The sequence below is a fragment of the Budorcas taxicolor genome, chromosome 2 (assembly GCF_023091745.1).
Source record: "Budorcas taxicolor isolate Tak-1 chromosome 2, Takin1.1, whole genome shotgun sequence".
Classification (NCBI taxonomy): domain Eukaryota; kingdom Metazoa; phylum Chordata; class Mammalia; order Artiodactyla; family Bovidae; genus Budorcas; species Budorcas taxicolor.
In genome coordinates this window covers 50,942,829-51,014,917 of record NC_068911.1, presented here as the reverse complement: position 1 = coordinate 51,014,917, position 72,089 = coordinate 50,942,829, and the positions used below count along the sequence as shown (strand labels likewise).

At 40.6% G+C, this 72,089-nt stretch overlaps 1 protein-coding gene across 2 annotated transcripts; it reads left to right on the top strand.

Annotated features, from left to right (window-relative positions):
• The first annotated feature begins 60,080 nt into the window (after nucleotides 1–60,080).
• On the top strand, nucleotides 60,081–71,888 carry LOC128066729 (asparagine synthetase domain-containing protein 1). 2 transcript variants are annotated; one of them, XM_052659839.1, is made up of 4 exons: nucleotides 60,081–60,248; nucleotides 62,451–62,504; nucleotides 63,521–63,596; nucleotides 64,219–64,407. In XM_052659839.1, exons 1-4 carry the CDS (start codon nucleotides 60,159–60,161, stop codon nucleotides 64,287–64,289), a joined length of 291 nt encoding a protein of 96 aa, XP_052515799.1. In that variant the 5' UTR covers nucleotides 60,081–60,158; the 3' UTR covers nucleotides 64,290–64,407. The 2 variants fall into 2 exon arrangements, with proteins under 2 accessions (XP_052515799.1, XP_052515791.1); XM_052659831.1 differs by lacking the exons at nucleotides 60,081–60,248; nucleotides 62,451–62,504 and adding exons at nucleotides 66,056–66,237; nucleotides 68,775–71,888 and having other exon boundaries at nucleotides 63,529–63,596; nucleotides 64,219–65,780.
• The last annotated feature ends 201 nt before the right edge of the window (nucleotides 71,889–72,089 follow it).

Here is a 72,089-nt window from a genome sequence, read left to right as displayed (position 1 = left end):
ATGACGGAGTGACTATCACCACTAAGTTTCAAGTGCTTTATAACTTTCGTCCATTTAATCCATAGCAATCTTCGAAGGAGGCCTTATAAATCCTATTTTGTAGATCAAGAAATTAGGGCTCATGTTAACTCATCTGCCCAAGATTATAGTGTTTCTCATGCTTGAGTAAATAGTTGTTGTTGTTGTTTAGTCACTAAGTTGTGTCCAAACCTTTTGTGACTTCATGAACTGTAACCTGTCAGGCTCCTCTGTCCATGGGATTCTCCAGGCAAAAGAGACCCTGAAGTGGGTTGCCATTTCCTACTCCAGGGGACCTTTCTGACCCAGGGATCAAACTTATGACTCCAGCGTTGCAGGCAGGTTCTTTACCACTGAGCCACCAGGGAAAACTTGGTAAAAAATTTTTCTAAGAATCAAGAATATGCCAAGTCCCTGGTTTAAAACATATTGAGCCAAGATATGTTTCTAAAGGACTTTTTGGTTGTAAAACTGTGAAAAAAAGAGTTTACTCATGTAAGGGTAAATAATAATTTTAAATATCACCATAGAACTAAAAACACACACATACCACAAAATACAAGGACCTGAAAATAATGTCTTTAGACCTCTAGGTGTCCACAGATTCTTGATAAACATTATTCTCTCTTTTACTATGTTCTCATCATTTCAGACATCCATGAAAGAATTGGATGGTGCTCTATACCATAATAAGTAGAATGTTCCATCATTAGAACTAATTTTTAAGTTTACAGTCTGCCACCTGACATAAAAATCCATATTCTTGATTTCTAATTTGCACACAAACTTGTACAATATACACTTGCCGTCTTTGCAAAGCTTTGTCTAAATAAGTCAGCCTCAGAAAACCAAAGTCATGACACCCTCATGCTGGGTAAGGCCATTATTTTTGGACCTGGTTTCCCCCAGGATGCAACCTGCTCCTATGAGCATGTTCAACTGGTCTGAACAGCCTGAGACTCTTGCTGCCAAGTTGATCTGGCTTTTCTTCCCCTCCTGTCACAAGTCTCCTGGCTCTGGGCTCAATTTGAACAAACCAGTTACGACTGGCTCTCTATATCTCTTACCCCTGCAAAAGCAATTACATATATAAATTCCAGGGTTCAGCTCACATATTGCAAACTTAAGCCTAAGAACAAATGGGTCCCTTCAAGCAAGAATTTCCTTTATCCCAGAAACTGTGCCAACCACCACAACAAAGATGTGACTTGGCCATCTTCCAGGACTCCAAGATGATCTTTTTTGGCACTGCTGGAGACAGACATCATAGCTGCAAGCAGAAGGTCTACGTGGACAGGCAGAAAACACATCGTGTGAAACAAGCCCCAGGTCAGTGCTGTCTTAGGAATCCAGACTTTATTATCTTGAATTGCTCTTGGAGATATTCATTAATAACTTAAAAAAAAAAATACCTATGACACCTAGATGTTAAATCCCATTAAAGAGAACACAGGTAGAATTGCTTCTAATTGGGAATCTGGCCCCTTTACCAATTCAGATTTCGTTTGCTCCCCTTTTAGAGAACTAATTCAAGTGGATTGAAGAACCTGACCTAGTAGACATTTGAATTACAGAGCACCTAGGTGAACTAACTTAGAGAACTATTACTAACATTTTTAGCATGCACCTATTGCCAGTTGGGGACTAATTAGGCTGGATGCTTTACCTACTTATCTCATTGAATCCTCACTAGTCATGTGCGGTAGCTATTACTGCACAATCCTAAAAATCTCCATTTCACCTAGACAACCAAATACTGCAGGCCAGGGGAACTCTGGAATCTGTCTATGTGGCCTTAGGAGACACAACAGAGGGGAACTGATGGACTTGTCTTGAAACTACATAGCAAGCACAGTTTTGTTTTTGTTTCTTTAACATTTTTATTGGAGTGTGTAGTTGTTTTACAGTGTTGTGTTGGAGAAGGAAATGGCAACCCACTCCAGTGTTCTTGCCTGGAGAATCCCATGGACAGAGGAGCCTGGTAGGCTACAGTCCGTAGGGTGACAAGAGTCAGACACGACTTAGTGACTAAACCACCACCCAGTGTGTGTTAGTTTCTGCTATACAGAAAAGTAAATCAGCTCTAGTTATATATTGATTGGATACTTAGTTGTAGCTGGGAGAGGTGGCTGGGAGTGGTGTGGAAGAACTCAGTGACCCCTTCCCCAGTCCTCCAGACTGACCTGTGAGTAGTACTGCTGCCTTGTGAGGACAGTGAGAACCAGCACTCTGGGAGGACAGGTCCACCATGGATCTTAGGGTACACGTGCTAAAAATGCTGAAATACACATGCTGAAACTATGGGATAAACATTCTAAAAATGCATGTAATAACTTTTAAAAGAAAAAAAAAGGAGATAGGAGAAAGTCTTTAAATTGCATTTTTCCCAAAGGAAAGAGCTGGTGGTAATACTGTAAAGACATGAGGTTTTCACAGCAGAATGGGAACTGTGGCTCACGTTCCCCAAGGGTATTTTTTCAGTTGCTTTCCCTGCATTACCGAACAACTTACTTTCTGACTTAGGAGATCTTTTCCATCTAAAATGTCAAGACATACCAATTCAAAACATGGTGTCAGCAGAAAATGAAGTCCAAACTGTCTATTTTTTTTTTTCCTCTCACCATTAAGAGCTGAGCCAGCTGTTTTCATGTGCCCACTTTGGCAGGGAAACTGGACGCCAAGTTTGTGGAAGAGAAGGATTGGTGTCAAGGTTCACATAGGTCTGCGGAGGCCATGGCGCTTTCAAGTCGCATCGATTCCCACGTGAATACTGGAAACCTCACTAAGTGATTAAAACTAAAAAAAGAGTTTGGTTTCTGCATGATTCTTGGACCTCTGTCTAGGGAAAAAAATAAACATTAAGTCAGTCCTGTATGACATTTCATCTCTTATTTTAACGCTGGCAGAGCAATTTACAAAAAAAACTCATAGCTAATAGGTTTCTTTCTTCCCCTCCCTCCTTCCCTTGTCTCTTCTGTCTCTTCTTCCTTTCTTTGAAACAGAGTCCCAAACCACAAATGTGTTGTCCAATACCCACATACTGATTATTAAGTTAGTTAAGAAAGATGAAACCAACAAAAAGTTTTTTCCCTAAATACTGAAGTCCAGCCAGTGCCCGAGTTGTTTTCTGTTCGGGGCGTGTTTGTTTTTGATCAGTGTGAGTCTGCAGTCTTTGGGACTGCAGCTGATATCTGGCACACGTCACTGGAGGTGTCCGATAGTGAGAGTCCCCAGCCTGTGGAAGGCTGAAGCATACAAGGCCGGATCTCCTCTCTGCTCTCCACCAGCCAGCTCCACTTCCTGCAATTCTTTTCTCCTGTGCCTCTTTGTTATTTTGCAAGCATTGACCAAAAATGTCAAGATTGTTTGCTATCTCAAATCCCAAAATACCCATGACCTTAAATAGAGCATGCATGATTTCTGAAAGGGAAATGGTAGCCTTGATGGCAAACTTTTTATATAGTCTTTTCCTCCCACGGAATCAGAGCTTTCTTGAAAGAACAACTTAACAAAAATGTTATGTATTACTGGGGAGTCAGGTAATTATAATTTGAATAAGACCCAGTTAAATCAACCAACTGAAAAATGTTAACTTCCAAACTGCTAGATTGAATTAGAAATTAGATTTCTAACTTCCCCTCTCCTTTCCCCCAGTAATAAAATATGAGGCAATATATGAGCCAGTTATAAAATGAGAAACTTACAAGTGTTTATCATCTCAAGCAAAATTTCAAGGATAGTTTAAACATTCTCCAAAGGCAGGCATATTGATAGCGAGAAAGATGAAGCTGCTGCCCACTTAGAAATATTAATAAAATAAGGTATCAAACCAGGAGCTGGCCGTAGAAAAGATTTTGAAGTGTGAGTACTTTTTTACGCTTGTCTCCCTGTGTTTCGGGTCTGTGCTCTCCAACCTCTTAATTGCAGCCCTTCCCCCTTGCCCAACTGCTGGGTGGATTGCACAGGTTCCTACACACCGCTCAGCCCTCTCCGGAGCTACTCTCAAGTAGGGATCATGGAAGAAGATTTCAGTCAGTATTTTACCACTGGGACAGTTTGAGTAAAGCTGTTAATCTCATGAAGTGTGTTTTGAAGATGGTTCAGTTCAGTTCAGTAGCTCAGTCATGTCCGACTCTTTGCAACCCCATGAATCACAGCACGCCAGGCCTCCCTGTCCATCACCAACTCCTGGAGTCCACCCAAACTCACGTCCATTGAGTTGGTGATGCCATCCAGCCATCTCATCCTTTGTCATCCCCTTTTCCTCCTGCCCCCAATCCCTCCCAGCATCAGAGTCTTTTCCAATGAGTCAGCTCTTCGCATGAGGTGGCCAAAGTACTGGAGTTTCAGTTTTAGCATCATTCCTTCCAAAGAACATCCAGGGCTGATCTCCTTCAGAATGGACTGGTTGGATCTCCTTGCAGTCCAAGGGACTCTCAAGAGTCTTCTCCAACACCACAGTTCAAAAGCATCAATTCTTCGGCACTTTTTACACAGTCCAACTCTCACATCCATACATGACCACTGGAAAAACCATAGCCTTCACTAGACAGACCTGTGATGGCAAAGTAATGTCTCTGCTTTTCAATATGCTCCTCTAGGTTGATCATAACTTTTCTTCCAAGGAGTGAGCGTCTTTTAATTTCATGCTGCAGTCACCATCTGCGGTGCTTTTGGAGCCCCCAAAAATAGTCTGACACTGTTACACTGTTTCCCCATCTATCTCCCATGAAGTGATGGGACCAGATGCCATGGTCTTTGTTATGAAGATAAGAAGAGCCTTATTTATGGAATAAAAGGCTTTTCTTTGTTAAAAGAACTTTCGGCCTCATTGTCCAGGTTTGGGATTGTGGTAGTGGTGCAGGTGGAGGATTCCCTATACTCCTCTTCAGAATGACTTCTGTTCTTAGGTAGATGCAGGCCAGCAATGGCAATGAGTCTCCATAAACACGTCTTATACCATCTGCATTTGAGAGAACTGTGTGTGTTTATGACACTGATACTTTGCAAGCTTTCATTTCCCTGGCAGTGTAAAAACATCTTTTACAAACTGCCTTTTCTTTAAAACAAGGGTAGTAAAGCTTTCACCAAAATGTTTTCATAGTCAGCAGCCTCATAATAACCAGTAAGGCAAACAGAGCAGTTCTTGTTTCCCCATTCTGCAGACTGGGAAATCAATAGTCAAAGAAATTAAAGACCGCGGTAAGGGTCAAAAGAACCCAAGGATTCTCAGAATTCTTTCCTTGGCAAGGGACCCTAAACATAAGACTCAGATTCCTAGATCCCACTTCTAAAAGGCTTGGAATAGGCCTGGGAACCCACATGACTATAAAGATTTCCCCAGCGATTCTGGTGCTCAGACAGGTTAATTAATGAGGCAAAAATAAGCAGGTGGGGAAGTAGAGGAAAGATGACACGGCATGGGCCTTCTGCAGTCACCACCTCAGTCAGCTCTGTGTCCAGCTGGGTGGGTCTTCAATAGAGCAGGCCACGAAAGGGGAGAAGAGAGATATAAAGAAAGCAGAGAATGCAGATTCGGTGAGGGAGCAGAGAGCTGAAGATTAATTCCTAATTTGTAGTCTACAGTCCTATCTATACAAAACATTGATTCAGATTCTCCCAGCACACCGAAGGAAGGAGTCCAGAGTTGCTATGTTGATCCTTCACACAGTACTAGCGTAGAAAACCTGGGGAAACTCCTTCCAGAAACCCAGAGAGTCACCTTGGAGAACTGAAACCCCTTCCTTCAATCCACTGCAGAGCCACTCCGCATTCAGAAAGCACAGAATGCTCTCCTTCATGCCAATGCTTTAATAAACATATAACTTCAAGTCGTCTGTTGGATTGTGTTAGATTCGAAAAGTAAAAATCATCCTGAGAATAAAAGTCACTCAGCAGCAGGAAGTCACCTGCAAGGTAGCTTTTTCAATCAGTTAACAGGGTGTTTTTGTCCCAAGGAGAAATCTGATGAAGAGCAAGGAACTGGGTGTCAGACTGCCCAAGTTCAAACCCCAGCCCCACGACTTAATAGTATGTAAGCTAGAGCCAGTTATTTACTCCTCTGACCTTCAGTTTCTTCATGTCATAGGGCCACTGTGAGGATTAAATAGGCTATTCTTGAACAAAGACAAGCACTTAGTCAACATTATTTATTAGTTCTTACAATTACTATGCTTAGTTTTAACAAGTAATAAGAAAACAATAGAATGTTTGTTGTTTCCATTTTAATGAGACATATAATCAGCAAATCTATCACTTACAGTTCTCCAGGTACAAACACTATAAATCTACCCTGGATAACAAAAGGAAGTGTCTTGGGAACTTGGAACAAATTGGAAGTCACAGGATAGCTCACAGAATAGAAGACAAGTTGAAGAACCAGGTCTGAGAAAGGAGAGGACCCAGGCACTTATGGAGGTTTAGGTGCCAGGGACCAGCTGGCAGCCTCTTCAGGGCCCTGACCTTGGGATGAATGAGCCACAGTCATTATTTCAGATGGTGTGTTGCACCTTTAAGAGTCAAGTTCCAGAGCATCTATTGGTTGGGGTCGTATGTCATTCCCTGCCTAGGAAACAATGAGACATTCTAAGTAAAACTCCCACTAAGACTCCAAGGGAAAGTAAGGAAAATCAGAGTACTGTTTACCAGATGGAGAGATGCAAAGAGGACTGATAGCCATCATTTTACCATCTGGTTATATTCAAAATAGTATTTTCTACAATGGTTAGTTGGAATATGCTTACATTTTGCTTCCCTGGTGGCTTAGATGGTAAAGAATCCACCTGCCACTCAGGAGACCTGGGTTCAACTCCTGGGTTAGGAAGATCCCCTGGAGAAAGGAATGGCTATCCACTCCAGTATTCTTGCCTGGAGAATTCCATGGACAGAGGAGCCTGGCGGGCCCATGGGGTGGCAAAGAGTCGGACATGACTGAGCAATTAACACTTATTTTTCACTTCAGTTGGAATCTGCTAATGTTTCACAACAGATACAAAATATGTGTGATAAAGTCCTCTGGCTAGCCCCAAAAGGAAGGCAGTTTAACTTACAATGTGCCAGAAACATTAATAATATTCTTTAGTCAAAGCTCCGCAAAGATTCTTAAGCCTGACCTCAAAATTTAGGCCCTTCCCTTTCAAACCTATGTAAGTGTTGAGGAAAACAGGGTTAGGAGCGTGTAGCCCACCTGAAGGCCCTGGGCACTGGCCATATTAATTCCATATTGATGTAGCAAGGTAATAATACCCGCCAAAAAGGGTGGGCAGGGCCTGGATTCTGTGCCTCATTGGAAATAGCAGTAGAAGCTTCCAAAGGGATATAAAATTTTCAAAAAGTTAAAACTTGACTCTTACAAATAAAAAATTAATACATCTCAAAGATTTTATTCAACTCTAATTAATAAGAGAACTAGGAAACTGGTAAAACTGGTACACAGAGGATTTTGAGGAAGAATGTTAGAATAAGATTTCTAGTTTAAATATTAAACTGGTGAATGTCTCACAGAAAAATGATACCTTAATCACCATAATCATAGGACTGCCCTTTATACTTATCATTTGCATCTTTACTGGAAACAAATCTATAAATAAATACATAGCTTCCCAAAGTCTGAACCTTTAATCAACAGAAGAGTGAGCTTCAAATACAGGCGCACGCCTCAAAAATAACTAGGAGGAATCCTTGATGTCAACTAGGGCTGGAGGAGGACACATGTTCACTCCCCTGGATATTTTTTTTTTGAAACAAGGGGATGTCAGCAGAGAAAACAAGAATTCAGTGGCAAGAAAAGTGCTCTGATTGCGAGGGTATCACAGGTAGAAAAGGTCTTTGCTCAGTGTCAGGGGACAAGAAGGGAAGCCGTTCATGCATTATACAAGGAGTCAAGAACACACGTCAGGTGTTCTTGAAGGAAAAACCATAATGAATACTTACAACGGTGACAAGTCGTGGGTGGGTACTGTATAAATAAAGAAGACCACTGAAAGGCTTGTGTGGATTACATACTAGAATAATTGCATTATTAAAATGTCTTGGTTGATTAAATATCCTTGCTATGTGTCTGATGCTACTCAAATTTTACTGTCTGCTAATTAATTATTTAGGCTTCTGTTCCTTTCCAGATGTAGAAAGCATGTTTCTTTCTTAGCTCTTTTAGGTTTTGAAATTCCTAAAAATCAATCTTTTGTCTTTTAAGTCCTATAATTGAAGGACAGAGCAGCAGAATTCCAATATCTGCTTTAAAACTACCATTTTAAGTATATTACCCTAGAACAGAAACGTCTTAATATTTAGGAAGTCATATTTCTCAGGACATCAAAATGGAATGAATGTTTACTTTCTAGAACTTCTTTCTTCTGCTATTTGACGCAAGGAATGGATTAGATGACCTCTAGGATCCTTCACGTTATTGCAAGTCCCAGGCTTCTATATCAACTACATTTCCCAAATAGTCATATAACACATTTCAGGGTCAGATGGTTAAAACTGTACACTGTGGCAGATTCAAGCAATTCATCTTTTAAATTTCCTGTAATCAACACATTTAAAATATAAACTATGTGCTAAAAACATTTACCATACTTTGTCAGCTAGCTTACAGGTACCTTAAGAACTGGAACCCTGTCATCTTGTGCAAATAAAGTCTAATATGATGCTTAGAATACTGTAGATGTTTAATAATTATTTTAAGTGAATTAATGAATATTGTTAAATATCCAGAGATAGATATTTTCATTAGAAAAATTAGAATAAGTATTGTGTTGCTAACCAGTGTTCAGTCGTCGCTGACTCTGCAACCCCATGGACTGTAGCCCACCAGGATCCTCTGTCCATGGGCCTTTTCCAGGCAAGAATACTGGAGTGGGTTGCCATTTCCTTCTCCAAATTATTGTGTTACTCTCCCCAGAATTGAAAAATCACTCTGAGAATATTGACAAAGTGCATGTTTAAAAATTTATCTTTTCCAATTTAAGACTAGTTTATATTTTAGAATGTGTAAAAGAAAAGACAGAAAATAAAATCCTTTGCTATTAATCGCTACATGACAGGTAAAGCAATGACTCAAATATTAATCTGTCTATATACACACATGTGGATTTCCCTATAGTCAGATGGTAAAGAATCTGCCTGCAATGCAGGAGATCCAGGTTCAACCCCTGGGTCAGGAAGATCCCCTGGAGAAGGAAATGCAATCAACTTCCGTGTTCTTGCCTGGAAAATCCCATGGACAGAGGGGCCTGATGGGCTACAGTCCAGGGGGCCACAAAGAGTCAGACGTGACTAAGTGACCAACACACACATATATGCACATAACTGAATCACCTGGCTGTATGCTGGAAACTAGCAGAACATTGTAAATTAACTATACTTCAATGAAAAATTTTAAGAAAAAAATAATGGATAAACAGTAAGATCCTACTGTGTATTCAATATCTGTAATAACCTATAATGGAAAACAACATGAATATACAATAGGATCTTGCTGTATATTTTATTATTTTTTTCTTAAACTAGTTTATGTTTTAGAATATGTAAAAGAAAACACAGAAAATAGAATTCTTTGCTGTTAATTGCTATGTTACATGTAAAACACTGACTAAAATATTATCTTTCTTATATATATTTGCTATACATCAGAAACTAGCACAATAGTGTAAATTAACTATATTTCAAGAAATAAATTAAAAATAAAAAAAATTCAAAAATAAAAATAAATTTAAAAATTACTAATAGGATTAAACATCTACACAGTAATCTTCCCCAAGATGTTTCTTCAGCATATTTCAGAGCATCTAAACTATTTTTTACCATGTTTATATCTCATTTATTCCTGGTCATTATCTGCAACTATCACAAAATTAAGAAGCTTTTTGTCTTTTTTTTTTTCCTGTTGTTTTTTTGCCTAAAAGTAGTAAGGAATTAATTTCCAACCTTTTGGGTCATAGTTCTAGGGGAAAACATTATGCTCCTCCTCTAAAGCTACCTAAGTTCTGCTTTAACACCCTTTCAATGTGTGTCTTCTGGAGAGCCATTTCAAAATTAAAAGCAGGTGGTGAAAAAAATTCTTTGTCTGAGACTAAACTATAAAACTTCTGGAATTCTAATTGTGGTTAGGTAAAACAATAAAATTGCATGTTAAAAGCTGGCTTCCAGGAAAATGATTCCATTTTGTTTGGAAAATGCTGTCAGAATTCATACTGATGAGCTCAGGCAGTGTATTTATAAACTATCTATTTTCTTGCTTTTAAAGAGGGGCATAGAGCATGAAACTGGGGAAGCGGGGTGGAGAATGCACTTTTGGATCTACAGAAAAGTTCCTAATCCAGTCATCCAATAAACACTATTTCCATTTTCTCGGACATTGTTTCAGGTGCTGGTGATAATTAGTGAACTAGATACACAAGTGCCCAGCCCTGAAGACTTTACAGTCTCATAGCTGAGATAGATAATAAACAAGTAAACCAGCAAATCAAAAAATTTAATTTTGATTGTGGAAAGTAACATGAAGGAAGTAAAAAGAGTTCATGATAAGTAGTAATGGGGAAAGAGAATCACTTTAGATAGGTTCATCCGGAAAATACTCCCTGCACTGCTATATTGATCAGAACGCTTTGTGTTCTAAATAACAACTACAAAACAAACAAACAACAACCACACACACACAAAAAAACTTGGCTTAAAAAGAATTTATTGCTTTGTCTGGGAATAGGCCTCATTTCCTGCAGGGTTTGGTCTAGCAGCTCAAAGTCCTTCCAGAAGATTTTCAGCCCGCCTCCCATCTGTGCTTTCCTCATTGATGAAATCATCCAGAGGCCCTCCACAGTCATTGCTCTCCACTCCTTACCCCAGCTCTCCCCTCCTACAAGAATACACAGATATGCTTCCATTCCAGAGCGTAACTACTGTTCAAGAACCTAGAGGAAAAGGGAAGTCTCTTTCAAAAACTCTCAATGAATAGGAATTAAATTTTCTTTCTCAGAAACCCTAATAAGCATCTTCTCACATCTCCTTGGCTCTGACTGGGTTACAAGCCCATCCCTAAAGTTATCACGGTAGCCCAGGTAAAGGAATATGCTTATTGACTTACACCAGTTGGGACCACACCTAGAGCTGGCCATAGGGTCCATCCCACCTAAACCTCAAGCTTAAAAGTGGGATCAGGGTGGAACTCCAGAGGAAAATTGTGTCACTGTTTTACCAAAAGAAGGATGGATGGATGTTGGGTGCAAAACAACTGATGCCTCTATAAGGAGGTGACCTTTAAACTGAAAGCTTTCATGTGCTAAGTCAATAAGGCAAGATTCCATGCACTAGAAGTAGCAAGCTGAAACATCCAAGGCAGAAAAGAAAGTGGCGTCTTCAAGGCACAGAAAAGTATAGGTATTTTATAAATACATAAGCTAAGATACTTTGATCAAGAACTCATCTAACTACAAAAGATAACTGCTTTGAATTTGCTTTCCCATAATCAAATATTGCCCCTTGTATAGTAAATAGCTTACATGAGCTACTTCGATAGTACAAGACCATAATATGTCACAGAGCCTATTTGCAGCAAGATTTTTTGGTCTTTTTACCGTGATTATCAGGGCTTCCCTAGTGGCTCAGACGGTAAAGAATCTGCCTGCAATGCAGGACGCCTGGGTTTGATCCCTGGGTTGGGAAGATCCATTGGAGAAGGGATTGGCAACCCACTCCGGTATTCTTGCCCGGAGAGTTCTATGGACAGAGGAGCCTCATGGGCTACAGTCAATAGGGTCACAAGGAGTCAGATCCGACTGAGTGCCTAACACTTTCACTGTGTTATCACAAAAAGATAGATGGTAGGTAATAGAACACAAATTAAATATGCAGTTATAAGAAGATCAAACTGTCTTATGGCTTACATTTTTCACTTAGGAAAGCAAATATATTCCTCTATATCAATATTCATTCATTTATTTAATTAACAAAAATTTATTGGGCTCCTACTCCATACTACATGCTATTCTAGGCACTTGAGATAACATACATTTAGATGAGTAAATCTTCATACCTAATAAAAGGAATTTTTCTAACTCAAACTGATGACCTTACTATGCCTTATGTAAACTTTGTTTTGTTGACTTTAGGAACCTGAACTTTCTCACTTGATATGGGCCAGTGTAGTTAGAAAAGAAAGACTTCCTTGGAGGTACAAGTATCAACAGGAATCTAACAGAATCACTGGCATTAGTTTCTCAGAAACAGTGTATTTTCTTGCATATTGCACTTCCAAGATCAAATTGATCCTGTTTTATTATGACTTTCCTCCAACTGGAGGGTCAGGGGGTATATAGGAAGGGGTCATTGTAGCACCCTCAGATCAAAGGTCATAGGATTTCCTGGTCCACCTCTGAATCCTAAACACAAATAGGAGAGGAAGTACAGTATAGATTGAAACACGTAACTTCAGAGTTAGAGGAGACATAAAAACTCAGTTCCTGTCTTTTATTTTCTGTATAAGGAAACCCACAACTGATGTAGAGGCCCTGACAATCTGTATTCAAGTGAGCACTTGGTTTATATTAAATTATGGAGTCATATTTCCTCACTAGCCTTTATGCTTAAGATTAGAGAGCATGCAAATCGGGCGCTCTGTGACAACCTAGAGGGGTAAGATGGGGTGGGAGGCGGGAGGGAGGTTCAAGAGGGAAGGGACATAATGTATACCTATGGTGATTCATATTGACGTATGGCAGAAACCAACACAATATTGTAAAGCAATTATCCTCCAACTAAAAAAATAAATTTCTAAAAATTACAGAGCATGACAACTGAGACAATATGAGAATTCCTAACCAGATCCCCCTCTTACACAAGCTATTCGATGGTAAGGTCAGGACCTCAACCCAGACAATCCAACTCCAGAGACAAAACTCTCAATTACCACCTTCTCTGCCACTTACAAATGGTGACCTTTGCAAATTTTACCTCCCTAAATCTGTTTCCACATCCCCAAAAGAATTCTTCCCTCATAGGGCTTTTGTAATTATTGATCAGACACATATAATACTTTATCTAGAACTTCAAAGAATCTGAGATTTCACCCTCCTTTCAAGTTAGCAAGTTAGTCATGGAGGGTGGCAGAAACCATGAGACTCCTGAGTCAGAGCAATGAACAGTTTCTTGCTCCCGGGAATAGCAGTGCCAGAATATTAGCATTTGCAAAAGTTCCCTCAGCTCTAATTCTGCAAAGAAGGCCAGGTGTCACTTATGAATGCAATGGGTTATGTTACAGAAGAGGAACCTCAAATATAGTGAACTGAATTATTTTACAATGGGCAATAAACCTGATTTCCGCTCAGGTTTTTGTATGGATTCAGTTCAGCTCAGTTACTCAGTCATGTCCGACTGTTTGGGACCCCACGGACTGCAGCATGCCAGGCTTCCCTGTCCATCACCAATGCCCGGAGCCTACTCAAACTCATGTCCATTGAATTGGTGATGCCATCCAACCACCTCATCCTCTGTCATCCACTTCTCCTCCCACCTTCAATCTTTCCCAGCATCAGGGTCTTTTCCAATGAGTCAGCTCTTCGCATCGGGTGGCCAAAGTATTGGAGTTTCAGCTTCAGTCCTTCCAGTGAATATTCAGGACTGATTTCCTTTAGGATGGACTGGTTGGATCTCCTTGCAGTCCAAGAAACTCTCAAGAGTCTTCTCCAACACCACAGCTCAAAAGCATCAATTCTTCAGTGTTCAGCTTTCTTTATAGTCCAACTCTCACATCCATACGTGACTACTGGGAAAACCACAGCTTTGACGAGACGGACGTTTGTTGGCAAAGTAATGTCTCTGCTTTTTAGTATGCTGTCTAGGTTGGTCATAGCTTTCTTCCAAGGAGCAACCATCTTTTAATTTCATGGCTGCAGTTACCCTCTGTAGTGATTTTGGATCCCAAGAAAATAAAGTCTGCCACGGTTTCCATTGTTTCCCCATCTATTTGCCATGAAGTGATGGGACTGGATGCCATGATCTTCGCTTTCAGAGTTTTAAGCCAACTTTTTTACTCTCCTCTTTCACTTTGATTAAGAGGTTCTTTAGTTCTTCCTCGCTTTCTTCCATAAGGGTGTTTACTTGTTTCCATTTCTCTTAGGTTAAGACCTAGGCGTAGGATTGCTGAGTCACATGGAAAGTCTGTGTACAAATACCCTTGAAGATAGTTAGGAACAAAGGCAGGTAGTGCCTCTGCTTGCAAGACTTGCACAGATGTGAGAAACCAGTTAGATGGCATACAGTACATGTTCAATAAAGAGTATTTATTACTATAAAAAACACTGTTGCCTGAGACTAGCACTGGACAAGCCATGAGGGCATCTGTTCATTCCAGGGAAAGAATCAAGGCTCCTCAAGGGATGTTATTTCCTACCAACTTTCATTCCTTTAAGTTGAAAGCATCATTCTAATGGGAGATATCCATTATGAGTAGAAAGGAAAATCTCCTAGGAGATCACAGATATAAATCAATAGATAATACCAGGTTGATGGTGGCCACTTTCCTGACATTTGATTTCTGTAATACTTCCCCACATAGAGCTACTTAGTCAAGTGACAAAGTTGAGAATGTCTCTGATTACAAGTTATAAGCTTCAGCTTAAGCCATACTCATAATCTTCTGTTCCCAGTTGCCTGCAGACAGCAAGCTTCTGCTCATGCCCATGAAACTCCAGCCTGCTCATGACTTTCCATTTCTGCCCAACCAGTTTGGGGCATGCTTGGCCAGCCCCTTCAGTGGTGTCAGTCAGTTTCTTGTAAAAGTCCATATATATGCATATTCATGTCCACACATAAATATATACCCTGCTAGTTATACTTCGCTGGCCAAACCCTGAATGACGCAGAACTTAGTACCAGAAATGGTTCCGGGGAACAGAATTTAAGGATGGGTTCTCTGAGTCAGTCCTGGGTTTTCTGGAATTGGTTCTGGAATTCTCTGATATAATTAGGCTAATGACCCTGCTACCCGTGGTAAAGTGGGCATGAGGAAAGACTAGTAAGGAGAAGGCAAGGTAATTGGGCTGTTCAGAGTATGAGTTGGAAACTGGACTTTCAACTTTACATGCAGACTTTCAACCAGTCTTTCAGTACTGGATTCGTACCTATGCTGCTCCTCCTCTGGTCCCGCAAAACCAAAGTCTCCAGAAGTTTGCAGAATGAAGCCCTCCCAGCAGGAACCTGAACTGGTGAGGGACCAGGAGACTTCTAGCAGATCCGCAAGGTGGGCCTGAGGGAGCTTAGCACTGCCCCCTAAAGATGGGGGACACGAAATTCAACAGGACTGTTCCTCTACTTGTTTAAGGTGGTACTGTCACAAATGGTAAAATGACAGTTTTAAGGTAGGAGGTGATATTTTTCCTCTGATGTGTACGTTTGAGTTTTTCATAGTGAAAATTAGATAACTTAAGTAATAATTGAAAGATGATGTATGCCTCTTGATGAGAGGGAGACAGAGCCAAAGGCCATTGTTTTAACTTGGGAAAATGATAAAACCGAAAGAAAAGTTGCATGAATATACATCCATGACCCTAATTTGCCCTCTTTTATCCATAAGATCCCCTTGCTCACTCATACTCTCTTTGTCTTTCTTTGTCCAGATTGATGGATAGAGAAATCGATTTTTAGGATAGGCTGCATATATTACAGCCTTTTTTTCTAGAAATACTACAGTTTCCATCTGGTTAAAAGAAAAAGATACTCTCTTTTATACACACAGTTTACTTAAACTCTAATAAATTAAACACTGCTACAGAATTTTATCTATTCTATCAAAATCTTGTCAGTGTACACACTAATGCCCATGAAGGTACTATCTTTGCCATCTAGAACAAAACTGTCAGAATCATGGATCAACCACGGTTCCTGGGTCACCCCCATCCCCTGAGCCCCTGTACCTGCAGTCAGGCCCTAAGGGCGAGTGAAGCAGGCTGGCTTCCTCTGGCTGCTCTCCTCACCACCCCAGTCTTTGTCTTCAGGGATGCATTTTACTGAGTCAGCAAGAAAGCTTTCCCTTCTCCTCCGAGCAGGAAACTTTCTCTCAAATATTTCAGTGCAATTAGAGAAAATGAATTATTCCACAAGCTACCACGTGCCCTGAAGAGGATGGCCCCCAATCTCTGTTTCTCATAACCAAGGATATTTATTCTTTCTAAACTTACTTACTCTCCTAATACGCTCGCTTCTGTTGGTGCTGTGGTTGGGTTTTGTTTAGGGACTCTCCGAAGTTTGGGCTCTGAGGAAGGAGGGAGTCTGCTTTAGCCCCTACTGTCCTGCTCTGGCCTCTCAGAGGTGACCAGGGGCTGAAAAGGAGGTTGACCTCGGCTTAGCTCTCCCTGCCAATTGGGAGGTATGCAGACAGACAGCAGGCAACAGGAAGGATACTGGGTCTTGTACACCCCTCTGGAACAGAGGAAAAGAAGCTAGTTCTCAGAGATCCTGTTCACAGGTGACAGACCTTCCCTTTGTGCCTCACTGCAGAGCAGGTGGAAAGAGCTCAGGTGAGAGGTACAGGTGTGTATGTGCGTGGTAACCTCGGCTACCTGACTGCAGGAGTCTCTGTACTTGGGGGGTAGGGGTGGGAGGAAATGAGCGTGGTAAAGCCATATCCACGTCTTCTTTCCCCTGTCAGGAGGAGGCCAAAGAGAGGGACCAACATTCTGGACAAGCAATCTGTATATAGTTTCATGTAGGACTCAGCTCACTTTCCACCACTGGAGTGTAAACTGGATTCCAACCTTGATCCATAAAATTGACTCCTGTCCAGGGCCATCTCTCCCCACCTCCTCTCCACTGCCCCACTCTACAACACAGCCGAGCTCTGAAGTGGTTCAGGGACAGGATATTTTTTCCTGAAAACTGTGGCTTTTGCATTTTAGAGCAGGTCTCCAATATTGCTGATCCCAGAGTTGTGTACACGCAGGGTAGGGGGTTACATGGCAGGCAGTACTGCTATGCTGGATCCTAGGAGCACTCAGCCTAAGATGAAGGTAAATTCACCTAAGATTCTGTCATGTCTATAGTGTTCATCTGTCTGGGGAGCATGCATTAAACACGACAAATAGGACTCCCTCTGAAATGTGCACCCCAGGGAAGGAAAAGCCCTCCCAGAGGACGCTCTTCAAGATGTTTGATTTGATGACGCGTTGTAAGGGCTTCCCTTGGGGCTCAGACGGTAAAGGATCTGCCCACAGTGTGGTAGACCCAGGTTTGATCCCTGGCTTGGGAATATCCCCTGGAGAAGGAAATGGTAACCCACTCCAGTATTCACGCCTGGAGAATTCCATGGACAGAGGAGCCTTGAGGGTTACAGTCTATGGATCACAGAGTCAGACATGACTGAGCTGCTAACACTCACTCACTGTGAGGTGAGGGCATTACTCTGTAGAAGTGTTCACATCTCTGCCTGGGGGAAAGGAGGCAGAGAGTGAACAGATGGTTCGGAATTCAATAAATAAGGAGGAAGAAAGAAGACCAGAAAGAGGGATAATCTGAGGCTAACAGACACTGTAAGCACACTGATGTCCTCCTGGAGGAAATGGACATGGGTTTCATCTTTGAGGGCTTCCCTGGTGCCTCAGACTATAAAGAATTTGCCTGCAATGCGGGGGACCTGGGTGTAGTCCGTGGGTTGGGAAGACACCCTGGAGAAGGGAATGGCTACCCACTCGAGTATTCTGGCCTAGAGAATTCCATGGACAGAAGAGCCTGGCAGGCTACAGTCCACGGGTTTGCAAAGAGTCGAACATAACGGAACAGCTTTCACTTTCACTCATCTTTGAGCCCAAACTGCATATACGAATATTGTCGTGCATGGCACGGCCCTCTCTTCTCTCTGGAGAAGGTGACCTTGATGTGCTCCTTCCAGCTGCGCTTGATGACAATGTGCAGGGTGTGCACACTCTTTGGTGATCAGGTTTCAGGCTCTGCCTTGTGATTTTCAAGCTCTTGGTCAATTCCCGGTAGGTCTCCAGAGACACCTACAGCTCACACTGGACAGGTAAGCCCTATTCCTTGCTCCCCAGTTTCAGTGGCTGAAAGGTTGCGTTGGGCCCCCGTTCAATGCTGTGAAGCCGAAGTAGTCAAAGGTACCGAGCAGGTCCTCATCTCCGTGCATATCCATGCCATCTGATCAAAGCCACAGAATTCCAGAGAGAGTGTCTGCAGTCAAAGAAGATATCAAAGGGATGGAACCACAAAGAAGGAAGCAAAGGTGGGGCCAATGAAAGGTAAGGTGAAAGGGGCCTGTTAAGACACCCTCTATACCGACACTGAATGGAAGGCCTGGGGTGAGGAGGTGGGGCAAATTCCATCCTCCTGTCTCCATCCCATCTCACCACCTGGTCCAAGCTTCCACATCATGGGCCTAGAATAGCAACCTTTATTGTTTATAGAAAGAGACAGTCTCAGAGAAGAAGTAAAGCCTACAGAGTGGCATGATTAATTCCAAGTCTTCATAACATAGCAAATAATACTGCACATCCCTCCTTTTGTTTGATGCTCATAACTTGAAGTTCAGAAAGGCTGTTACCCAATGAGTGAAAAATGCAGTATTAGAGAAACTCAGACATGACTGGCAATCTGGGGATCTTTGCCACGGATTCACAGACTAAACACATCTGACCAAGGGCTGAGTGACGGGCCTGGGGACACATTCAAAGTCATCCTTGGACCCCAGATTTTTTCTTATCTCTAGCTGATACGCAGGAGATGAAGCAATCAGACAGGACTGAAAAACACAGGAAGCTAGTAACGAAGGATCTCCTAATTCTCTCTCTGCTCCTAGCACTGCGTCTCCTTTCCGGGATTCCATCCCAGATGAGAAAGCAGGAAGGCAAAACTCACTAGCTGAACATTGGCGGGAGAGATGAGGAGTCATTTCTCTTCTGAAATGAAGTTTACAAATACTTCGTACTCACACCTAGGCCTCATAGTGTTGCTCAGTCCCAAGGGTCATAGGTCACTTTCTATAGAGACACGCTCCAGATGATACTGACATAGAATACAATGGGAATGGGGCTCCCTGGAGTTCAGGATCCCAAACTCTATATCCCACACCTAACACAAGCCAGTCAAAATGCATGAATGGGCTGGCAGCTTGGGATGAAGTGGCTCTGCTCTATACATAAGGGGGGATGTGTTTTAATGTTATAATTTGCCATAAATTTAATGGGCAAAAAATAGTATGTTGGTGTTTTAATTTATAGTTCTCGTAAGTTTATTGGCCATTTGTATTTTTTAATGAATTTCCTTTTGTCACCTTCAGCTTATTTTTCTATAGGATTTCTTTCTTTCTTTTCTTCCTTCTTTCTTTCTTTTTTTTTCCTGTTGATAGACAAAATGATTAGAATTTTAACCTTTGTCTCTTATATGTTCAAATATTTTCCCAGTGTTATTTGTAGTTTAACTTTGTTTCAGAGGTCCTTTACCATATAGAAATGTTACATTTTTATGTATCAAGTCTGCCAAACATTACCTTTTTTTCCTGTTTATTTATTTTTTAAAACTTTTTTGTATTGGGATATAACTGATCAAAATCTCATGGACAGAGGAGCCTGGAGGGCTATAGTCCATAGGTTCGCAAAGAGAGAGAACTGAGTGCCTCAGGAGGCCACATGCAGAGACAATCAAACATTATCTCTTTGACATGGTTAAAATGTTAGAAGGGTTTAAATACCAGACAGATTAACACAAACAAGTGAAGTGGTCCAGGAGAGGACTGGGTGAACTAGAAAGCATCACTTCTTTCTAAACAGGAGGACTCCTCTAGATGACGGATACGGCTGAGCTGATTTTCATGTGCTTCCAGAACTCTGGCCAAGGTGCCACAAGCCTTGATGAAAGGGTACATGCAGTCACGCTGGGCTTGGGGATCCCCACAGCTCCCACAGCAAAAGATGCACTTTCCATATCGTAGCATTTATCACTTCAGAAGACAACGGTCTGCATACCTGCCTACCTCTCTAGCTACATCACCAAGACAGATGTCTGGCTTACTCTTATGTTTGCAGCTACCTAGCCAAGCACAGACTCAGAAGCTGGCGTTTATTTGGGGCGTGAAGGAGTAATGTGTGGCCGGCTGCATGATAAGTACTGCATGCGGCTTGTATTTTCATTCTGCACAGGCATTTAGAAGGCATGCTGGATGAAAAGTGGTCTTCCACGCTGGGCCAAGAAATGCCTTCTGATTTGGCCGTGACTCAGCCTATGTCTTTAACAGAAACCTGAGAACGAGGAAAACAAACATGTGGTCATTTAAATCTATCTCCCTCTTAGCTGGGGCGGGCTCAGTTTTCATACCAGAGGATTTTACATGTTATTCCTATTGTTTATTTTGGGTTAAAGAAAAAGAAAACTTGAAAAGGAATTGAATTGTTGCTATGGAACACAAACTGCTGAAAAGCATCAAGGGGCGGGGGCAGGGAGGAAAAGATGGAAATAGAAAAAAGACAGTGAAAATAAACTGAACAAAACCTTGTTTCAAAGCACATTCTTAATCTTGAACAACAGGGAGCTGTCTGATTCTGGTTCTCATGATGTAAAACATTTAACAAGTTTGTTGATCTTCAAGAGAGAGAGAGAGAAAAAAAACAGCTTCTTGATTTGAATCTAGACTTTTTCTTAGCTATCAAGTGGAAAACAAATGTTATCTTTCCTTTCCCTCAGCAGGGGAAAGGAAAAGGAAGCCAAAAAGAAAAGAAAAATATTCTGACAGTTTTCCTAATCCAAGGATTAGGACTACACTATATTAACTCAACTTTAGTATTTATTACTGCTGCTGCTGCTAAGTCACTTCAGTCGTGTCCGACTCTGTGTGACCCCATAGACGGCAGCCCACCAGGCTCCCCTGTCCCCGGGATTCTCCAGGCAAGAACACTGGAGTGGGTTGCCATTTCCTTCTCCAATGCATGAAAGTGAAAAGTGAAAGGGAAGTCGCTCAGTAGTGTCTGACTCTTCGCGACCCCATGGACCGCAGCCCACCAGGCTCCTCTGTCCATGGGATTTTCCAGGCAAGAGTACTGGAGTGGGGTGCCATCGCCTTCTCCAGTATTTATTACTAGGAAACAGCAAAAAGATCAGATGAACAGAACTTCAGCTTCAGAATAAAAAGCAAAATTTTACCTGTTAATCTTAATGATGCTCTTAGGAAGGAAAAAAAGCTCTTTCTTCTCTGTGCCTGCTGCGGAGTTACTACTAGAGGCACTTCAGGGCTACCTGTGTGACTGCCTCCTCCCACTATCTCCCTGCCCAGCTCTCCCATGGGTATACCCCTGCTTCCTGCATTGCCCCACAGGAAAGATGAATCTCAGGAACAAGTGATGCTCTCTCCCTGACCACCGTTGATTGAAACAGGACCAACATCTTCCCCCACTACACCAGTCAAATACATTCTCTCAGTTTGAAACAACAGACAGATACTGACATCATTTGACTTTCATTCATTCCTCTTTACAGTTAGAATAAGTCTCTACTGCTTGAATGACTAACTTAAATACAATTCTATTGTAATATAGCAAAGAAATAAAGAGGAGGAGAGAAAGAGAGGGAGGGAAAAGAAACATACTTAGGGTTTCTTTGAGTTGAGATAAATGTCCATTAACCCTAGATAGGTTCTCAAACAAAACGATTCAATACATTTTGACCTACTGAAAGTCAAATCTCGTTATTAGGACTGAGTATGTATAGATTCTGATGGAGAAGGCAATGGCACCCCACTCCAGTACTCTTGCCTGGAAAATCCCATGAGCGGAGGAACCTGGTGGGCTGCAGTCCATGGGGTTGCTAAGAGTCGGACACAACTGAGCGACTTCACTTTCACTTTTCACTTTCATGCGTTGGAGAAGGAAATGGCAATCGACTCCAGTATTCTTGCCTGGAGAATCCCAGGGACAGGGGAGCCTGGCAGGCTGCCGTCTATGGGGTCGCACAGAGTCTGACATGACTGAAGTGACTTAGCAGCAGCAGCATGTATAGATTCTGAACATAAGTATCACAAAACAATTTATTAGTCTTAAAGTTTCTAAAATGGTTTTAGAACTTCAATTTTAAAATTGTATCACTTCAGCCATTATAAAATTATTCATGAATTTTGAACTTAGATATGAAACCAAACGGAGAAAAATAATGATATGGCAGACAACTGAATTTTAGATGAGTCAACATAATTAATTATAAAAATTATACTCATTTATTCAAAATCATTTATTGAAATCTGATATATGCCAGGCTCTCTAGTAGGCAGTGGGGAACACATCAATGAACAAAATAGACATAAATCCTTGCCAAATGAAGCTTACATTCTAGAAGGGGAAGAAAATAAACAAAATTAATATAATATGCAGCACAGACTGTTACATGGTGGTAAAGGTAATATGGGGGAGAATGAGATAAATAAACAGGTGATCAGGGAAATCCTCAATGAAAAACTTGCCTATGAGTAAAGATCTGAATGAGCCTTTACGTTTATCTACATAGTCTAAGGACTTCGCTGGTGGCTCAGACGGTAAAGCGTCTGACTATAACGCGGGAGACCTGGGTTCAATCCCTGGGTTGGGAAGATCCCCTGGAGAAGGAAATGGTAACCCACTCCAGTACTCTTGCCTGGAAAACATCATGGATGGAGGAGCCTGGTAGGCTACAATCCATGGGGTCACAAAGAGTCAGACATGACTGAGCGACTTCACTCACTCACTCACTCACATAGTCTAAGCTTAAATCAAAGTGATGAACTGAAGTGACACGTTTTCATGAAAACAAAAATGTGAAGGGTAAGAGTAAACATTCCATTTCTAACATGAGCACACCTTCAAGGTGCTGTCACCAAGCCTTTGTCCATCTAGTAAAGGCCATCCAAGCCCTGACTATCAGACTCTCTCAGACAGAGTTAAGTATTCCTCCTTGTCTGAGAACTCTTCATTATGTACAGACTTATACATTTCCCGTGTCTGTTTGGGGAAACTTGTCTGTTTCCCCAACATGTAGCACAAGGCCTTATTCATTACAGTCACTCATTAATTTCTTTTTAATTGAACAGATCACATGCCCCAAAGTTGACAGTGAACACAATTCTAAACAATTATAAAATTTCAGTTTTGGCTAGGTTATCACTGATTCAGAGAACAGGCTATTCTGGCCTATATCCTATTCTGGCCTATAAATCCTTCTTGGGCTTCTCATGGCCAACAGGAAAAATGGTCAGAGAGCTTTACCAGGCATTCAAGACCTTCAGCAGCTCCCCCTTGCCCACATTCCTTTCCTTCTCTTCCACCAGTACCCCATACTCCCCCAACTCCAATTATGCAGACAGGCTTACCATATCTTGAAAACCATGTCTCGAAGCTTTGCTAAGGCTGTTTCCTTGGCCTGAAGTTCTTGTTCTCCTCTTATGCCTGGTAAGTTCCTACTCATCTGAAAAATCCATCTGAGAGGAATTCTCTGGTGGTCCAGTGGTTAGGACTTTACACGTTCGCTGCAGGGGGCATGGGTTAGATCCCTGGTCAGGGAGCTATGAGTTTTGTTCCTCTGAAAAGCTTTTCCTGATTTTCTCAAATAGAACTAGATACTCTTTCCTCTGAGCTTCATTTTGTCTTTTTCATTCCTCAGCTACAATATCTATCACATCATGGTATAAGTGTTTCCTTGTCTGGCTTCCCCACTTGACTGGGAAGTCTTTGAGGTTAGAGACAAGTTTATTCCTCTTTGTTCCCTCAGTGGATAGCAACAATGTCAGGTACATAATAGTTACTTAATACAGTCTTGGTTGAGTGAATGTTGAGCAGATTTTAAATACTCGCTTAAGAACATTCAGCAAGATACTGTCAGAAAGAAGATAAGAAAATAAGTCCCGAGTGCACTTGTTCCCATATATATATATATATATATATATATATATATATATATACACACACCACCCTGCATGCAGAGTTGTGCCTCACATTTCAAAATCATACAATCTAAACCAGGCATATTACTCCCCTCAGAAGAAAGGATCTTTGAAATCATTGGTGTCAGAACATGTACAAAGCATAAGCTATTTCATATAGCATCAAGACTTAAATTATATTCAAAATTAGCAACATAAACAACTAAATGGAAGAACTTAAGCAAACAGTTTTAACTGGAGACATTTAGCAATGTCTGGAGTCATTTGTGGGGATGGTCACAATTGGGGGTGGAGCTGCTTCTAACACGTAGTGGGTCGAGGCCAGTGATGGGGTTAAACATCCTATAAAGTGCAGGACAGCTCCCCATTACAAAGAATTATCCAACCCCGAAGATCAATAGTCAGAGGTTGAAAAACTCTGATCTAACCCTTCCACCTCAAGAAATTGTAATTTTTTTCTGAGTCACTATAATGACATTGAAAGTTATGATGGGCTCTTATGTAGATATGACTTCTCTCCTTGTCAACTGCTAGGAATGTATAACTTCTAAAAATAATTGTAAAACACTGTACTCTGAACTAAGAGAGACATTGATCTCAAGGAAGAAGGAAGGGCTGGTTTTTCATGTTCCACGTTTGATCAGTAGCAATTTGAACTCTGCTGAAACAATTAGACGATAATAATTACCATACTCAATCTCAGAAACATTTGAATGAATTATTAATAAACATTAATCAAAGTATTATTGCTGATAAAATGGATGATGACCTGGAAAGAACCTCTTGGCTACTTAGCAACAAGATTACCAACCTTTGTAGCACTTTAGCACTGCACAGGAGACTAGAGTGGTTTAAAGATAAGGAAACACATCAAAGCAGAACAAGACAATCTGCAAGTACTCTAAATGACGGCACCTAAGGTTAACTAGCCGTCCCACCCCCAGAACTATGTCAGGAACATGTGAGGGGGGCAATACACCAACCCTCCCTACTTTACTCCAGTGACACAACAGCATCATGGTGCAAAAGAAAATCTCTACTTCTGTCTCCAGCTTCTTACTGACCATGTATTTGATCGTCTACAGGTGATCTTCACTTAGATTTCCCTTTGGCAAACAAAACACATTTCAAAACCTGAACTTGTCATTGTTCCATAATAAGATGGAAACTTCATTATTTTCAACAGCATCACCCAACTTTTGACCACCTGGATTCAATCCTGTTGTCTTACGTTTCACTGTCTATACTTCAGCCTCATCAGCCAACAACCCCCTGATTTGTATCACACATTGCCTTTGAATTTGGTACTTTTCTCCATTTATTCCCTTTTTTAAAATCTATTTTTAAATCACTGCCTTAATGCAGGTCCTATGTATTCCTAGATTTCTGCAGCAACCTTGGACAGTATCTCATATTTATTGTCTCCTTGACCCATTGCTTCACGTGCTATTGTAATAACAACCAGCACAGCAACGCTGATGACAATTCTAGGCTGCTATAGCTTGGAGAAGGCAATGGCAACCCACTCCAGTGTTCTTGCCTGGAGAATCCCAGGGACGGGGGAGCCTGGTGGGCTGCCGTCTCTGGGGTCACACAGAGTTGGACACGACTGAAGCGACTTAGCAGCAGCATAGCTTAGAGGTGTATAGCTCAAGTTTTGGAGTCAGCCTGCCAGGATTTCAAGCACTTAAGGATACTGTGATTTAATTAATCCTTGTGACAGCTCAATGAAGCGGCTATGATTATCTTCAATTTACAAATGAGAAAGCTGAAATGTAGAGAGTGGAAGTCACTTGCCAAGATCACACAGCTGGTAGCACTGAGTCAGGATTTGGTCACAGTGTATGTGGCTCCATAGGCTGGGCCCTAACCGCTGTGATACCCTGCCCATCCTCCAACTGTTATTACCCAGGACTTGTTGTGCCCTACATCCATATCATAAGGCCACTCTTCACATATCTGTATCCTATGAACCCAGCTCATTTTCTCTTTCTGTATCACTTTTGCATGTAAGGGACTAGTCGCCTTTATTTTATTTTGTATATGGTAGTGAATTGTTTTGCAATTATCCTAATATCAGTCCATCTGTTTATATTTTGTCTCCTCACCTGAGTTTAAGATTTTTAAAGAACTTTGCTATTCTTCTACATTCTTCCAAAGTACTTACTAGAACACCCATGAGTGTGTTAAAACTAACAGCCATAGTACCCATGAGTACTAAGTATTTTAAGATTAATCTGTTAATTATTTATGTGAAACCCTTTACAAATAAAAAAATAATGGAGGTGAATAACTAATTCTAGGTATTACTATGAATATTAAAATCAAGTTGGAGATTTCCTAAAAGATAATGAAAACTTTGGAGGCCCTGAAGATAGTGACATCTTCCAGCTTCATCTGTTAACGAATGCCAAGTACAAGGGCTGAAAGACCAAAGGCTTTGCTTCCTTGTTTAGTAAAGCTGGCCTAGTCATTCCAGAATACTCCCTAGCTTGGGGCGTAACAGCTCCCAGTACTCTCAACTCCACGTGACATTGAAATTGCAAGGTAGATCAGCAGTCAGCAGTGGTGGCCAGTTCTTACTCTTGTACAGCGACAGCATGCGATTGAGAGTCCTGGAGGAAATACAGGCTAATACCGTGTGTCCCCAAGCACCACCATCGCCACTGTGGCCACCGCTTGGAAACCTTTCATTGGAATAACAGCTGCGACAAGTCATCATCATAGGCCTTTGGTTTGGCTTGCCCATATTCAGAAAAGGGAGCAAAAAGAGGCTTAACTCACCAATTAGTTTCAGCTCAGACTTGTCCACAGCAGTCCATACTTGTCTGTCTTGTGTACCTAGAACAGACCTGACTCAGAGGTACTAGATTTGTTGAATTGATGGATGGGTTTAGAACTTTATATTTTCTTTACACAACAGTGATGAAAACAATAGTACCTATCATTATTGAACTGACAGCATGGTGGTTACACAACAGCTTCCTAGAGTCGGACTGTTTGAATCTGCGTGTCTGCTGTCTGTCCTTGGGAGAGTTACTTAATTTCTCATGCTCCCACTTTCTTTACCTGTAATATGGGCCGAATAAGAGTAACTACCTTCAGGACTTTTAAAAGAATTAAAGTAGAAAGTAATGTTATATTCTTAGTATACTGTAGTCTTACACATTTTAAGGACTTTAAAAATTGTAGCTGTTTTTGAGAGCCTGCTCTGTGTCAGGCATTCCAGGAGGGTTTCTGAAATTTTGCATGATTGACATTTTGAGACAGATAATTCTTTGCTGTGGGGGTTGTCCTGCGCCTTGCAGAACATTTAGCCCATACCTGCTCTCTACCCACCAGATGCCAGCAGTGTATCCCCGGTCAGGGCAAGCACAACTGGAGAGCAAAATCAGCCCTGGTTGAGAGCCGCTGCACTAAACTGAGCTCTCTACAGCTCTCTATTTTACTGATTCCTCAAAATACTGTGCCCATGGAATCTTCTCTATTTTGTAGGTAAGAAAATGACATCTGTGTCACCAACTTGCCTGAGTGGCCCAACCTGCCCAGGTTCAGCTGACTCCACAGTCTTGACTGTGTGAATGTCTCCCACCTGTAGTGATATTTGTCTTCATGCCCTCCCTTGGCTTTACCCACAAACATACTTCCTGTAAGTAGAGGTCACAGCCGGACCTTCATGGAGCCAAATCTCACCTTTACAGAGCTGTGAGATGATCTCAGGAATCCTCATCTCATGCCCATAACTCCTGAACCACAGTATTTTTACTCAGAGCTACAGAGTTTTGGTAAATCCCACATGGAGCAGGTAAATAACCAAGAATGGCACTACTCCAGAATGTGAACTAGGATTCCCTGGTCCTCCGGCGGCTCAGGCTCTGCCTTCCAATGCAGCAGATGCATGTTTGATACCTGGGAGGGGAGTAAGATCTCACATGCCTCATGGCCAAAAACCCAAAACATAAAACAGAAGCAATCCTGTAACAAATGCAATAAAGACCTTTTTAAAACTGTGAATTAAAACATTATAAGGCCTCATTTTTAATTCCTCTCTCTCTGTTTCCCTGCCAAGTCCCTCTCCAAGTAATATGCATACTTTTCCACTCCTTTTTTGTTTCTATGAACTCCATCCTATTCTTGGACCTCACTAAACACAACAGCCAAAACGCTCCAGTGGCTTTCACTGTACCACTCCCGTTCATTTAGTATCCTGCTGCCCGATCAACCTTATGCAGTGATTAACTCACCAAGTTACTGTTCGACTACGTGCTGTGCTTAGTTGCTCAGTCATGTCCAACTCTTTGAGACCCCATGGACTGTAGCCTGCCAGGCTCCGCTCTCCGTGGGGATTCTCCAGACAAGAATACTGGAGTGAGTTGCCACGCCCTCCTTCAGGGGATCTGTCCACCCCGGGGATCGAATCCAGGTCTCCACATTGCAGGTGGATTCTTTACTGTCTGAGCTACCAGGGAAGCCCAAGAATACTGGAGTGGGTAGCTAGCCCTTCTGCAGTGCATCTTCCTGACCCCAGGAATTGAACCAGGATCTCCTGCACTGCAGGCAGATTCTTAAAAGCACTGCTGCTGCTACTGCTGCTAAGTCACTTCAGTCATGTCCGACTCTGTGTGACCCCATAGATGGCAGCCCACCAGGCTCCCCCGTCCCTGGGATTCTCCAGGCAAGGAGACTGGAGTGGGTTGCCATTTCTTTCTCCAGTGTGTGAAAGTGAAAAGTGAAAGGGAAGTCGCTCAGTCATGTCCGACTCTTCACGACCCCATGGATTTTCCAGGCAAGAGTACTGGAGTGGGGTGCCATTGCCTTCTCCACTTAAAAGCGCTAATGAATCCTTATTTCCTAAAGCATCAAGTTTAAATTTCACTAAGTGACATTCAAGTCCCTTGAAATACTCTCTCTCTCTCTCTCTCTGCCCCTTGTCATGCTGTCTCTCTTCCTCCTGCCAAAATCCTTGCTCTCTTACTAACTGGCTGAGGGGGACCCGCTTCTCTGTTCCCGAAATCCTGGGGTTTCCTTACTCTCCCTTCTCTGTGCCTCTCCAGCAAAATTCTGACCACTCTTTTAGACCCCGTTCAGGCTGAAGCCCCTTCGTGAAGTGTTCTCTGACAACTGTAGCCTCATCCAGACCTTTCTATTTCAAGGTGTTCTCAGCCCCAATAGTCCATCCCATACCTCCTAGCACCTTAATTTAACTCCCTGATATCTGCTGAAGTCTCATGTTTGCCCAGATGGACTATAATTCTGTGGCATTCTGGTACCATATTTCACATTTACAGGCTGTTCTCAGGGAAGATCTTCAGTGAGTCCTTACAAGTTGACTTCTGTGGAAAGCCTTCTGCTCCTATAGAAACAGAGGCAGTGCTTCACAGAAGTGTGTGCCCCGACCTTACCGTGACATCTAGGCTCCACCCTATATGAGGTCACCTCGTACGGTTCACTGCCACCTGGAGACACCACTGCCAGCACACCCGCCTTCTGCCAGCTCATCTCCAGCCTGAGCCCTCTGTTGGCTCTTTGCTTTCAATACTCTTGGGCTCCCTTTCCTATCACACACCTTGACTCACTTCTGCAGCATAGTCTTTGACACTGACTTTCTTCCTTGGGAGTAAACCCCAATCACCATGCTGAAGTTAATCTTTATGGCCTGTTTTCTGGAGTCTTGGGAAATGAAAATTATGACATTATCTAGACCGATGATTCCAAAACATAACAGAGGATAAGATCACTTGAGTGCTTATTAAATATTTTGACTCCTGGGCTCTGTTCCAGACCTACTACATCAGAATATCTGGGATATGGGTCTGGGAATCTGAATGCTTAACAAGCATCCCCTGATTCTCATGATCAGATGAATTGAGGAGACACTGATCTTAAGCTACTGGGTAGTATTTTACCAGCTGATCTGATGAGATATTCAGGCCTAGTTGACAATCAACAATTAGGCATCCTGGAGAAAGAAATTATTAATTTCAGGGGCTTAGCAGTATTATTCCTTATAAGTTTCCATTTTTTTTCCAGCTATTAATATAGGGGGAGATATATTCTACTAATATATATTTATAGGAGGAGATATATTCTACTAATGGAAAAGGCAATGGCACCCCACTCCAGTACTCTTGCCTGGAAAATCCCATGGACGGAGGAGCCTGGTAGGCTGCAGTCCATGGGGCCGCTAAGAGTTGGACACGACTGAGCGACTTCACTTTCACTTTGCACTTTCATGCATTGGAGAAGGCAATGGCAACCCACTCCAGTGTTCTTGCCTGGAGAATCCCAGGGACCGGGGAGTCTGGTGGGCTGCCATCTATGGGGTCGCACAGAGTCGAACACGACTGAAGTGACTTAGCAGCATATTCTACTAAATGGACCACTAATACAGAAACTAACAGTGTGACCTTAAACAAGTCACTTAAGAACTCCAAGCTTCAATTTCTCATTTATAGAAAAAAGGAAAGTTAGGCCAGATCAGTAGTTCTCTTTCATGGATGAACATTAGAATCACTTTAAGAGTTTTCAGAATATACTATCCCCAGAGATTTTAATTTAATTGATCAAAGTGATTATGTGGTACAATTGAGATTAAAATAAAGTGAACTGGGTGATTTTTAAGACACTTTCCAACTCCAAAAATAACTCCATGATTTAATAGCCCTGCCATTTTCTAATTCTCATGTTGACTCTAGACATCATTTATTTCATGCCATATGAAAAAAAAATACTGTTTTTTTTATTCAATTTTTTTCAATAACATCTTTGTTAGGTATTTGATATTCATGTATGAAAGAGGCTGAATAATTTTAATATTCTTACAGGTTATTACTACCATGCAAAAATATTCAGGAGTATAATAAAGCCTTTCAAACTTGTCAGGCATAAAGAGCAAAAATCAGCTGCTAATTAAATCAAGATAAGTATATATCTCCCTGTTCCTTCAGTATTCAAAGTAATATTGATTGCTGAGTGGCTGCTATCTGTCACCCCTGTGCTAGTTGCTGGGGATACAGCAATGTATGAGAAAGAGTCCAAGCTCACATGGAAAAATAAACATTGTATAAATGTTACAAATGCCATTGGGATCACAGGGGAATACAGGGAGCTACAAGAATGCATAAAGAGGACTTAACCCACTCTGTGCAAAAAGGCTTACAGGAGGAAGTGTGAGTTATGGGGAAGCCTGATAAACGAACTGGAATTAAGAGTGCTTGCTGAGTGACTAGCGGGTTGGAAGAAACTGAAGGCAGAAAGAGCTTCCATGTACCAGAAACAGAAGGAAGACAAAAGAGGCTTGAACCAGAATGTGAAGAAAATGTGGTACAAGTGGAAGACCATATAAGAGAGTTTAGAATTTATCCTGCTGCTGCTGCTAAGTCGCCTCAGTTGTGTCCGACTCTGTACGACCCCAGAGACAGCAGCCCATCAGGCTCCCCTGTCCCTGGGATTCTCCAGGCAAGAACACTGGAGTGGGTTGCCACTTCCTTCTCCAATGCATAAAAGTGGAAAGAGAAAGTGAAGTCGCTCAGTCATTCCCAACTCTTTGCGACCCCATGGACTGCAGACTACCAGGCTCCTCTGTCCATGGGATTTGCCAGGCAAGAGTACTAGAATGGGGTGCCATGGCCTTCTCTGAGAATTTATCCTAAAATATCCAAATAGTGGAGTTTAGAATTTATCCTAAATAGCATAGAGCTTAGAATAAATTTTATTCTAAGATGCCCAATTATGAAAGCTTAGAATTTATTTATTCTAAGAGCACTGAATACTTTAACTAGGGAACGAAAGTGATCTGATGTACGTATTTGAGAGTCTCCACAGTGCCTGGAGCACAGAGATGCCTGTGGGAACAGAGGAAACAGGCTCCGGGAGTGTAAGATGGACTGCAGTGGCGTGAGTAGAGATGAAGGAGAGTAGATTCAAGACATCCATCTGAAGACACTCAGAGAGGCCCAGTGACATGGGCTGTTCAACATGGCCCTAATGAGTCAAGATTTCACTAAGAACTGGGTGGACGACCATACATTCACTGAGTTAAGGGACCCTGGAGGAGGAGCAGGTTCAGTGGAAAACATGGGCTCAGATCAGGACACATTGAGTGTGAAATACCTGTGGACCAACAAAATGGGGGTCTTTTTTTTTTTTTGGCTGCGCCACTCAGCTTGTGGAATCTCAGTTGCCCAACAAGGGATTGAACCTGGGCCCCAGCAGTAAAAGCACCAAGTCTTAGTCACTGGACAACCAGAGACTTCCCAACCAAGGAGGGGTCTTGATCAAAATGGGTCTGAAACAAAAACAAAACCTGGACTAAAGTTACAACACAAAATCACAAAAGCTGTCAACACATAGATGACACCTGAAGTCACTAGAGATGGTTGAAATCACCTCCTACACACTGGGGACTACGTAGGTGCTAGGGCAGTAGATTCTTGGTGCTTAAGTATTTCACAGTCCAACAAATAGCACCATGTTTTAAGAAAGCCTGAATTTTAGTCCAACTGCCATGAAAATTATGCTGAAACACTACACTGAAAATCCCAGTTATGGTCATAGCAGGTATACCCCCTTCTCTCCTCTGCCCTCTGAAGGTTTATCTCCCAACTCAGTCCAAACTAGAAATTCACCTAAAAGTAGACTAGCCTATACTTTGTCCTGATAAAGTGGATTTCAACAGCTTAAACCAATAAAAGATATTTAAATCTTAAAAATGGACAGGGTGAAATATCTTTACAATAACATAACATGCTTTTAAATATCATTAAACATGAAAATCCAGGGAGCAAATTGCAGATTTTGCGGTTTTGGTCATTCTCATGGCAACGTCAGCTCTACAGTTACAGGGTTATGATCACAAAGCCCAAGGTCTGTCAAACCTATGCCACATATAAACAAGTCCACAGTCTAAGAGGTTCATGGGACATGGAAAATGTACTTTGTAGCTTAAAAGAGCACTGCACCCAACAGTTAAGGCTTCCGTTTGAAAGTTCACTTGATACCAGAAATAATTACAATAAACCTAATGGAGTTGGAGAAGGTTCAACTACCCATTCTCTTTCTTCCTCCATTTCTTCCCTCCCTCTCTTTTTGTCCTTTAACCTCTTCCTCCCTTCTTTCCTTTTTCTTTTTCATTTTCCTTCTCTCCACAATAATTTCTGCCTAAAAACTTTTATGGAATGAGACAAAGCATACCTATATAATCTAAATGCCAGGTTCAGTTCAGTTGCTCACTCGTGTCTGACTCTTTGTGACCCCATGAACTGCAGCACGCCAGGCCTCCCTGTCCATCACCAACTCCCAGAGTTTACCCAAACTCTTGTCCACTGAGTCGGTGATGCCATCCAATCATCTTATCCACTGTTGTCTCCTTCTCCTCCTGCCTTCAATCTTTCCCAACATCAGGGTCTTTTCTAATGAGTCAGCTCTTCACATCAGGCGGCCAAAATACGGGAGTTTCAGCTTCAACATAAGTCCTTCCAATGAACATCCAGGACTGATCTCCTTTAGGATGGACTGGTTGGATCCCCTTGCACTCCAAGGGACTCACAAGAGTCTTCTCTAACATCACAGTTCAAAAGCATCAATTCTTCGGCACTCAGCTTTCAGTACAACTCTCACATCCATAAATGACCACTGGAAAAACCATAGCCTTGACTGGACAGACTTTTGTTGACAAAGTAATGTCTCTGCTTTTTAATATGCCATCTAGGTTGGTCATAATTTTCCTTCCAAGGAGTAAGTGTCTTTTAATTTCATGGCTGCAATCACCATCTGCAGTGATTTTGGAGCCCAGAAAAATAGTCAGCCACTGTTTCCACTGTTTCCCCATCTACTTGCCATGAAGTGATGGGACCGGACACCATGATCTTCGTTTTCTGAATATCGAGCTTTAAGCCAACTTTTTCACTCTCCTTTTTCACTTTCATCAAGAGGCTCTTTAGTTCTTCTTCACTTTCTGCCATAAGGGTGGTGTCATCTGCATATCTGAGGTTATTGATATTTCTCCCAGCAATCTTGATTCCAGCTTGTGCTTCTTCCAGCCCAGCATTTCTCATGATGTACTCTGCATAGAAGTTAAATAAGCAGGGTGACAATATACAGCCTTGACGTGCTCCTTTTCCTATTTGAAACCAGTCTGTTGTTCCATGTCCAGTTCTAGCTGTTGCTTCCTGACCTGCATACAGGTTTCTCAAGAGGCAGGTCAGGTGGTCTGGTGTTCCCACCTCTTGAAGAATTTTCCACAGTTTATTGTGATCCACACAGTCAAAGGCTTTGGCATAGTCAATAAAGCAGAACTAGATGTTTTCCTGGAACTCTCTTGCTTTTTCCATGATCCAGCAGATGTTGGCAATTTGATCTCTGGTTCCTCTGCCTTTTCTAAAACCAGCTTGAACATCTGGAAGTTCACGGTTCATGTATTGCTGAAGCCTGGCTTGGAGAATTTTAAGCATTACTTTACTAGCATGTGAGATGAGTGCAATTGCGTGGTAGTTTGAGCACTCTTTGGCATTGCCTTTCTTTGGGATTGGAATGGAAACTGACCTTTTCCAGTCCTGTGGCCATTGCTAAGTTTTCCAAATTTGCTGACATATTGAGTGCATCACTTTCACAGCATCATCTTTTAGGATTTGAAATAGCTCAACTTGAATTCTATCACCTCCACTAGCTTTGTTCGTAGTGATGCTTTCTAAGGCCCACTTGACTTCACATTCCAGGATGTCTGGCTCTAGGTGAATGATCACACCATCGTGATTATCTGAGTCATGAAGATCTTTTTTGTGTAGTTCTGTTATTTTTTGCCACCTCTTCTTAATATCTTCTGCTTCTGTTAGGTCCATACCATTTCTGTCCTTTATTGAGCCCATCTTTGCAAGAAATGTTCCCTTGGTACCTCTAATTTTCTTCAAGAGATCTCTAGTCTTTCCCATTCTGTTCTTTTCCTTTATTTCTTTGCACTGATCACTGAGGAAGGCTTTCTTATCTCTCCTTGCTATTCTTTAGAAGTCTGCATTCGGATGAGTATACCTCTCCTTTTCTCCTTTGCTTTTCACTTCTCTTCTATTCACAGCAATTTGTAAGGCCTCCTCAGACACTCATTTTGCTTTTTTGCATTTCTTTTTCCTGGGGATGGTCTTGATCCCTGTCTCCTGTACAATGTCACGAACCTCTGTCCATAGTTCATCAGGCACTCTGTCTATAAGATCTAGTCCCTTAAATCTATCTCTCATTTCCGCTGTATACTCATAAAGGATTTGATTTAGGTCATACCGGAATGGTCTAGCGGTTTTCCCTACTGTCTTCAATTTGAGTCTGAATTTGGTAATAAGGAGTTCATGATCTGAGCCACAGTCCGCTCCCGGTCTTGTTTTTGCTGACTGTATAGAGCTTCTCCATCTTTGGCTGCAAAGAATATAATCAATCTGTTTTCAGTATTGACCATCTGGTGATGCCCATGTGTAGAGTCTTCTCTTGTGTTGTTGGAAGAGGGTGTTTGCTATGACCAGGGCGTTCTCTTGGCAGAACTCTATTAGCCTTTGCCCTGCTTCATTCTGTACTCCAAGGCCAAATTTTCCTGTTATTCCAGGTGTTTCTTACAACAATGCTAAGTGGCTCTGCAGTGCAAGGCACTTGATAGAACCACAGCATTAATATCAGAAATAGAAGAAACCATTTCTCATATTAGACCACTTTATGCAATTCATTCATGTATAAATCAGGTTAAACTTCCTTGATGTTCCACTGCTGTGCTTAAAAATCATCTTAAAGTTTATTTGGCCATATCATGTTATACCTCACATAATAATGGCAGACATTCTTTTTATTATTTTTTATAATTTTTATTAAGTCAACAGACCTAGGAACTGCATTAACCAATAATACAGTTACTAGGTATGTGGCATTGAGCCCTCAAAATATGCCAAGTCTTAATTGAGATGGGTTATAAAATATAAAAAGAATTCTGAAGATAGTATGAAAAGTACCTTATTAATAATGTTTGTATTGATTACACAGTGAAATGATAAAGTTTGGGGTATACTGAGTTAAATAAAGTATATTATTTAAATTAATTTTACCTTATTTACTTATTTTAATGTGGCTACTAGAAATTTTTATATTAAATACATGGCTCACATTTGTGACTCATGTTGAACAGAACGGTTACGGAATAATAGTTTATAAATTTTAAAAATTCATTCACATATAAAATGGTGGATCACATGTCCTAGAGGTCTGAGAATTTACTGGTCATAGCTCAATAAGGTCAAATATTTAATGAACTGGCCAAGGTCACATAGCTTATGAGTGGAGATGATACCGTAACCCAGTTCATTTGCTCATTGACTTTTATCATAGGACAGGTCAATGAAAAAACACCAAAATGGTTTTCAGTGGCTAAAAAACTGATTTCAGTTGAATCCAACAAATATTTGAATGCTTCATAGGTGTCAGGTACTGTGCTGCACAATAATAATTGGAGGGCTTAAGTTTTATCACTTTAAAGTCTATGGAATTTCTCTTCAGTTCTAAATGACAAACAAACTTACTTTATGTTTTTTTCACATTCAGAATTTAAATATGACTGCATCTGTGTGGGCATGTTTTCTTGCTTTTCAAATTCTAAACTGAGTATTTATTCAGTGTAAAGAAGTATTAAAAATTCTCTAAAATCAAAAATATGTTAATGAAACTTATTTTGACCTTAAAGAACATGCATTATAGCCATTAGCAAAATTTTTTCCCCAAATAAATAGTCTTATTAATTTAGTTATAATTTAGTTAGCTTAAAACTGAAATTTACTATCTGAAATGCACTATTCTATTATTTTCTTAAATGGCCAGATTTCAATATATATTGATTTTATTATATGATTATGTGACTTATAGATGCTTACCTGTTACAAAATAGTAAATGGTAGCTTTTCACTTGAGCAACTCTTACAAATATCCCTGCTGAATTTAGAGTAATTACACTTTATCAAGAATAATTGTTGGGAATTCTGTACATTATTGCTTATTTCCATTTTTCCATTAACATCTTGGCTTCATCTATTTGTCATTTAGGTGATTAAGAAGGAAACCCAACATTTTAACCTTGGAATGAATTCCACTTTGCTATGGTCTTCTTCCAGTTCAATGATGGACTCGATTTGCTAGTATTTTAATTAAATATATTTTAATTATATATATTTGCATGTATATTCATAAGTTTGGGGAACTTAACCAGGTTTTGGTATTGAACCAGGATAGCTTCATAAACTAGGACTTTCCGCATAATATTTTATGAATCAGACTAGTTAAAATACAGGAATTGTCTATTTTTTCTAGGTTTGAGAGAGAAAAATATCACTCAGGCTTGGTGCCATTTTAAATAGTATTTCTTCAATAATCTTTTAAACAATTTATTTCTATATTTACTAGTATTTTTCTATTTTATTCCTTTTTGGGTGTCAATTTTTTCATTTACATTTTATCAGAAATAGTTTTCTCTAGACTTTCAAATATATTGCCACTGAATTACAGATTATATTCTCTTAAAAAGTTTTCTTTTGATTTCTTTCATGTCTCTACTCATATTCCCTTTCTAATTTCTAAATTTATATCTTCAATTTTTTTCTTTTTCTCAATCAAGCTTGCTAATCTTTTCTGAGAACTCAGTTTTTTAATATATTTTTTTTAATTTAAAACCTGTTTCACAATTTAAAATTTTATCTGTATTAAATCTCTGTTCCTACTTGTTTTTGGCTTGTTTTGTCATAAGGCATATTTTTTTATTTGTGATTTATTATCTGACATCCCAGAAAAATTGTATTGAGTAGGGAAGGAAAAATCTAGATTCCACAATCATTCAATAATGACCTGACCACTATAAAATTTGTCTCCACTCTAACATCTCTTTTCCTCCTTACCCTCATGAACACTGGAATATATCCTCATTAACGAAGGGTTAGCCTCTGGCTACTGGGGATGATGGAAGCGTTCAATGTAAATATACAAAATGAAAATGAATTGCAAAGTGGTACTAGCAATGGTGCAAAGCTACAAAGTGGTACGTCATAGATCATTGGAAAAACCTTTGACTACAGAGAAAATTAGCAAGATTCATTAATACCACAATAGGTGATTCAAGAGAGGATGTTTTGAATACCAAAATATTTAGAGTCAACTTTGAGAAAATGGATAAAGTACAAGTTCTCAAATATGTTTGTAAAATTGGCCATCTTTGACCATTTCAGGTAAATCAAATGTGAAATGAAAGATGTCAGGTTCTCATAAAATGTCTCATAGGGTATATTGCTACACTAGGTACATACGTGGGTGTACATTAGTCAATAATCCAATAAATGATAAAGCATTATTGTTCATACAAACAAAACATTCTTAAATGATTAAGGAATCTGTGATATGTCAATGTGGTGCCAGGTATGTAAGAAAAACAAAAATTATACGAATTATATATGTATACAGTCATTGTTGGTATATAAAAAGTCTATATGGAAATAATTTCATTTTTTAAAAGTCTAAATATAATAAAATAATCTGTGGACATTATCTACAACTAGTCAATTCATATATTATATGACTGTGTATGCATATACATTCATATATATGTTGTTCAGCTCAGTTCAGTCGCTCAGTCATGTCTGACTCTTTGTGACACCATGGACTGCAGCACGCCAGGCCCCCCTGTCCATCACCAACTCCTGGAACTTGCTCAAACTCATGTACATCAAATTGGTGATGCCATCCAACTATCTCATCCTTTGTCATCCCCTTCTCCTCCTGTCTTCAATCTTTTCCAGCCTCAGGGTCTTTTCCAATGAGTCAGTTCTTCACATCAGGTGGCCAAAGTATTGGAGTTTCAGCTTCACCATCAGTCTTTCCAATGAATATTCAGGACTGATTTCCTTCAGGATTGACTGGTTTGATCTCCTCAGTCTCTCTCAGGGACTCAAGAGTCTTTTCCAACACCACAGTTTAAAAGCATCAATTCTTTGGTGCTCAGCTTTCTTTATGGTCCAACTCTCACATCCATACATGACTACTGGAAAAACCATTGCTGTGACTAGATGGACCTTTGTTGACAAAGTAATGTCTCTGCTTTTTAATATGCTGTCTAGGTTGGTCATAGCTTTTCTTCCAAGGAGCAAGTGTCTTTTAATTTCATGGCTGCAGTTACCATCTGCAATGATTTTGGAGCCCAAGAAAATTAAGTGTGTCACTGTTTCCATTGTTTCCCCATCTATTTGCCATGAAGTGATGGGACTAGATGCCATGATCTTCGTTTTTTGAATGCTGAGTTTTAAACAAACCTTTTCACTCTCCTCTTTCACTTTCATCAAGAAGCTCTTTGGTTCCTCTTTGCTTTTGCCATAAGAGTGGTGTCATATGCACATCTGAGGTTATTGATATTTCTCCTGGCAATCTTGATTCCAGCTTGTGCTTCATCCAACCTGGCATTTCACATGATTCATTCTACATATAAGTTAAAGAAACAGGGTGATAATATAAAGCCTTGACATACTCCTTGACTACATATATATGATGTTATACATATTTAGAATATGCTCATTAAAATGTTAAATGTTCTAAGTACTAATTAAATGTATCACTACCTCTTAAAATTTTACACAAAAATCAATAGAATCATAATTCTAAAAATATTTTGACAATAAATGAGCAATTATTCAGTGCCTTTGGGTTTCCCAGGTGGCTCAGTGATAATTTTGGGCTCCAAAATCACTCCAGATGGTGACTGCAACCATGAAATTAAAAGATGCTTGCTCCTTGAAAGAAAAACTATGACTAACCTAGACAGCATATTAAAAAGCAGAGACACTACTTTGCCAATAAAGGTCCATCTAGTCAAAGCGATGGTTTTTTCCAGTAGTCATGTATGGATGTCAGAGTTGGACCATAAAGAAAGCTGAGCACCGAAGAATTGATGCTTTGAGGTGTGGTGTTGGAGAAGACTTTTGAGAGTCCCTGAGAGAGACTGAGGAGATTAAACCAGTCAATCCTGAAAGAAATCAATCCTGAATATTCACTGGAAGGACTGATGCTGAAGCTGAAACTCCAATAATTTGGCTACCTGATGAGAAGAAATGACTCATTGGAAAAGACTCTGATTTAAGGAAAGATTGAAGGAAGGAGGAGAAGGGGACAACAGAGGATGAGACAGTTGGATGGCATCACCAACTAGATGGACATGAGTTTGAGCAAGTTCCGGGAGTTGGTGATGGACAGGGAAGCCTGGCGTGCTGCAGTCCGTGGGACCACAAAGAGTCAGACACGACTGAGTGACTGAACTGAGCTGAACTGAGTGACTGAGCACACACACTTATTCAGTGCTAGATTCTTTGGGATATTTTTCATGCTTCAGTTCAGTTCAGTTCAGTTCATTTCAGTCACTCAGTCATGTCCGACTTTTTGCGACCCCATGAATCGCAGCACGCCAGGCCTCCCTGTCCATCACCAACTCCCGGAGTTCACTCAGACTCACGTCCATCAAGTCAGTGATGCCATCCAGCCATCTCATCCTCTGTCGTCCCCTTCTCCTCCTGCCCCCAATCCCTCCCACAGAAATACCACTAAGTAGGAGTTCTTCTGCCCATTTTCCAGAGGAGAAAATCTAGGTTAAAGAGGTTAAGAACTTGCCTAAATTCACACAGCAAGAAAGTCAAAAGGGATGTAAAATGCAAACTGAGGTCTTTCTGGACCACAAGCCCCCTTCATTCCCTGTACCACATTTCATGCAGGCTGCTCCTTCTAAAGCTGCTGCCTTCCCATCTGCTAATATTAAGCTATAGTAACATGCTCTTCTACCAAGGTGTACATGCTCCCTTCTCCTAACACATTATATTTACATTTTGACTTTAATCTTGCCAATAAGAATTCATCATTTTGCTTTGTCACTCAGTCATGTCCAACTCTGCAGCCCACCAGGCTCCTCTGTCCATGAGGATTCTCAAGGCAAGAATACTGGAGTGGGTTGGCATGCCCTCCTCCAGGGGATCTTCCCAACCCTGGGATCAAACCCAGGTCTCCTGCATTTCAGGTGGATTATTGGCTGTCTGAGCCACCAGAAAAGCCCACGAATACCTGAATGGGTAGTCTATCACTTCTTCAGGGGATCTTCCGGACCCAGGAATTGAACTGGGGTCTCCTACAGTGCTAGCGAATTCTTTACCAGCTGAGCTACTAGGGAAGAATTCATCATCACAGTGCTTACATGCCTTCCCTGATATGGACATTTACAAATAAAAATAAATAATTCCTCTGGAGGAAAATAAAAGATTCAGATTTCTTATTACCTTGAAGTATTCCCTTAAATGAATCACTGAATTTTTTGAGCTATAAATTCCTTATCTATAAAACAAGGAAAATAATACCCACTTCTCAAGATTGCTGGATACTATATGAAATGTCTTATGTTAAAATACTTATAAACTGAAATCATCTTACAAATAAACTAAAATTAGTACTTTAGTTTCCAAGATTCTTATATTCTGCTTCTGCAAAGATCACTAAAGTTTTCTTACTCCTATAATTCAGCTCTTCAAAATAGCATTGTAGCATGATATAAATGCAAAAGACTTCACTTACAGTTAAAGCAGGAGTATGTGCCTGTGGGTGATTTATGTTGATGTGTGGCAAAGGCCAACAACTGTTGGCAGATCAACTGTCCTCCAATAGTTGTGCTTTGTTCTTTACTTCTCAATATTGTACAATTATAATCTTTGATAATTAAAAAAAGAATTGATACCAATAAAACAGAAATAATATGTAAAACACCAACACATAAATAGTGGGTTATCAAATGTGAGCTCCTGTGTAGAGACTGTTTCTTTGAAAAATGAATTCTTGAATTTCAAGCAACTGACTTAAAAATCTCATTTATCAGTTGTAAAAATAAAGACGATTTAGTTCCAGTAGGACTGAGATGTTTCGACACCCATCTTAAATGTACACACCACATGAATCACGAGCAAAGTGCCAAGTAAATCCAGTACTTATAGGGGGATGCATTTTATGTAAGGGATAAATTACTCAAGATGTCACATAAATCGAAACTTGTATAATTCATGACTAATTTTCCCACTGGAATAAATATAATATATGAAGATGCTGGCACATAAATCTACAACCATTGTAGCATATTTCCCTTTAATGTTGCCTTTTGTTTCCTTGACATTGTCTATAATATTTCATGAAGTGCTCTCTCTGAAATTAAAAGCACAATCAGTTCAGTTCAGTTCAGTTCAGTTCAGTTCAGTTCAGTCGCTCAGTCGTGTCCGACTCTTTGCAACCCCATGAGTCACAGCACGCCAGGCCTCCCTGTCCATCACCAACTCCCGGAGTAGGAAGAGTATGTGGGATTAAATATATAACACTAAATGAGTAATCATCAAAACTAAGATAATTTCTGAATGCAATGTGCTCTCATCTAAACAACTTTAAATTTTTCAGTGACATTTTCCAATTTTTATCCTTTTACATATGCAATTTTCACATAATTATACTAGCATCTCTAGACCTACAAGACTTTCTAGAACTAACACCCAAAAAAGATGTCCTTTTCATTATAGGGGACTGGAATGCAAAAGTAGGAAGTTGAGAAATACCTGGAGTGACAGGCAAATTTGGCCTTGGAGTACAGAATGAAGCATGGCAAAGGCTAACAGAGTTCTGCCAAGAGAATGCACTGGTCATAGCAAACACCCTCTTCCAACAACACAAGAGAAGATTCTACACATGAACATCACCAGATGGTCAACACTGAAATCAGATTGATTATATTCCTTGCAGGCAAAGATGAAGCTCTATACAGTCAGCAAAAACAAGACCAGGAGCTGACTGTGGCTCAAATCATGAACTCCTTATTGCCAAATTCAGGTTGAAATTGAAGAAAGTGGAGAAAACCGCTAAACCATCCAGGTATGACCTAAATCAAATCCCTTATGACTATACAGTGTAAGTGAGAAATAGATTTAAGGGACTAGATCTTATAGACAGAGTGCCTGATGAACTATGGGTGGAGGTTCATGACACTGCATAGGAGACAGGGATCAAGACCATTCCCAAGAAAAAGAAATGCAAAAAAGCAAAATGGCTGTCTAAGGAGGCCTTACAAATAGCTGTGAAAAGAAGAGAAGTGAAAAGCAAAGGAGAAAAGGAAAGATATACCCTTTTGAATGCAGAGTTCCAAAGAATGGCAAGGAGAGATAAGAAAGCCTTCCTCAGTGATCAATGCAAAGAAATAGAGGAAAACAACAGAATGGGAAAGACTAGAGATCTCTTCAAGAAAATTAGAGATACCAAGGAAACATTTCATGCAAAGATGGGCTCAATAAAGGACAGAAATGGTATGGACCTAACAGAAGCAGAAGATATTAAGAAGAGGTAGCAAGAATACACAGAACTGTACAAAAAAGATCTTCACAACCTGGATAATCATGATGGTATGCTCACTCACCTAGAGCCAGACATCTTGGAATGTGAAGTCAAGTGGGCCTTAGGAAGCACCATTATGAACAAAGCTAGTGGACCTGATGGAATTCCAGTTGAGCTATTTCAAATCCTAAAAGATGATGCTGTGAAAGTGCTGCACTCAATATGCCAGCAAATTTGAAAAACTCAGCAGTGGCCACAGGACTGGAAAAGGTCAGTTTTCATTCCAATCCCAAAGAAAGGTAATGCCAAAGAATGCTCAAACTACCTCACAATTGCACTCATCTCACATGCTAGTAAAGTAATGCTTAAAATTCTCCAAGCCAGGCTTCAGCAATACATGAACCGTGAAATTCCAGATGTTCAAGCTGGTTTTAGAAAAGGCAGAGGAACCAGAGATCAAATTGCCAACATCTGCTGGATCATGGAAAAAGCAAGAGAGTTCCAGAGAAACATCTAGTTCTGCTTTATTGACTATGCCAAAGCCTTTGACTGTGTGGATCACAATAAACTTCAAGAGATGGGAATACCAGACCACCTGACCTGCCTCTTGAGAAACCTATATGCAGGTCAAGAAGCAACAGTTAGAACTGGACATGGAACAACAGACTGGTTCCAAATAGGAAAAGGAGTACGTCAAGGCTGTATATCGTCACCCTGCTTATTTAACTTCTATGCAGAGTACATCATGAGAAATGCTGGGCTGGAAGAAGCACAAGCTGGAATCAAGACTGCTGGGAGAAATATCAGTAACCTCAGATATGCAGATGACACCACCCTTATGGCAGAAAGTGAAGAAGAACCAAAGAGCTTCGTGATGAAAGTGAAAGAGGAGAGTGAAAAAGTTGGCTTAAAGCTTGATATTCAGAAAACGAAGATCATGGCATCTGGTCCCATCACTTCATGGCAAATAGATAGAGAAACAGTGGCAACAGTGTCAGACTTTATTTTCCTGGGCTCCAAAATCACTGCAGATGGTGATTGCAGCCATGAAATTAAAAGATGCTTACTCCTTGGAAGGAAAGTTATGACCAACCTAGATAGCATATTGAAAAGCAGAGACATTACTTTGCCAACAAAGGTCCATCTAGTCAAGGCTATGGTTTTTCCAGTGGTCATGTATGGATGTGAAAGTTGGACTATAAAGAAAGCTGAACCCAAAGAATTGATGCTTTTGAACTGTAGTGTTGGAGAAGACTCTTGAGAGTCCCTTGGACTGCAAGGAGATCCAACCAGTCCATCCTAAAGGAGATCAGTCCTGGGTGTTCATTGGAAGGACTGATGTTGAAGCTGAAACTCCAATAATTTGGCCGCCTGATGTGAAGAGCTGACTCGTTGAAAAAGACCCTGATACTGAGAAAGACTGAGGGTGGAAGGAGAAGGGTATGACAGAGGATGAGATGATTAGATGGCATCACCGACTCAATGGTCATGGGTTTGGGTGGACTCCGGGAGTTGGTAATGGACAAGGAGGTCTGGTGTGTTGCGATTCATAGGGTCACAAAGAGTCGGACACGACTGAGCAACTGAACTGAACTGAACTACACTATTCCACGTGTTTAGATATTTTGTGTATATTATAATGACTGCTAGAGATTCACAGAAATAAAATCTTAAATCAAGTAGTCCTGACTTACAATTTAAAGTATTTTAGGCATTTTGCAATTAAAATTAAAATCCTGCTACACATAATCTCTCTACACACAGCATATTGCTTCATTTTTAAATTATATCTTAGTCAGAACAGTGGTGTGTCAATAATGTTTAACAATTGCCCTCTCTGCGGATGGAAAAGAGAAAGAGGTGGAATAGAGAAGCCTCCATTTGTCTTATTTGCCAATTTAGGTGGTGCACATATGCCAACTATGGCCAATTTTAAACTCCAGTGGGCAAAAACTGAAACAGATATCAGAACAAGAGCAATAATAAGTACCAAGAAAAATTAAAGAGGTAATAACAACCTAATGAAATGAACATGAACCAAAAATATCCCCATGCTTTTTTAATATTTTCTAATTCTGGTATAGTTGATTTATAATATCATATAAATTGCAGTTGTACAACATAGTGATTCACAATTTTTAAAGATTATACATGATTTATAGTTATTATAGAACATTGGCTATATTCCCTGTACAGTATAGTATATCTTTTTAGAAATCCTTTAATTTTTTAAATGAAAATTTGTCTAGAAGAAGAGTGATTGAAACCAGCTTAAACTGGCTGGTGGGTAAATTTTTAGGACTTTTTAAAGCTGGTTATTAAACATAACCATTATTTTAAATTAATTTGCATAAATCTGCAGCTAAACAAATTCTATTTTAAACGAACGCAATAGATAGTGAAAGCTCATCATATCCTAATTTTTTAACTATATTTTACTATTATCTATACCCTTTAGCTTTTTATATCTGCTACTGCTACTGCTACTGCTAAGTCACTTCAGTCGTGTCCAACTCTGTGCGACCCCATAGACGGCAGCCCACCAGGCTCCCCCGTCCCTGGGCTTCTCCAGGCAAGAACACTGGAGTGGGTTGCCATTTCCTTCTCCAATGCAGGAAAGTGAAAAGTGAAAGGGAAGTCTCTCAGTCGTGTCCAACTCTTTGCGACCCCGTGGACTGCAGCCTTCCAGGCTCCTCCGTCCATGGGATTTTCCAGGTAAGAGTACTGGAGTGGGGTGCCATTGCCTTCTCCTTTTTACATCTATAGGGTACAATTGCATATTTCTTTCCAACTCTGCATTCAGTGATGTCATACTGGTCATTAGGAACAAGGTATTAATAAGATTTTTTTAATTTAGCATTTTAAATATTGAATTTAAGAATTTAAAGAATTGTCAGTATAGATACAGATTTTATTATTTTCCAGTGGAATGAGGAAGTGATTATGTAGATAAGAAAGAAAGAAGATGGCAGGGGATTTTCTAGTCTAACACGACAGACTCAGAGTTGTGTCTTTGAGGAATAACATAGTAGAAGAATAGTAATAAGAAATGAGAAATGAAGTATGACCATAATGATGTGTTCAGAAAGTAGACTCTGGTTGTTAAACTGGAAGAAAGCTAACCTGGATGCAAAGGTGTTTATAGGTAACAGAGTTTTAAATCATCTGTGGTGCCAATAGCAGCAAGATGGGAAGGCCTGGGATTCTCAGACTGTGCCCTGTGATGCCGTGGGGTGTCCGTGAACCCAAAGGACACCATGGGGTATTCGCAATTTTGAAGGAAACACAGTGATGCTGACTCTGTTGGACATGGCTTGAACTGGTTGCTCAAGGTATTCTCAGTTTCAACATTAGATCGTACATTTATTTTGACAGTGATGTCATATCTTTGCAAAGATACCTGGTGGTTTCTGAGATGAAAAAAATACCTCATGAAAATCACTGAGGAACAGAAACTAGGGTCGTGATGTTCAATCTTATTCCAAGGTTTGAGAAGTTATACAGAGCCCAGCAGTCATACACACCCTTTTAATGACTGTGGTTACTTAAGAATAAAATGTAAATGTTATTTTCAGTTTCAATTTTATGTGTATTATTTTTTCAAGCAGCTACTAAGTTGTTCAAATGCAAATATTTCTTAAGTTTTTGGACCTCATTACTTAGTAAAAAGAGTTACTCAGAATTTTTTTTGCTCATTTGTTTTTTGGCTTATTTTCAGCTTTGGGGACCATGAAAAAGTATGGGAATGTCTGGAGGCGGTCTCAAACTCATGAAGAAGGAATGAGTGGGATTCATTCCTCAAAACATAGCCATATTAAATTCAGGAAGGAAATACTGTATTATAAACATATAAAAAGGGCTTAAAGGTCAGAAGTAAGGTTCAGAAACAAGAATAATAAGTGATAAGGTATGCAGCACTACTTGTAAAAGCAAAGGAATGGAAATAACCACAAAGCCCTGAAATAGAAGGATGACCAAATCACCTAAGGGACAGCACGTGATTGGGGTTCTTACTGGGCAGCCATGGGCGGAAACAAGCATGCATTGCTTTACACTATTGTGAAATCATCTCCAGGATATAATATTAGATCAGACCGTCAAAATGCAGGAAAGTATGTACAGTATGCTACAGTTTATCTAAAAGAAGGGAAGAAAATATGAATATGTACGCAGACATTTGTTTATAAGTGAAATTTAAGTTCAATTACAAAAAAACGAGTATTAGACTTCGAGCTCCTCTTTAGGTTATGGAAAGCCTGAAAGAAAAGCACTCTTCCATTTGTAATAGCAAAAGAATGAAAGATCTGCAGAATCACAACTTTCCGTGAACACATCGGAGAACCGAGCTCACAGGGTAACAAACTAGGCTGAAGCAAAGGAAGGTCAGGAGCCCTCAGTGAGAGTCAGGACACAGGCACCTCTTCCTGGGTCAGACACTCCCAGATGCCAGACAAGCCAAGAGGAAAAGCTCAGCTAATGTTTTCAGTGAATTGCTGAAAAGCGTGAGGATACAATGTCTGGGTGGCCATAGATAAGATGGAAATTCACAACCACTGGTGCTCACAAGTAAGATCTGAGCAAGACTTCTTTAAGGCGCAGGCCTGAGGAAGGGACAAACTCTTTGCAAGCCACAGACAAAGCTCAAAAAGAAACATATAACTTGTCTTATCTCTAATAAAGAAATCAAAATAATTGTTTTTAAAACACTGTCCAACAAAGAAAATTCCTGACACAGATTACTTTGCTGGGAAATTTTACATAACATTAAGAGAAGAAATAATAATATTTATATAAACTATTCCAAAATGCAATTAGGAAGGAACACTTCCCAACTGATTTCTGAAGTCAGCATTACCCTGATGCCAAAATCAGAAGGAAAAAAAAAAATGCATTGCAACAAAATAAAGCTGCAGACCCACAGCTCTCATGAACCTAGATGTAAAACTCTTCAAAAAACAAAAAAATTAGCAAATTGGATACAAAAAAAATATTAAAACATAATTCATCATAACCAACTGGAGTTTATCCCAGGAATATAAGATTGGTTCAACATTTAGAAAGCAGTCAAGCTAATTCCTCATACCAACAGACTAAACAGTGTCAGGAAGCTTAGGCAGAATGAAATTCAGAAGAAAGATCTGACTGTAGTAAAACGCAGCCTGAGTGAAGATTTATGTTTGTTGCCCCAGAGAGTTCAGCAATAAGCTCTGTAACCCAGAAATTCCTACAAATATTTCAGAGAAGGGACAACTTGTACTGGATAAGCTAAGGGTCTATATGATTGCTTCCTAGTTTAACTACAGTTAATTTTCCTAAAGAAAAATTAGGCTAGGGGATTATAATATTATTTCCACACCAAGTCACTCAGTTATGTCCAACTCTTTGCAATCCCATGGACTGTAGCCCACCGGCCTCCTCTGTCCACAAGATTTCCCAGGTAAGAATACTGGAGTAGGTTGCCATTTCCTCCTCTAGGGGATCTTTCCAACTTGGGGATCAAACCCATGACTCCTGCACTGGCAGGCGGATTCTTTATCACTGAGCCATCTGGGAAGCCCCAAACATTTCCAAACGTCATCTCTAATCCTCAGGATTAGAGAGATACTTCAGTAAATAGTGTTTGGGATAATCGAACAGCTACATGCAAAAGAATCAAACCGGATTACTTTCTCACACAACTCACAGTGGCAAACTCAAAATGAATTAAAGACTTCAATGCAGGACACGAAACCATAAAACTCTGAGAAGAAAACATAGGCACTGTGTTCTTTGACATCAGTCTTAGCAGTATTGTTTTTTTGGATCTGTCTCCTCAGGCAAGGGGAACAAAAGCAAAAATAAATAGGACTGCATCAGACTAAAGAGGTTTTGCACAGTGAAGAAAACTCAACAAAACAAAAATCTGCTTAATGAATGGGAAAAAATGCTTGCAAATGATATATACAAGAAGGGATTATATCCTATATATATACATATATATAAACTCATACAACTCAAAAAAAAGGTAGGCAGAGGACCTGAGAAAACATTTTTCAAAAAAAGGGGTACAGATGGCCAACTAACACATGGAAAGATGCTCAACATCACTAATTACACAGAGATCAAACTCATATGTTCCCTGCACTGGAACGTTGAAGTCTTAACAACTGGGCTACTGGGAAGTCACAATTTCCAAGTTTTTGTTTTCTGTTTTTTTAACAAAATAGTCTCCCAAGAGTTCTAACTGCCCAATATCCCTCCTCCTCTCTCATTTCCTCCCTCTTCCCCTGCCCTATACGTATATACTGTCTTCTACAAAAGCCATCCATGCCCCTTTTTTCAAGAAGCCTCAGTCACACGAACTTATATTGATAACATTACACCTGGTCTGGTTTTAGTCATCCAGAATTTAATCTCAGCCTTCCTTGGACACTCAACATCTACCATAAAATCAAGAGGTACAGACATATACTCATATCCTGTTTTGTTTTATCTCACTTAGTTCAGTTCGGTTCAGTAGCTCAGTAGTGTCCAACTCTGTGTGACCCCATGAATCGCAGCACGCCAGGCCTCCCTGTCCATCACCAACTCCCGGAATTCACCCAAACTCATGTCCATCGAGTCGGTGATGCCATCCAGCCATCTCATCCTCTGTCATCCCCTTCTCCTCCTGCCCCCGATCCCTCCCAGCATCAGGGTCTTTTCCAATGAGTCAACTCTTCACATTAGGTGGCCAAATTATTGGAGTTTCAGCTTCAACATCAGTCCTTCCAATGAACACCCAGGACTGGTCTTCTTTAGGATGGACTGGTTGGATCTCCTTGCAGTCCAAGGGACTCTCAAGAGTCTTTTCCAACACCGCAGTTCAAAAACATCAATTCTTCAGTGCTCAGCTTTCTTTATAGTCCAGCTCTCACATCCAGACTAGAAAATCCCATGGGCAGAGGAGCCTGGTAGGCTGCAGTCCATGGGGTCGCAAAGAGTCAGACATGACTGAGCGACTTCACTTTCACTTTTCACTTGCATGCATTGGAGAAGGAAATGGCAACCCACTCCAGTGTTCTTGCCTGGAGAATCCCAGGGATGGAGGAGCCTGGTGGGCTACCATCTATGGGGTCACACAGAGTCAGACATGACTGAAGTGACTTAGCAGCAGCAGCAGCAGCACATCCATACATGACCACTGGAAAAACCATAGCCTTGACTAGACGGACCTTTGTTGGCAAAGTAATGTCTCTGCTTTTTAATATGCTATCTAGGTTGGTCTCACTAGGGCAAGCCAATAACCACTGCACTGCAATGCTTTTAACACCAGAACAACAGGCAAATACACGCAGCGAAACTGAACAAACTTGCTTGTTTACACTGTGATAGCACAAGTAGTATTTTCTTGCCTAGTGCTTCACAAAACACAGGAATAAGACACACAAAGTCACGTTGTTGCCATAAACAGATTTTGGTTAACAGCTTTGTAAAACTCTATGGGTGTTAACAATCAGAACTGAAGTAAAAATACCCAGCTATGAAAAATCCTGCATTATAATGAGGGCATTTTACAAAGAAAAACATTATCTAAATATATATATTTATCACTGAGACATTTTAACTTTAGTTGTTTTTGTTGATTCACTCAGGTGGACTCGTTTCAACAAGTTGTAACATCACCAAAATGCAAACTTGGCAACAGTAGGCCAATCACTATTTGTAGCTCTTTAGACATCAAACATTCTTAACTATTTTATTTAACTGACTCAAGTCATTCACTGCAATCTAACGCACAGAGATGACTATGCTTAATTTTGCCTCTTCAATAATGTAGACCAAAACTTTTGAAAAATGTCCTTTGTTGTTCAGTCACTAAGTTGTGTCCAACTCTTTGCAACCCCCTGAACTGACCCTTGCCAGGCTTCCTTGTCCTTCACTATCTCCCTGAGTTTGCTCAAACCCATGTCCATTGAGTCAGTGATGCCATCCAACCTTCTCATCCTCTGTTGCCCCCTTCTCCTCCTGCCTTCAATCTTTTCTGGCATCAGGGTCTTTCCCAATGAGTCACAGTCTTTGGAAAAGTAGGTGGACTGTGGCAACCACATGCAGAAGCTCTGGAAGAAGCTAATTTTGATCAACCTTCGACACAGCTGTCAAGCACGTAAAGATACACCAGGCATGGGCAGCATAGGAAGCATTTATCACTGGTGCCATTCACAAGCCCCACTGAGCACTACTTTGTAAGGCAGACCCACCAACAATGAAGCCTCAAATCCAGTTGGTTTAAGAGCAAGTTTGAGACTATGATGTGATGTTTGAGGTACCTAGGGTGAAAAATTTAAAGAGACACTCACTTGCAGGGCCCTGAGAATGACGGCCTCTTTAAAGTGTACACCCAAGGTCCTCATTTACCTCATCCTAGTCCCTATCCTGCAGAAAAGCCCCAAAGTGATGTTGTCTGTAGGAGTCAGGAGCACCTGACCTGCACATTCCATGGCTGAAGCGAAACTTCAGAACCAACCTTACGTCAGGTAGTAAAGTTTACTCATCCCCGGCCCAGTGCATGGAGGCTCAGCTATTTCCCTTGAGGGATAAACAGCAACCTGATACACTCACTTCTTTATTAGGACTAAGTCCCTGAGTCTTGCAGATGCCTGTGTTATAAAGGGCTAGTGGTTGTGGTGGTTACAGTTGCTAAATCGTGTCTGACTCCTTGATCCCGTGGCCTATAGCCCACCAGGCTCCTCTGTCCATGGGATTTTCCAGGTGAGAATACTGGAGTGGATTGCCATTTCCTTCTCCAGGGGATCTTCCCAACCCCAGGGATTGAACCCGCATCTGCTGTGTTGGCAGTCAGATGCTTTACCACTGAGCCACCAGGACAGCCCCCTTTCCTAGAGGCTGCCTACAAACACTAGTCCAGTATCTCAGGCCATCATCTTCCGACATGATTCCTGAGGCAAGTCACGAGCTCAGACTGCATCACTTCTACCTTGATTTCACCTCTGTGTGATTTGTCTTAGAGTCCATCCGTATTCCCACCCTACTGTGTTGCAGTCCTTTAATGGACCGGAACCTGGTGGTCCGGAGTCAACTGATAATAAAGCAAAGGAGAGAGAAAGAGGCTGATATTCCTTGGTTTACTCAGAAAGCCAAGAAAGCCCCTGCACGGGGCTTGCTCTGTTCATGGAGGCCTCAGGCGCCCTCCCGATGGTGTGAAGGCACAAAGAGCCTTCTCGAGAGGGTCTTAGAAGTCAGGGCAGGAAAATGAACTCAGAGAGCCTCTGCGCTCCAAAGAAATAGCCTGAGAAAGAGAGAGGGAGAAAGAGAGAGAAAGCAAGACACGGGGACCAAAGCTCTGATGGAGCAAAGGTGTTTTAATCAACATGATGTGGGCATATATACTGTAGTTATTCTCAGCAAAGATAAAGATTAAAATTCCAGACTTACAAAACATAGGCAATCCATATTAAAGAGAGAGAGAGTTGTAAATAATCACTTTTACCATATGGTTCATAAAAAGGAAGAGGGTACTTAGAAATGCCTGGATCCCTCAGCCCCAAGAGAGGCTTGCCTCTCCTCTTAATTCCTGAATATTCAGGAATTAATAAGGAACAGAGGATTCCTGACAGATCTAAAACACCACACAGGAAGCCTCCTGTTAAATGCTTCCTGACACTACTGGATTCCAGGGCCCCTCATCTGCCGCCAGAGACTGTCCTTTGACCTGCTAGTCCAGGCTTCTTGGCATCTGTGGGTCAGTCTGTCTCCTTTCGACCAACTCCCAGTTATTTCTGCCCCCATCAGCATTAACAGAACCAATCAAAATATTGTGACAACCAAAAGTTCCTCCACATATTTTGAAAAGAAGTGGCTGGGGCAGTAGTAGCCCTGCTGAGAACCACTGGAAATAGATGAAAGGGTATATCTTCAATGAGAAACAGGTCAAGCATTTCAGAGCCTCATTCCATTCCATTGATTCATAAATCTGTTTGTCTTAAAATCATCAAGGGTAACTTCTGATTTATCTATTTAACACATGCTTAGATACTGCTTAGTATATGCCTGAAACTGTTAAAAAAAAATTTTAGCTCATTTAATCCCCACAACAGCCATCTGAGGTAGACACCATTATTACTCCCATTTTACAGATCAGGAAACTGGGACTTGAGAGTTTTAATGACTTACCCAAAGTTTCTAATATATGTAGAGGCCAAAATTCAAACCCAGACATTCTGGTTATAGGATATATGGTAAGCACTTTGCTCTGCAAGAGACAATCATGTCCCATCCACAAAGAGTTGATTTAGTAAATCTCGGGAAAGGATTGAGAAATCTATATGTAACTAAACAAGACTTTCAGGTGGTTTTATACAGTAAGAAGGTCACCCATCTACTAACTGATATTTGGGAACTACAGCATTACTCCACACCTCATTTGAGAGAAACAGGACAACAGGAGCTTGCATGGCTAGAAACAAATCTGTGTTAGATTAAATTGAGGGAAAACAGTGTTTGGGATATTATTTATTCAAAACCTTGAAAGCCAATCTAATAATACACATCACTTTTACAAAATGGTCAATATTGAACTATGTGTTATTAAAGCAAATGAAATATATTAAGAATGTAGCATCAGAGGAAGAATATAATAACATTAATAAATATGAATTATCCTATGAAGCAGGATATACAGCAGCAATGGACTTAAGTGAAAGACACATGAAAAAAGGAAGAACAGCCTAGCTGTTTGTATCCTAGGCTCCAGATAGACAGCCCTGAACCAGTCAGGCAAGACAAATGATACCAAGTAGCCCTAAAGTATTACTTCAAGCAACACAGGAGCTACAGCAACTGAGGGGAAAGATAACAGCAATTAAATAAACGTGAAGAAAGCAAGATAAAATGTGAAAGAACTTAGAAAACAGTTTGTCACCATACCCATATGATTACCACTATACAGTTTAGTATTACATTATCTTGGGATGGCCTCAGAAAATAAATAGAAACATCAGAACCAAAGCAGACCCATAAGAAACAATTCTCTCAACACCACCCCTCCCACAAAGAGGGATGACAAACCATAGATTCGTCAGCAGTGTTTCTGGCTACTCACTCCAGAAACAACTGTGAAAAGTGGTAATCGCTCAGTCGTGTCCCACTCTTTGCAACCCCATGGATGTAGCCCGCCAGGCTTCTCTGTCCATGGGATTCTCCAGGCAAGAACACTGGAGTGGGTTGCCATGCCCTTCTCCAGGAGCTCTTCCCCACCCAGAGATGGAACCTGGATCTCCCACATTGCAGGCGGATTCTTTACTGTCTGAGCCACAGGAAAGCCCCTAGAAACAACTGTAGGTCAGGGTCAGTTCAAATGTTAATCAGAGCTTCCACTCTGCCAGATTCTACCATAGGAGTTGAGTTACAGAGAAGACTAATACCCTGCGAAGTTCATTCTCTAAAGCTTTACAGAGAAGTGCTCCATCCCCCCCCAAACATGAATTAAGATGACATCCTTTGTATGTCAGGAGAAGCCCCAGAAAAATTGTAGTGAACCCAAGAGGTTTGGGGAAATGGAGCAAGACGGTGAGTTAAGAGAAAGTCAAATTTTAGTTTTTAATTAATATACAATTTGGCAGTAATGTTTTTAAAAAATTATTATAGGTGAATAATACTTCAAAACTGAATGACTTTGCCAAAATTTTAGCATATTTCAAAATTTCTTTTCAGAGCCTTGTATTACAAACCAAGGCAAATAAGATCCACTTTCATCAAAACTTCTCCAACTTGCTATACTTCCTCAAGTTTTGTCTTTCACTGTGCTCTTTCATATTCTGAACAAAGTGACACTTTAGGACTCTCTTTTCCATGCAAAACAAGACTCATTGCATTACTTTGCATGCTGTCTTATTACCTCCCTTAATGTGGTCTTAGCCCCATATTAATTATAACTTTCAACCAATGTAATAACTTCTGTTTCATAGGGGAAGCTGGAGGTAGATTATTGAGAACTGTTACATGCAAGCATTTCAGCAGATGAATAAAACTCATAAGTTCACATAACACAACTGTCTACAGCCACACACATTCCTTTCACACCTTCTGAAAGTGGCAAAAATACATACATATAAAACTCATAAGTTCACATAACACAACTGTCTACAGCCACACACATTCCTTTCACACCTTCTGAAAGTGACAAAAATACATACATACATTAATATGACTCAAAACGATAGCCATTCTATCATATATAAAAGCAAAAGTATATGAACATAAAATTATGCTTTTATTAATCAATGTTTTAGAATTCAATTTTTTAAAAATCTAGTTACAAAATGATTAATCAGTAATTAATTTAATATTATCTCAGGGTTTTAAGGATTTTTGAATTATATTTAAACTTACATAGTACAAAACATAATTTCTGTGGATGTAAAAAGTTTGTCTTAATAACTTTAGTGAACACAAATTAACACTTTTTCATAAACTTAAATATTTTCTAGCAATACGATTAGCTTATTTAATGAGTAAATCAATATAAGTAGTTTAAGAAGCTCAGATTAGCTGATCTCTTCCTGAGAAAACAAATCTAATGCCTTTTAAAAAAATGTTTGTATTTATTTTACTTAACATTGCTAAATCAGAGAAAAGACACAAATGCCTCTTTTTCCTTAAACCAAAATGATTAATCTAGGCTGATTTCTCCAAAGACTCACCTTAATTATATAAACTTGGATTCATCCAAACTAGTAATCTTTTTTTTAAGCTTAGCACACCTAAAGCTTTAGAAATTCTTTTTCTTTTTAATTTGGGGGTTTATGCAGGTGCAGATGTTTGTCTATAGACCAATTAGATCAAAGTTCCTTTAATTTAAGAGGCTTTAGAACAGAATTTTTCAATACCCTACAGAATAGGAAAACATTTTACAATTACTCAGCAAAATATAAAGGCTGTTATAAATTATAGACACAGACCTATAGAGAACTTATAGCTTCAGTTTTACAAACTGAACCCCAGGGTGAAACTAAACAGAGAAACACAAAAATTCACCAGTTTAGATGTCAAAAAGCTGTTCATCCAAGTTGGTGCACAAAATTCTTAATTAATTTGAGCTCACAAGGACAAGTGAAAAGACTAAAAACCTGGATTCTTTGTTTTCTCACTTCTAACAGAGACTAGATCTCCATCAACCAGAAATTATCACCAAATGTGCGTATGTGTGATCAGTCACTTGAGCCATGTCCAACTCTTTGCGACCCTATGAACTGTAGCCCATCAGACTCCTCTGTCCAGGGTATTTTCCAGACAAGAATACTGGAGTGGGTAGCCACGCCCTCCTCCAGGGGATCTTCCTGATCCAGGGATCAAACTGCGGTCTCCTGCATTGCAGGCAGGTTCTTCACCACTGAGCCACCAATGAAGGCCTGTCATCAAACGGTTAGGCTCTAAAACCAAATTCCCAATCATTGTTACCAATACGGAATAACTTAGCTAGGCATAAATTAGAAACAAAACCAAAATTTTTAAAAATCAGTAAAGACAAAACAGACAGTAATCTTAATTCTATAACCGCTGTGGATGTACTCTAAGAGCCAATAAAAGATATTCTTGGGTTTAAACAACTCATGAGGTGCACTTCCTTAGCCATAAAGTGTGACTCCATCACACAGGTTCACTTGGGTATCTTCATGAAAACTTAAGATATCCTATGTTAAAGTATACTTTTCAAAAACAGAAAATCATTTTTCCTGTACGAATATAAAATGAACATTTGTCAAAGTTTTATTCAACTCATTAATTAATGAGGGAATAAGTAAGATTCTAAAACCAATTCAAAGAGTTTATGAGAAAGTAGACATATATTGGTGCTTTTGAACTGTGGTGTTGGAGAAGACTCTTGAGAGTCCCTTGGACTGCAAGGAGATCCAACCAGTCAGTCCTAAAGGAAATCAGTCCTGAATATTCATTGGAAGGACTGATGCTGAGGCTGAAACTCCAACACTTTGGCCACCTAATGCGAAGAAATGACTTGTTGGAAAAGACCCTCATTCTGGGAAAGATTGAAGGCAGGAGGAGAAGGGGATGAGATGGTTGGATGGAATCACTGACTCGATGGACATGAGTTTGAACAAGCTCTGGGAGTTGGTGATGGACAGGGAAGCCTGGTGTGCTGCAGTCCATGAGGTTGCAAAGAGTTGGACATGATTGAGTGAACTGACTGAGACATATATTAATTTTAAAAATTAGGATAAGATTGCAGAGTTAGATGCAAAACTGATTAATATCTTGCAGAATACCAAATCACAGTTTGCGGGGTTATCTGGTCTAATAGGTAGAAATTATTTTCATATCTACCAAAAATCTACCAGTTACACCCCTCCACCCCTAACAGAGTATAAATGAGCCCAGTCAATAAAAAGTCATATCTAGAAAATTTACGAAAGAACACCTTGATAGTCTCTTGCCTATTTCCAGGTTTGGGATAATCATTCTCATAGGAGTGAGATATTGCAAATATTGCATGGGACATATATACTAAAATTTCATTCATTTATCTGAAATTCATATCTAACAGGGAATCCTGTATTTATCCTTTAACCCTAACAACAAACTAACATTAGCTTTATCAAGTCTGTACAGGGTCATTACCAACAGTGTATCTCTTACACTGTGTTTGGCTTCCATATTTTTGCCTGCTGCTGCTGCTGCTAAATCACTTCAGTCCTGTCCCATTCTGTGCGACCCCATAAAGAGCAGCCCACCAGGCTCCCCGTCCCCGGGATTCTTCAGGCAAGAACACTGGAGTGGGTTGCCATTTCCTTCTCCAATGCGTGAAAGTAAAGTTGCTCAGTCGTGTCTGACCCTAAGCAACCCTATGGACTGCAGCCTACTAGGCTCCTCCATCCATGGCATTTTCCAAGCAAGAGTACTGGAGTGGGGTGCCATTGCCTTCCCCGATATTTTTGCCTCAGTTCAGTTCAGTTCAGTCACTCAGTCATGTCCGACTCTTTGCGACCCCATGAATCGCAGCACGCCGGGCCTCCCTGTCCATCACCAACTCCCGGAGTTCATTCAAACTCACGTCCATCGAGTCAGTGATGCCATCCAGCCATCTCATCCTCTGTCGTCCCCTTCTCCTCCTGCCCCCAATCCCTCCCAGCATCAGAGTCTTTTCCAATGAGTCACCTCTTCACATGAGGTGGCCAAAGTACTGGAGTTTAGCTTTAGCATCATTTCTTCCAAAGAACACCCAGGGCTGATCCCCTTTAGAATGGACTGGTTGGATCTCCTTGCAGTCCAAGGGACTCTCAAGAGTCTTCTCCAACACCACAGTTCAAAAGCATCAATTCTTTGGCACTCAGCCTTCTTCACAGTCCAACTCTCATATCCATACATGACCACTGGAAAAACCATAGCCTTGACTAGATGGACCTTTGATGGCAAAGTAATGTCTCTGCTTTTCAATATGCCATCTAAGTTGGTCATAACTTTTCTTCCAAGGAGTAAGTGTCTTTTAATTTCATGGCTGCAGTCACCATCTGCAGTGATTTTGAAGCCCCCCCAAAATAAAGTCTGACACTGTTTCCACTGTTTCCCCATCTATTTCCCATGAAGTGATGGGACCAGATGCCATGATCTTCGTTTTCTGAATGTTGAGCTTTAAGCCAACTTTTTCACTCTCCTCTTTCACTTTCATCAAGAGGCTTTTGAGTTCCTCTTCACTTTCTGCCATAAGGGTGGTGTCATCTGCATATCTGAGGTTATTGATATTTCTCCCGGGAATCTATTCCAGCTTGTGCTTCTTCCAGTCCAGCATTTCTCATGATGTCCTCTGCATATAAGTTAAATAAGCAGGGTGACAATATACAGCCTTGATGTACTCCTTTTCCTGTTTAGAACCAGTCTGTTGTTCCATGTCCAGTTCTAACTGTTGCTTCCTGACCTGCATATAGGTTTCTCAAGAGGCAGGTCAGGTGGTCTGGTATTCCCATCTCTTGAAGAATTTTCCACAGTTTATTGTGATCCACAGAGAGGCTTTGGCATAGTCAATAAAGCAGAAAGAGATGTTTTTCTGGAACTCTCTTGCTTTTTCCATGATCCAGCAGATGTTGGCAATTTGATCTCTGGTTCCTCTGCCTTTTCTAAAACCAGCTTGAACATCTGGAAGTTCACGGTTCATGTATTGCTGAAGCCTGGCTTGGAGAATTTTAAGCATTACTTTACTAGCGTGTGAGATGAGTGCAATTGTGCGGTAATTTGAGCATTCTTTGGCATTGCCTTTCTTTGGGATTGGAATGAAAACTGACCTTTTCCAGTCCTGTGGCCACTGCTGAGTTCTCCAAATTTGCTGGCATATTAAGTGCATCACTTTCACAGCATCATCTTTCAGGATTTTAAATAGCTCAACTGGAATGCCATCACCTCCACTAGCTTTTTCTCAGTGATGCTTTCTAAGGCCCACTTGACTTCACATTCCAGGATGTCTGGCTCTAGGTGAGTGATCATACCATCGTGATTATCTTGGTTTTTTCCTAGATAATAAATATTAAGTGGTATTTCTACTGAGCTTCTATTCTTTATAGTCACCACTAGGGGGCGCGTATAATTTACAGTCTACTAGATGCCACAGGGTAAAGAGCGTTTCAACATCCCAACCGCTAGGGTCCGTTCGGGCCCCTAACTTGTGCGCACGCGCGCGAGTACTCCTAGCCCAGATCCGGCCTGCGCAGGCGTTCCAGTGAGCACGCAGACGCCATTGATGGGACTCACCGGAAACTGAGAGGGAGGGGCTGGGGCCGCGGGGAGCGCAGAGGCGCAGGGGCTGCGGACGCGGAACTGCTGGAGTGCCGCCCGGCTTCGCGCCCTGCGTGTTTGCTTCTCCGCGGAGATGCCCAGCCGGGGTGAGCGACCCGAGGACGGCGCTGGGCCCGTCCCTGCTGAGAGCTCGACCCTGCACAAGGACGAGCTCAGCAGCAAGGTGAGTGCGGGACGAGGTAACAAGGCCCTCGGGCTGCTCACCGCCGGAGACGAGCCTCGGTGGCCGCGTGCTCCAGTCTCGACTTTGCCCTGCTGCGAGAGGTACAGTTAAAGGGACACCTTGAAACTTGCCCCGAGATTAGACCCAGATGGTAGTAAGGCAGAAGTTTAGTTGGTTTTATTTTTCTTATCAATTTTTAACATTTTTTTAAGTATCATACAGTAAAATTTGGCTCTTTTTCGTTTTCTCTATATTTAACATGTGTCTAAATTTGTGTGACCACCACCATAGTTGGAATATAGACAAGTTCCACGACCCTGAAAGACTCCCTTTATAGGCATGCTCTCCCCCGCCCAGAAGCTCTGGCCGTCCCTGATCTGCTCTACATCAAGACAGTTTTATCCTTCCCAGCACATCATGTAGTGAAATCACAGCTTATGCCTCTCCCAGTTTAATGTCTTTGAGATTCACGGTTGGATTTTTTTCTATGTACTCTTAGTTAAAACTTTTAGAAATTACCTCCCACCCTAGATCTGCTGCCTGCAGTCTCAGAAAATGTCAGCGCCATCCATGCAGTTGTCCATGCCAGTAACCTGGGAGCCCGTCTTTGCATCCGTCACGAAGTTCTGTCCTTTGTAAGGTGTCCTTTTATCACTGTGCACACTTTTAACCATCTTAAACCCGCCCCTTGCATCTGCCATAGGGAATCCTGCAAAAGTTTCCTAACTGGTCTCTCCTTAGCCATTGTTACCTTCTTCTCCCCTATCCTTCATTTAGCTGGAGCGGAGAAGGCAGTGGCACCCCACTCCAGTACCCTTGCCTGGAAAATCCGATGGATGGAGGAGCCTGGTGGGCTGCAGTCCATGGGGTAGCTAAGAGTCAGACATGACTGAGCAACTTCACTTTCACTTTTCACTTTCATGCATTGGAGAAGGAAATGGCAACCCTCTCCAGCGTTCTTGCCTGGAGAATCCCAGGGATGGGGGAGCCTAGTGGGCTGCGGTCTCTGGGGTCTCACAGAGTCGGACACGACTGAAGCGACCTAGCAGTAGCAGCAGCAGCATGCTCCTAAAAATGTTATTTCATTGTTGCTCTTCTGCTCCTCCCCTCACAAAAGGGAGCCAATATAACGCCATAAATGGAAAAAAGAAAAAAAATTTTTTTAACATTTGAAATGAGGATGGCTATAATCTTTCAGGTAATAGATGTCTGAGATAATACTTTGGTTCTGTCCCAAACTGACACTGGCATCTTGGGCACATCTCTGATTCCTCTGTTACAGTTTCCTTGTCTGAAGTTATAAAGTATACCTACCATTCCTAAAATGAATGGGAAAGTGCTATTCAAACATAAGCCTTAAAAGGAAGTTGTACAAATTCAGTCTTGGAATTCAACTCAATCTCTGTAATCAGTCACTACAGTGACTGGCAGCTGGAAAGCAGAAGGGTACACATCTGTGGGGAATGAATTTTCAGACTGCACACAGCCTGCTCTGATTCCTACCATAGCATGCCCTTTACTCTTGCCTGGTGGGCTCCTCCATGGGGTTGCAAAGAGTCGGCACGACTAAGCGACTTCTTTCACTTTTCACTTTCATGCATTGGAGAAGGAAATGGCAACCCACTCCAGTGTTCTTGCCTGGAGACTCCCAGGGACGGCGGAGCCTGGTGGGCTGCCATCTCTGGGGTCGCACAGGATGGGACACGACTGAAGCGACTTAGCAGCAGCAGCAGCAGCATGCCAGTTATACTGATGTATGACAGATCCCCAGGCGTCAGAGGTTACAAAATAACACTGTTTAGAGGCTCTAGTGACACTGTGTAATCAATCATGTTTGCAGTATCACTATCATTACTGAAAATTTTAAAAGAAATTTAGTTTCCATTTAGTTGAGCCCTGCTACTGCTAAGTCACTTCAGTCGTGTCCGACTCGGTGCAACCCCATAGACGGCAGCCCACCAGGCTCCCCCGTCCCTGGGGTTCTCCAGGCAAGAACACTGGAGTGGGTAGCTGTTTCCTTCTCCAGTGCATGAAAGTGAAAAGTGAAAATGAAGTTGCTCAGTTGTGGCTGACTCTTAGTGACCCCATGGACTGCAGCCTACCAGGCTCCTCTGTCCATGGGATTTTCCAGGCAAGAGTATGGGCTCTTATTGAGCATACTTTGATAATCTCTGATTTAGTAAGTTTTCTTTATTTCAATAGATTAAAGAACAAAAAGTTGTTGTGGATGAACTTTCTAACCTGAAGAAGAACAGGGTGAGTTATTAGCATTACTCTGAATACTATGTGGGAGGATTTGATATCAACTGTATAAATCTATGTATTAATCATAGTTGCTGATAATCTTTCCCCAACATATGCAATTGACATTACCTGTGAATCAAATGATACTGATTGTACTATGTTATCCTGGAGCTTTAGTCAATAATGGTATTTATTTTGTACTTGAATGTGGTGTATTCTTTTGACATAAACTTTGAATCTGTTGAGAAGAGAAGAAGCTATACAAGTGAATGTGGATAATTATTTTTTGTTTGTTAATTTTTTAAAAAAGATAAATGCTACCACTTCCTCTCCCTACCTCCTCAGGTTTTTACTCCAAGCTTCCAAATCCTTAACGTGGTTATTTAACTCCATTTTCATTAATGTATTCATAGATAAGCAAGCTTCTGCTTCGTGTGTCATTATACTGCCAAACATTGTGTTTTAAAGTTAAGAAATGATTTGAGCCCTTTAAAGCTTTTAAAGGTTACTGGATAACAGACAGGTTAGACATTTCTCATATGTGGAGTACTAGCAGTTAAGCTACAGTTGATAACAAACTTTGTATAAGGCAGATTGGCAAAATGTATCAGTCTTAAAGCTGTGTAATATTTTGATCTAGCAAATTCAGTTTGATTCCTATTTATAGGAATTGATACATTAGGAAAGTATCATGGAGTACACAGAAATTTAGTTACAAAGACATTCATCACAAGTTTTGATTTATAATAGTGAAAAGTTGGCAACATTTAAATGACCAGATAAACTATAATATTACTGACGAAAAATGGTATTAAGTATATTCAGAGAAAAAAAAGTTTTACCTCAGTGTTAATGGTAGCAGTTTCTAGATAGTTGGATAATGGGTGAGTTCTTTGTTTATCTTTATCTGCCAAGGTATTGTTCTGAACATGTTACTAAAGTTCAATACTAAGCAGTAATAGGGTTCAGAGTTTTGACATCTACCTTTTAGATCAAATCGTGATATTAGCCTAAATTATGTTTTGCAGAAAGTATATAGGCAGCAACAGAACAGCAACATATTCTTTCTTGCAGACCGAACAGAAATGCTTTCTGAAAGCAAAAGTAAGTTTTTTTGGTACATTATACAGAAACAAAAAGAAATTCTTTTGTGGGCTTTCTGTGGAAATTCATGATGGTGGCTAAATTATACTGTCTACAGCTGAATGTATAAATATATATATCTAAAGATTGGATGGTGGTATACCAGTTAATAAAATTAGTGGAATGGTTTGGTTTTCTTCAAGTTAGCCTTCCAATGCTGAGTTAACAGTAACAATAAAATCAAATTTAAGAACTACAAGATGTGTTAGAAAGCCACAATAATTAATGTAAGCTTTGGAATTTTAGTCAGATATAGGTATGAAAGATTATTCTACCAATTTCTGCCTTTTTGATTTTGAGTGAATTACTTTGAGCCTGCCAAGTCTTACGGAATTTAAATAAAATGATATGTGTATAAACTGTGCATATCCCAATGCCTGGGTCAAAATAAGCATTTAACAGCAGAAACTAGATTCCTAAATAATAAACATTCTTCATCAGAAGTCTGTTGTAAATTATTATTGAAACTAGCACAGTACATATGTGGTTCAGTCTTGGAAAAATAGCTTGTTTTGCCTTTTAATTACTAGGTAAAGCTTCAAGAATTTTTATTCTTTACTGTGTCTTCTCCCCTCTCCCACAGATATATTGGATGAGCTGAAGAAAGAATATCAAGAAATAGAAAACTCAGAGAAGACCAAAATCAAGAAATAGCCAGCTTGATTTTACATAGCAATGTGTGGCATTTGTTGTGCAGTAAGCTTTTCTGTTGAGCATTTTAGCAGAGATTTGAAAGAGGATTTACTGTGTAATCTTAAGCGACGGGGGCCCAATAGTAGTAAACAGTTCCTAAGGTCCAGTGTTAACTACCAGTGTTTATTCTCTGGCCACGTCCTTCACTTACGAGGTGTATTGACTGCCCAGCCTGTGGAAGATGAAAGAGGCAGTGTATTCCTGTGGAATGGAGAAGTCTTTAGTGGGATCAAGGTTGAAGCCGAAGAGAATGATACTCAAATCATGTTTCATTATCTTTGCTCTTGCAAGAATGAATCTGATATTTTGTCGCTCTTCTCAAAAGTCCAAGGTCCTTGGTCTTTTATATATTATCAAGCATCTAGCCATTCTTTATGGTTTGGTAGGGACTTTTTTGGTCGTCGTAGCTTGCTTTGGCATTTTAGTAACTTGGGCAAGAGTTTCTGCCTCTCTTCAGTTGGCACCCAGGCATCTGGAGTGGCCGATCAGTGGCAGGAGGTCCCAGCATCTGGAATTTTCAGAATTGATCTCAAATCTGTTTCCATTTCCCAGTCTGTCGTTTTAAAGTTGTATCCTTGGAAATACAATTCTGGGGGGGATGATAGCAGAGAATGTGTTAATAGCCTGACTGAGATTTCAGCAGACTTGCCAACATTTGTCTTGGTGGCAGTAAATGAAGCCAAACTGTATCTTAAAGAACCTGTTGTCCCTTTAAATAAGGCGTTGCCACAAGCTGCATTTGAGACGCATTGCAGCAGCATTTCCAGGAGTCCACTGACAAGAGAGACCCTTCGGGTCTTTCTTACTGATGGACACACGAAGGAAGTAGTTCAGCAGTTCATTGGTGTCCTGAGCATCGCAGTCAAGAGACGTGTCTTGTGTTTACCTAGGGATGAAAACCCCGCACCAAGCGAAGTTTTGAAAACTAATAACAGGAAAGCAAATGTCGCAATTCTGTTTTCTGGAGGGATTGATTCCATGGTCATCGCAGCCCTTGCTGACCATCATATTCCTTTAGATGAACCAATTGATCTTCTTAATGTGGCTTTCATGACTAAAGAAAAGACTGTACCAGTTAATTTTAACAAAAAAGGGAGAAAACAGAAAAATCATTGTGAAATACCCTCTGAAGAATTCTCCAAAAGTGCTGCTGCTGCTGCTGCTGCCGCCGCCAGCCCGAGTGAACAGTTCAATGTACCAGATCGAGTCACAGGAAGAGCAGGACTGAAGGAACTGCAAGCTGCCAACCCTTCACGGATTTGGAATTTTGTTGAAATTAATGTTTCTCTAGAAGAACTGCAAAGATTAAGAAGAACTCGAATATCGCACTTAATCCAGCCCTTGAATACAGTCCTGGATGATAGCATTGGCTGTGCAGTCTGGTTTGCTTCCCGAGGAGCTGGCTGGTTAGTGACCCAGGATGGAGCACGGCCGTATCAGAGCAGTGCAAAGGTATGACACAGCTGCTCAGAATTTCTGAGACCTAATTTTGACCCTTAAAGCTTTTAACGCAAGTTGCAAGAATATAGCGTCTTTTAATTGCATTTAAACTACAACACAAAGTATATGACTTTGTAAAAACTGGGCATATTTTACTATCTTATGTCTTTGCCTTGTAGATTTTTTCTGAAAATGTTATCTTTTGGGGTTATTTCTTTTTTAAGCTTTTACTTTCTGTACTGCATGGTAGGTAATATTGTGACATAGATTTCTCTCAACCTTTGTAGGTAGTTCTTACTGGGATTGGTGCTGATGAGCAGCTTGCAGGTTATTCTCGTCATCGGGTCCGCTTCCTGGCACATGGGCTGGAAGGACTGAATAAGGAAATTGAAATGGAACTGGGTCGAATTTCCTCTAGAAATCTTGGTCGTGATGATAGAGTTATCAGTGATCATGGAAAAGAAGCAAGGTAATTCTTGTCTGTTGCAGGGTTGTTCGGTAATTTTGTGAAAGCGGTGGACTGAACCTAAAAAGGAGACTTGTAGGTCCCTTTTTCTTTGGATACTTGTCCCAGTGAGTAACAGGAGCAGCAGTATCTTGGCTTTGTATTACAGTTGGTCAGAAGCAGTGATGGAGAGGAGCCAGAGGAACAGTGTTTCCAGAACTCATTCTCCAAGAAATGGCTTTACAGTAATTTTCAAAGGTGGTACAATGACGTGATTAAAGGCTACAGCGAAAGACCGTAAAACTTGAGGTAGTGAAATACTGAGGGGAGGTATTTCAAGGGCTCTGTTTTGTTTGAAATGTTTGCTTTCTTCCCAAGCTTCCTCCTCCAGTGTTACAGAGCCTGACTTTGTAGACATTTCTTGTATGTACAGGCATACTTGGAAGTCCAGCATACTTGGAAATCCTGCATGCTCAGTTCCAGACCATTGCAACAAAGCAAGTCAAATGAATTTTTTGGTTTTCCAGTGCATACAAAAACTATCTTTATACTATGCTGTAGTTTATTGAGTATGCAGCAGCATGCTTTTATGTTTGCTGTATTTAGACGTAAGTATGTATTTAGTATTTAAAATATGTATTTATGTATTTAGACATAAGTAAACATAACATGTCTAAATTTTTACGTATATACCTTAATTTAAAAATACAAAACAAAAAGCAATCTCAGTGATAACATCAAAGATTATTTATGTTATCACATATCATCATAAGAAATATAATTGTTCTTGTTTTTGTTGTTGTTTAGTCGCTGAATCATGTCCAACTCTTTTTGCAACCCCATAGTCGCTCACCAGGCTCCTCTGCCAAAGGGATTTCTCAGGCAACAATAGTGGAGTGGGTTGCCACCAGTTCTTCTCCAGGGATCTTCCTGATCCAGGGATTGAACCCAGGTCTCCTGTACTGGCAGGCAGATTTTATACCACCGAGCCACAAGGGAAGCCCAACAGATATAACAAGAAAAATGTGAAATATGGAAGCATTTCCAAAAACGTCACCCAGAAACATGAAGTGAGCAAATGCTGTTGGAAAAATGGCACCACTGATAGACTTGGCTCGTCACAGGGTTGCCACAAACTTTTAGTTTGTTAAGAAAAAAAAAAAAAAGCAGTCTCAATGAAGCGCAATAAAACAAGATCCATACTGATTTAAATGGTGGTTCCAGTACTGGAGTCCCCTCTGTCATAGGTGTTTTGAACACAATTTAGTCATAAACATTCCAAGTTATTTTAATAGTTTCAGAGATCAAGGCACTTACATGTGTATATTCTTTTTTAATCTTAGGGATTTGTGTTTACCTACAACATATTTCTGATGATAGTAAACACATGCTTGAATACAACTTTTTGAAGCATTAAGGAAAAAGATATGTCATTGAATTATAAAAAGCAGAAGTTTGTTCAAGTAGGTTAATTTATTAAGTGGTAGTTTTATTGCAGGGGTACAAGCATGCAAGGAGTCCAAATGAGCCTTGTGGGAGTTGGAACATCATAATATACCAGCTCTGGGATGTCATTGTTTCTTGTCTCTACTTTGTTATTCCCATGTTGCCAGTTCTGACGTGTAAAATTAACATAATTTTCAAAATTTTATCATAAAGGAATAAGTAACACCACAATACAAAGTGTATAAAATGTTTTCCTTTTGAAGTGTATCTGTATATGAGAGATAATTCAGCCCATTTCAGCTACGTTAGAGAAAAGAGAATTTATTTTATTCAGTAAAAGCAGTTAATTCTGAAAGACCCCCCGCCACCCCGCCATATGATACTCATGGATAAAAATGGATATGAAGAATGTTTAAAACAGCTAATGCAGAATTGTAGTTGAACGAATACCACTATGGTGGCTGGATCTAAACCAGTTTATTACGGATTTTGGCATACATATTAACCATATTCTATTAATTAGTTTCTCGTTTAAATTTGCTTTCACAATTCATTTTTATAAAATATTCTGTTTAAAGAATGCCTTTACCCTTTCCCATCTCTCTGCTTAAGCTAAAGTAAAATATAAAACACTAGTGTAATTGCGGATGGGGGAGGGATTCAAGTATTTTAAACAAACAACAGAATTTGCTAGGAAATTAGGGGAACCTAAAGAGCAGAGAGTTGTATTCCTTAAGTTCAGTTTCTTTAGACTTGTAAAGAGCAGACACAGGTTGACTTATCAACTCAAGACCATGCTTATTTTCAAGGCATTCCTGAAGATACCTTATGAAACAATTTGAAATTATTTCTTGACATCATAGGCTTAATTTGTTTTATTTATTGAGGGAAAAATTTTTTACATTTTAGAATGTGTATTAAAATTAGACAAGTGTTGTGAAATAGTTTTTAATGTGATTAAATTTTAGCTGTAAAGTTATATAAATAGAATATTTTTAATTTAGAAAAATTGTGCGTTCAATAATTAATTTATACCTTAAATTTTAGCATTGAATAAAATACAAACAATCACAAGAGATAACTTTTTTTAATTGTGGTTATACTTTTTATTTTAGATTTCCTTTCCTGGATGAAAATGTTGTCTCCTTTCTAAATTCCCTACCAGTCTGGGAAAAGGCAAACTTGACTTTACCCCGTGGAATTGGTGAAAAACTAATTTTGCGTCTTGCAGCAGTGGAACTTGGTCTAACAGCCTCTGCTCTTCTGCCAAAGCGGGCCATGCAGTTTGGATCCAGAATTGCAAAAATGGAAAAGAATAATGAAAAGGCATCTGATAAATGTGGAAGGCTCCAAATCATCTCCTTAGAAAACCTTTCTGTTGAAAACTAGATCTTTCATAGTGTAACAACATTTACTGAATGGTAGTTTTAAAATACTCTGCTGCTTTATTATTGCATAATGTGTTTTTAAAGTTCATTACATGAATTTTTATATAACTTTGTAGAGTAGTGCAACCAATTTAATCAAATTGATACTCCAGAGAAAGAGATTACACTTGAAAGAACAACCTGGATATTTTAAACTGTGATATTAATATTGTTTTGAACTCTTACATGGTTATGTCCCACCAGCGCCACTGAAAAAAGGCAGCTTTTATGGACTCTCTTCATGGTAGCTACATCCAGAAATACTAGTAACTCAATTTGTTATTCTTTAACAGACGAGAGAACTAAGGCTTTTGAGGTTCACACTCCTGAGTGATGTGTGGTACATCTCTTAAGACAGCTCACGGCCCTGCTCCGAGAACTTTTGAAGACTATTTTGAATATTCTCCTGTCCCACAGATCTCTAATGTCCCTCTGTTTTCCCATTGTCAGTTCATGACCTGGGCGTTTCACAGAGAAATCAAAATCAAGCCAAGGACGACTTGGTTTTCCCACACCAAAAGTCCTAATTTACCTGTGTGTGCACCCATCCTTTTCTCCCTTCTTGCTATTAGAGAAATGTATTTAAAATGTTCTAATATATACCAATTTAAAATGCATATCCCTGGTCCTGCATCTTCCATCTCTTGCCTCCCATTCACCTTCACCCTTTCAACCTTTTTACCTATTTACTGAAGTTCACTCCAACCAGACTTCCACCCACAGTATTCATTCGTGACCATGATACCAAGGTCACATTTGGCATCCATCCCCGCTTAGGGCTGACACCCTTTCTAGGTCTGGACACACTGTGGTTCTCCTAAGTATAGTGGGAAAGAAAGGATACTAGCAGGCGTGTGTCAGGGCTTTCCAGCTGGCTCTAGTGGTAAAGAACTTGCCTGCCAATGCAGGAGACGTAAGAGACGTGAGTTCGATCCCTGTTAGGAAGCTCTCCTGGAGGAGGGCATGGCAACCCACTCAACAGTATTCTTGCCTGGAGATTCCCATGCACAGAGGAGCCTGGTGGGCTACAGTCCATAGAGTCACACAGTTGGACACAACTGAAGCAACTTACCACAAGCATGTGTCAAAAGATTTTCACACGCTCTGAATTTATTTCCCATCAAATGCACTGTTCAAACCAGATTCAGATATTACCTGAATAGCTTTCAACTGGACGACTTCGTGGTCCTGAGCACTAAATTGATGCTCCTAATGAGAGGAGATAAACTTGAGGTTTGCCCTGCACCCCAGAGTTCAGTGTAATGATTTTTATAACAGTATAGTTCAATACTAAAGATACCAGGCACTAGTCTGAATTTTACGTGTATTAATTTAATCAACTGAATCTCTAAAGGGAATCTCTTGTTCACTTGTTCTGGCAGGATACTCTGTGCATGTTTTTTGGTTTTTGGTTTTTGTTCCGTCCCCAAAGGGCCTGATTTTTTACAACTTTTTTGATACCTAACCCCATAAACTGGAATGAAATTCTGTTAATCCTTCAAACAAAGCAAAAGTCTTTCCCAAGATCCCACATAAAACAAACTATCTGCATACCTGAACAAAACCTTTTAGGTAAAGAAATTTACATTACTAATACTTCATAAGTGCAAACATGCAATTCCTAAAGAAGACCGTGGTTTGACATCCCTTGCCCTGGGAAAGCAATAACAAATTTACTAATACTACCACCACAGCAGCTAAAATAATGACATGGTTGGACTAAGAGAAATTCTACCTTCAAACAGTTAAGCAAAACCCTGCTGCTGCTGCTAAGTCGCTTCAGTCGTGCCCGACTGCGACCCCATAGACAGCAGCCTACCAGGCTCCGCCCACGGGACCCTAGGCAAGAACACGGGAGTGGGTTGCCATTTCCTTCTCCAATGCATGCATGCATGCGTGCTGTGTCACTTCGGTCATCTCTGACTCTGTGTGATCCCACAGACAGCAGCCCACCAGGCTCCTCCATCCCTGGGATTCTCCAGGCAAGAACACTGGAGTGGGTTGCCATTTCCTTCTCCCACCAAAACCCCCTCTGTTGCTAAATTCAGTGAAAGCTTTGGGTTCTCATCTCCCTTGACCTAGAGCAGCATGCAGTGAAGTTGGCTTCTGTGACCACACTTGGCTTTCTGCTCTCCTGGCTGCTCGCTGTTGGTATTCTTCCCTGGCTCCACCCTCTCCACATGACCTTTAAATAAATCCCTCAGGTCTCCATCCTGAGTCAAGTCTCTATTCTCTTTCATGGTGATTCCAGCCATTTCCCTGGCTTCATTTACCCTAAGCCAGCCCGAGTGTATTCATGTAACCCAAGTTGCTGCTTTGAACTCAGACCTTTGTATCTAAGGCACATCTGACATCTCTGCTTGGTTCTCTCACAGGTAAAACTGAACTCTTAATCTTGCCCTGATCCTGCATGTCTGACAAACTTAGGTGTCGCTACATGACCACCTTCTTTTTAAACTTTCCCACTACTCAATCTGTTACCAATCAGCTCTCCGTACTTCTCAAACGCCCCTACTCAAGCCTGTACCTACCCTCTACTGCCAAAAATCAAGCCCAGACTCTTGGGATAAAGTTCAGAATCTTTAGCCCTCACCTACCTCCTCATCATATTTTTGTGTCCACGTCTTTCTTGTTCTCCATACAGAGTTTTGTTCCATTGCTCAAAAGTTGAACTTTTTTCTCAGCTCAGTTGCTCGTCACCTGTTGCTCCCTATCCTCGGAAAGCTGCTTCTCCAACTCTCTGCGTGGATAGATCTTTCTCAGGCTCAGCTTAAAAGATCACTTCCTCAGGGCAGCCTTTCCCAGCACTGGTCTTAGTTAGCATTCCTTCACATGCTGTTATTACATCATACACTTACGGCATTGTTTAAATACAGCTGTGTGCTTATTGGAGGAACTAACCTTGGGGCTTCACGTCTGCCTTTTCCAGGGTCTCCAGTGCCTAGCTCATAACCAGCGTTCTGTAAGTGTTTATTGAAGGCAAGTATGATGGTAGAGGAGGGA

Bases quoted from the DNA above. Each gene is read 5' to 3' on its own strand.
- LOC128066729 (XM_052659831.1), top strand. From the start codon at position 64,311: ATGTGTGGCATTTGTTGTGCAGTAAGCTTTTCTGTTGAGCATTTTAGC. The intron at 65,781-66,055 runs GTATGACACAGC...CAACCTTTGTAG, and splicing joins CGTATCAGAGCAGTGCAAAG to GTAGTTCTTACTGGGATTGG. The intron at 66,238-68,774 runs GTAATTCTTGTC...TTTTTATTTTAG, and splicing joins GATCATGGAAAAGAAGCAAG to ATTTCCTTTCCTGGATGAAA.